This window comes from Camellia sinensis, chromosome 5, assembly GCF_055761805.1.
Source record: "Camellia sinensis isolate YWXY chromosome 5, ASM5576180v1, whole genome shotgun sequence".
NCBI classification, from domain to species: domain Eukaryota; kingdom Viridiplantae; phylum Streptophyta; class Magnoliopsida; order Ericales; family Theaceae; genus Camellia; species Camellia sinensis.
In genome coordinates this window covers 15,230,324-15,302,412 of record NC_138965.1, presented here as the reverse complement: position 1 = coordinate 15,302,412, position 72,089 = coordinate 15,230,324, and the positions used below count along the sequence as shown (strand labels likewise).

The 72,089-nt window shown below is 36.6% G+C and overlaps 2 protein-coding genes across 2 annotated transcripts; both read left to right on the top strand.

Annotated features, from left to right (window-relative positions):
• The first annotated feature begins 21,089 nt into the window (after positions 1–21,089).
• Positions 21,090–21,404, top strand: LOC114264380 (auxin-responsive protein SAUR21). Its single transcript, XM_028204976.2, has one exon. It carries the CDS (start codon positions 21,090–21,092, stop codon positions 21,402–21,404), a length of 315 nt encoding a protein of 104 aa, XP_028060777.2.
• A 39,079-nt stretch (positions 21,405–60,483) lies between these two features.
• LOC114264411 (auxin-responsive protein SAUR21-like) lies at positions 60,484–60,786 on the top strand. Its single transcript, XM_028205024.2, has one exon. The coding sequence runs from the start codon at positions 60,484–60,486 to the stop codon at positions 60,784–60,786; it is 303 nt and encodes a 100-aa protein (XP_028060825.2).
• Positions 60,787–72,089: the final 11,303 nt, after the last annotated feature.

The window sequence follows — 72,089 nt, the reverse complement described above, 5'->3', positions numbered from 1 at the left end:
ATCTTTCTTGGACATTTCTATTTCGAATGTCACCGCCAACAATATACAAAAATATTACAACCTGCTCTTGAACCCCAACTTTTCATCTAGTTTAAAGGCCATAGTTCGATTTTAACAAATCACACAATTGATAAAATACCTCTATTTCCATTCGAAAATTTTCAAATATTATTGTCTGATTCCCTTTTTGTAATTCTACCATCCATTACCATCCTGTTAGAAAAGATATCCTACATGGTTCTTTTATCAAATAATTTGTCACATATGTCATTGCAATTGTTTCCGCCATTGTTAAGAGCATATTATTATTTTGTTGGGTTTGCGATGTGCTACCTTCATCTTCAGCATCTTTATCATCATGATCATTATTCCATTCATCGTTACCACTATTACTCATCTCCAAAATACCTACTCATTTAAAGGCTTCTTATTTACTAGTACAAAAATGAAATGAACACACACAATAATATTTATTAAAAATACAACTAATTATTGAAAAGACAATAAGATTTGTTTACCCAAGTACCTGGGGTCCAAAATTATTGAAAACACAACTATTGTCTTAGCAAAAGACCTTCTTGAAGAGAGATGAAACACCAAAATTGAACTCCACCTAAGGCCAATAGATCTATATATATATATACTTAAAGCCATCTACTACTCAACCATTCAACTAACAATGAAAGCCACCTAATAAAAAATGCAACTTCCAACACAAGCATTCAAATAAATGCCACCTACCATTCAACTAACAATGACAGCTACCTAATAAAAATTGCAACTTCCAGCACAACCATTCAAATAAATGCCACCTACTACTCAACCATTCAACTAACAATGAAAGCCACCTAATAAAAGTCCAACATCCAAAAATAATAATAAAAGTCCAAATAAAGGTCCAACATAAAGTCCAACATTAATAATAATAAGTCCTAATAAAGGTCTTACATAAACCTGAAATAATAATAAAATTTAGCATGAATAATAAGTCTGCTATATATCTAGAAATAATATTAGCCATGATAACTTGTGCTGGTCTTCTCCGTCTCAATCTCCAACTTCAGAAACCTCAGCCAAACATCATCTGTAAGAAGTATCATGAAACACTCACGATGCTTATCTCTTAAGAACAATCTGGCAATCCATACATACATGTCATCATTCAGGGACACACCAGGGGTGCTTTCTAGCTTCGCCAAACATTCTGCAATTGAAGGATATCTTGCTGGGGTTTGTGTTGAAGTTGCTGAAGATGACTCTGTTAGAATATGTGTTCTCTAAGGATTAGGAATAAGAGTCCTTTATCTATTAGACTTCTATATATCTTAGTGATGTATTTATGTAGGATTAGGAATTAGTGGTACTCTATATAAATGATGTATGTATTCTTTGTTCAATCAATTCAATCTAATATACAGTTGTGTTTAGAAAACTTACATGGTATTAGAGCAAGGTTTGAACCGAAACCCTAGAAGCTCTCTGTGAGTTAATCACAAATAGTCTCTTGAAAATCAGCCCTCTGGTATTTTCTCTCTGAGTTGCAGGTCGTGACTTCCTCTGTTTTTTCTGTGTTCGTCTGGTTCGAGCGAAGGTCTCGATTTGTCCTTCGCCTGTCATCTGGTTCGTCTCCCTGGTACTCTGCCTCGCAACCTATTCGTGAAAACCCTAGCCTCTGGTTCGTAATCTGTCACTGGACTCGAGTCGTCGTCATCGTCGTTGGTTCTCTCCTGCTTCGCTTCGCGCGATCAAAGTGCTGTCTATGCCGGCTGCTCCAGAGTCGACTTCAACTCTTGTCTTCTCTCTCTCTATGTCTGTGTGTGGTTCGAAGTTGACCTACGGCTGTCTTTCGTGACCACTAGTTCTCCTTCATTCTTCTTTGGACCAAACAAGTTCCTGATTATTATATTTTGACCTCTCAAAATTTTTTTTTTTATTTTTGCTGGTTATCACACTTTGTCCCCTCTTTTCCTTCTGGTTTATCACAATGTCAGAAGATAAAATTCAGGCTATTAAATGCAAACTTACTGGTGACAACTATCCTTATTGGTCTAGTGTTATGAAAAATTTTCTTCTTGGTCGAAAAAAATGGGGTTATGTTTCTGGTTCTGTTCCTCGACCATCATACCCGAAGGAAGATGGATATCTGACTTCCTGTGATACTTGGGATTGTGATAATGCCGAAGTTTTAACCTGGTTTCATAATTCTGTGGATGACCATATTGGAATGATGTTTTCCAAGTACAGTACTGCCAAGGAAGTGTGGGATTATTTACTCGGTGTTTATCAGCAGTCCAACTTTGCCAAGCAGTATGAGTTGGAAACAACTATTTAGAGTGCTCGTCAGCGGGATCAAACTATTCAGGACTTCTATATTGAGATGACAGGTCTCTGGGATCAGTTGGCTCTTATGGAACCACCTAGTCTCAAGATACTAGACGCTTATATCGAGTTTCGGGAACAAGGTTGTTTAGTCCAATTCTTAACAGCTCTCTCCCCTCAGCATGAGGCTATTCAAGGTGGCATCCTTCACCGATCTCCTCTTCCCTCTGTGGATGCTATTGTTCGTGAACTCCTCTCCGAGGAAACCCGTCTTAAGACGGCCAGTCAGACTTTACCTCCTTCTGTGTTCTTGGCTCCTGCCAAGCTGCCCTTGTTATCGACCCCTCCTCCTCATCAGCTTCAGGCCACTACGAAACCCAAGAGAGGATCATTAGGGCCAGATGAGTGTGCTTTCTATCATCAGAGAGGTCATTGGAAGAACAACTGTCCGAAGAAGGGACGTCAGCCTGCTCTGTCTTCTTAGACACAGTTCCGCGGTCCTATATCGGTTACTTTCCGACCTCCTACTGCTTATACTGTTTCTACTCCGTCTCCCGATCCTAACTTGGCTTCCTTGAGTGCACAGGTTGCACAACTTCAGCATATCCTGTCCACTATTCAGCCATCGCCATCTACTTCCGCTCTTACCTCCCTTCATTCAGGTTTGCTTGGGTCCTCTTCAGGTATCACTTCTTTTGTCTGGCTTTTTTATTCTAGAGCCTCTCATCATATGACTCTTCATATTTTCTTACTTCAAAATTGTATTCCCCCACTTGTTCCTATTACTATTAATGTTGCTAATGGGTCTGGTATGTCTGTTTTGTCTATTGGGTCTATCTTACCATCCGCCATGTCTGCTGTTACTATTCCTTCTATTCTTTACGTCCCTCAGTTATCTGTCAGTTTATTATCTATCAGTCAACTTGATGCGTCTGGTTTTGATGTTATCTTTTCCTCTTCTGTTTGTTGTGTACAGGATCGGGTGTCCAAGAAGTAGATTGGGACCGGCCGTAGAGTTGGAGATCTCTATGTGGTTAAAAGTTTGCATCTCCCCTTATCTACCTCTCTAGTTGCGCTTTCCTCATTTCAATTAGATTCTTAGTCGAGTCAGTTTTACTTATGGCATTCTCGTCTCGGTTAATTGTCTGTTGACCGCTTACGGTCTTTAGCTTAATCAGGATTGTTGGGTAAAGTTTCTCTTAGTCAAATTGATGAATGTCGGGGGTGTAAACTTGCCAAAATGTCAGCTTTACCTTTTAATAAAAGTACATCTATTTCTGTTTCTCCTTTCTCTCTTGTGCATACTGATGTCTGGGGACCTTCTCCTGTTCTTACTAAAGGGGGTTCAGTATACTATGTGTCTTTTGTTGATGATTGCACCCGTTACACGTGGGTTTATCTTGTGACTCATAAGTCTGACTTCTACCAGATAAATCGTACTTTCCAGGCTATGGTCACTACACAGTTTGGATCTACTATTAAATTGTTGCGGTCAAACTTGGGTGGGGAATACTTTAAAACTGAATTCTGTGAATGTTTGGCCAACTTGGGTACCATTCACCAAACTTCTTATACTGAAACACCTGCCCAAAATGGCCGAACTGAGCGTAAACACCGTCATCTTCTTGAAACAGCTAGGTCTCTTCTTCTCTCTGCCTCCGTTCTAGCTCCGTTTTAGGGTGAGGCAGTTCTTACTGCTGCTTTTCTTCTCAACCGTATGCCTACCCCCCTTATTTCTGGTCGGTCTCCTTATGAGGCTCTATTTTCTCAACTTCCCAATTACTCTCTCCTTCGTGTGTTTGGGTCTGCGTGTTTTGTCCTTTTACCCCGTAAAGATATGACTAAACTTAGTGCCCGGTCTGTCGTATGTGTTTTTTTGGGATATAGTCTCACTCAGAAAGGTTATCATTGTTATGATTCTATTTCTCGTCGCCTTTTTGTCTCCCGCCATGTTGCCTTTCTCGAACGTCTATCTTACTTTCAGCTTCCTCCTCTCACCGCCCCAGTTTCCAAAGAGGAATTGGTTCATATTGATCCATTTCCTTCTGAGGTCCCATCTGATGAGTACATCTCCACAGTTCCTCCTAAGCTTATTCCATCTTCTCCTCCTGCTTCACCTCTGACTACTTCTTCTCCTTCTTCTCCTCCATTGTTAGTTTATTCTCGTCGCAAGGCTCCTCCTCTACTAGATGTCTCTACCCTGCTGTTGATCCTCCTGCTTCTGACGACTCTGATCCTACTACACACCGATATCCTCCTCGAGCGCGTCATCCTCCAAAAAGGTTGAGTTGGTCTAATACTTGCTTTTCTGCTTCCTATTGTACTTTTTTGTTTGCTATTCACTCTTTTGCAGAACCTCAGTCTTACAAGGAGGCCTGTCAGGATCCTCATTGGGTTCAAGCTATGGAGGATGAGCTATTTGCTCTATAGAAAACTAGTACTTGGGAGTTAGTTCCTTTACCTGCTGGTAAGGATCTGGTTGGTTGCAAATGGGTCTACAAAGTCAAGACTCATTCTGATAGTTCTCTTGAGCGCTACAAAGCTCATTTGGTGGCTAAAGGTTTCTCCCAGGAATATGGTGTCACAACCCAAACCCACCCCTATGGGTTTAGCACCGTAACCGGCCAGTAATCCAAGATTACCAAAGGCCTGCTTAACAGTAAAACAGGAATACAGAGTACAGGGGCTAGTGGAAGCCAATACAGTAAATAAACAATGTCCAATGAGCTGTGACAGTCTGTATGCCAAAAAAACTTTCATACACATATACATGAATGGTATAGAACAGTATGTACATATATACAATCATTCAGTTCAGGGACCTAATCCCTATTAAACAGTACAGTAACAGTCTATACAGTTATACAAAACAGGTACAGAGACAGAAGGGGAAATTAAAACACCCCTAAGCCATAACTTGACAGGCTCGGAACCTCGCAGTGAGGCACATAGGTTGGCTCTACAAAACTGGAGTTTACCCCGACGCTTCTAGCTACGGTCTGGTGCCTGTACACCTACATATATATATGAGCAGTAAGCTAAAGCCCAGTGAGTAACATAATGTGTAAAGAGGTTAAGAATGAATGTCCTTACAGTAATGAAAACAGTTCGTTAATTCAGTATATCAGTCATTCAGTCATATGTGGTACATCCATTAGCATAACAGTACAGTAAACAGTAAGTTTTAAAAGACCAAACAGTAAATGTTGGCCATCAATCAGTAACAGTAGTGGTTTCAATAAAGGAACCGACAGAGATCTCTGTAACTGTAACAGTAAACAGTAGTTGCTAAGGATGCCACAGTACAGTTCAGAATATAGGACATACATTCATTCAATTAACAGTATCAGTTCAGAAAGCGGTACAGTTAAATTGTTCAGAAGATAATCATTTTGAGCATATCTTTACACATTTGTTACTCACAGAGTTCTGGGCTATAGTAAAGCTAGAGCGCGTCCCCAGTCGCCAACCCTACACAGTTATAGATTGAACACACACTAAGCTACACAGTTGGGAAAATAATAACTTAATCCCTAATTTGCCTCAATGTGTTCTACATCTATATCCTCATTAAGATGCCTTAAACTAGGCCTAATAATGCCTAGGATGAGATGAGGATGCAAAGATGCACTCTAAAAGCATTTTCAGAATTTTTAAAAAATAGGGGTCACACTCGAGCGTATATTACTCCGCTCGAGCGGACATGCAGACAAAGGTTTCTGCTCAAGCGTAGACTTACCCGCTCGAGGGTTCTGCAAAACAGTCAAAAGTGCTGGATGGGTGAAAATCACGCTCGATTGGGCGCTCCACACCTGCTCGAGCGGACTTCAAAACAGTGCAAAGTACTGGGAGCACGAATTTCACGCTCGAGTGCCAGTCACCCCGCTCGAGCGTGAGTTCAAAATTTGGAATTCCCAGATTTGAACCTCAAGCTCAAATTCAACTTTTAAAACATAAATTTCGATCCTCTTGGGCCAATTTTCCAGAAAACATTCCAAAACTCATAGTTTAACATGATTCCAAAGCTCAATTGTAAAATCAAAGCCCAAGGGTGTTTCAAACAACTCAATTTCAAACCAATTTTCAGGAATATAAAAAACATGCAAACATGCATGAATCTAACCAATTCAAAGCTTCAATTTCATGCTCTAATGAGCCGATTCTTTCAAAGACAAGGTGAAAACATGGTTTATGATCAAAACATGGACATGCATGTGGCAAATTCATGAAGAACAAGCTCTAAAATGCAAGAGTATGCCATGCATGCAATAATTAAGCTTCAATTCAACACTATTGAACCAATTCTTGACTTAACTCTTTAAACTACCATGGTCCATGCTAGAAGGAACTTAAATACACAATAAGGAGGATGAAATTCATACCTAGGTTCCTCAATTACAAGTCTAGAGGCTCAATTATGCACTTAAGCTTTCAATTTCCCTAAGCCTCCAAGCAAAATCAAGATGAAAACAAGTTGAACTCACTTCTCTCACTCTCCCTCACTCTCTAGCCGGTTATACACTCAACAAGGTTGATGAAATGTACAAAATAGAATGAAGGCAAGTCTCAAATGTTCCATGTAGTGGGCCACTAAGTGGTATTTTGGCAAATAAGTCCAACTATGCAATTTAACACCATTTAGCCTAATGTAATCATACCAAATCACATTTTAGATAAATACACCATAAAATCATACTAATTCCAATGAACACAAATCATCAATCAATTTCAGATTCAGCCGCCGACAAGGCCTTCAATTCCCAATTTAAACACAAAGGCATGAACAGATAATCAAACAGTCAACAGAAAGACATACAATTAAACAGATATACTTAATCAATTCAGTTCCAGATTTCAGTCAGTCAGTTCAGTACTTCAATCAATTCAGTTACCAATCATAATCAGTCTCAGTTTAGCAATAATCAGTGGTTAATCGGTAAACAGTGACGAGGGTTGTTACATATGGTATTGATTATGAGGAGACATTTGCTCATGTTGCCAAGATGACTACTGCCCGTACTTTGATTTCTGTCGCTGCTGTTCATTCTTGGCCTCTTTATTAGATGGATGTTAAGAATGCTTTTCTTAATAGCCATCTCATTGAGGAGGTTTACATGCGTCCTCCGCCTGGTCTTTACCATTCCTCTGGCCAAGTCTGTCGTCTTCGGCATGCTGTATATGGTCTGAAGTAGTCTCCCCGTGCTTGGTATGATCGCTTTTAGACTGTTGTTACCGAGCTTGGGTTTCATTCTTCTGCTTTCGACTCTGCTTTATTTCTAAGACATACCTTGGCTGGTTTTGTTGCTCTCTTACTATATGTAGATGATATGATCATCATTGGCTCTGACTCTGCTACTATCTCTAAGGTCAAGCAGCATCTCTTCTGCACCTTCGAAATGAAGGATCTGGGACCATTGCGGTATTTTCTTGGCATTGAGGTGGCTTCTTCTCCCAATGGTTACTTTCTGTCCCAGACTAAGTATGCTAACGAGGTTATCCATCGTGCCAGACTTACTGACACTAAGCTGTCTGATACCCTCATTAAGCTTAATGTAAAGCTCAACACTCCTGATGAGGTTCCTCTAGATGATCCTACGTTATATTGCGAGCTTGTGGGTTGCTTAGTCTATCTGACAGTTACTCGCCCTGGTCTTGCCTATGCTGTCCATGTGATTAGTCAGTTTGTTTCTGCCTCTCGCTCTACACATTGGGTTTCTTTGCTTCAGATTCTTCGCTATCTTCGTAGTACTATCTTTCAAGGCTTGCTGTTCTCTTCTACTTCTTCCCTAGACTTGGGGCTTATGCTGATGCTGATTGGGTTGGTGATGTTAATGATTGTAAATCTACTTCTGGTTTCTGTATGTTTCTTGGCGATTCCCAAATTTATTGAAAAAGCAAGAAACAGACTGTTGTTGCTCGTTCTACTGCCGAAGGTGAGTATCGTGCTATGGCTCATGCTACTGCTGAAATTGTCTGGCTTCGTAATCTCTTATCTGAGTTGGGCGTCCCTCAATCTTCCCCAACCTCTCTCTATTGTGACAACCGAAGTGCTATTCAAATTGCTCATAACACTGTCTTCTATGAACGGACAAAGCATATTGAGCTTGATTGTCACTTCGTCCATCAGCATCTACAGTCTTGCCTTATCTCGCTTCCTTTTGTCTCTTCGGCTCTGCAACTTGCTGACTTCTTTACTAAGACTCACACCACTACTCGGTTTCGGTTTTTTCTTGACAAACTCTCAGTATTTTCTGCTAAAACATCTTGAGTTTGAGCAGGGGGTGTGAGAATATGTGTTCTCCTAGGATTAGGAATAAGTGTCCTATATCTGTTAGACTTCTATATATCTCAGTGATGTATTCATGTAGGATTAGGAATTAGTGGTACTCTATATAAATGATGTATGTATTCTTTGTTCAATTAATTCAATCTAATATACAGTCGTGTTTAGAAAACTTACAGACTCAACCACATTGACTATACGATCAAGTGTCTTGTTAAGTAGAATTGAATCAGAAACTTTCTTGTTTTCCTTGCCATTGTTTGATGAACCATCAGTGTTTGATGGACGTTTTTTTGTTTAAATCAGAATGATGAACCACCTCCAAATCAACATCATCATCAAATTTAGCATCATGTGGGGTATGAAATTCCTCCCCAGCCTCATTAGCGTTAGGCATGACCCCTGAGCTAGGGGTGTATGCCCATTCTCCTATAGCAACTGCATTTGAGAATAGTATGTCTAGGTCTTTAGAGAATTGCAACGGCATAAGCCAAAATTTAGTCGCATCAGGATACCTTTGCAACAATTACAAAGGAAAATTTAACAATATGGCATATTTAAAATTTGGTCTGCTTAAAAAAAAAAAAAAAAAAAAAAAAAAAAAAAAAAAAAAAAAAAAAAAAAAAAGAGCAAATGTACATTAATCAATTAACTTACCTCCAATTTCTTGGTCAACCACTCATCAAATGCAGAGATACCTCCAATCAATGTATCACGGCCTATGCTTGTCTCACCCCTTAAAAGATTATTCCATAAAAGCCAATCTTTTTTCAAAACATCCCAATGATTTTTCGTTTGTATTCGTTGGTATGCTTTTCCAGTCATAGTTTTAAACTTGGTTATCACATTTTCCCACCCGACCTTATCTAAGTGTGTCCCAGATCTGTGTACAGCCTTCGCTTGCTCAACATAAAGCTTAATGAAAATTTCATTTGATTTTGCATCCCAGTGAGCCTTAACGGATGGTACTTGAGAGGATTTTCCCTTGTTCTTCCTATTTTCATATTGTGTTTCCTCTTGGATACTCATTCTATGAAAGAAAAAAAATTCTTAAAAACATACTTATTCACTCAATATCATTGCTTGCATTAAAACATAATACATTGGCAACTGGGATAGACATATCAACATTCACGAAGTACATAGCTTAGTACAATGATTTATGGTAAAGTACATAGCACAAAAACACCTGATCTAAAAGCCACCTACAATCATTTGAAGAGTATGCAACTGACATAACAATACAAATTGACAACAAGCTGCTTCATGAATGTTAAGGATTGCTCAAGCATTTGGTTCTTGACTTTTAGTCTTGCTATTTCAATATTTTGATTTTGATGAAGCATTCTCTCGTTCCTTAGCCTCTCTAGCATCATCATAGATTTTGGGGTACACCACCTCCAAGATTGACAATTCTCTTCTCACAAATGAAATATAGTCTCCCTTTAGATGACTTGTCAAACTCAGTAACCCTTATGGTAGCTCTTAGACCACAATCACATTTCAAAGCCTCTAACCTCAAGTTGAAGGTCTCAGCATTTCTAGAATAGTTACTAGAGGATGACATGCCTCTGCATTAATTGAGAAGACTGCAACTCATGAGCAAGAGTACAGACCAACACTCAGTGTCTATATATAGCCAACATTGCAACTCCTAACGCATAAATGTTGCATTATTTTCAATTTGGGGATCAAAAATAATTATTACATCCATTTGGTCTACTCTCAATTGAGCATTCTTTGCATTTGGTTTAATACTGAGATGTGTTGATCCACATTGCAAAAAGATTCTAACCTCACAAACAAAACTCAATTTCCATGACTAATGCATAAACTTGAAACTACAAACTGAAATGAAATATTCTCCTTTGAATGTGACCGTCACTTTCATAAGAATCAAAACAAACAAACAAAAAAATTCAAATAATGCTCCACGCTTCCCAAAGTGCAAAGAGACAAATAAAAACAGAAACAAACACCAAGTACCCGTTTGGTTACTGAGAAAATGAAGGAAAAGAAAACAAAATTCTCAAAATCACAAGCCTCAATTCTTTGAAAATATGATAATTATTTAATTAAAAAAATTATTAAAATGAGGTAAATCAATTTGTCTACCTTGTTTAAGGTGAAATTTTTAGCTTTTCGAAAATATAAAAAGGAAATCCTCAAATAAAACAGAGGCACCACTCAATTGCACTTGCAAACAAAACTTGCTAGCAAAAGAAATGCCTAAACTCAACCTAACTAATGAGCAGAGAGACGAATAAAAATAGAAACAAACACAAATGATCCGTTTGGTTAGTGAGAAAATGAAGGAAAAGAAAGCAAAATTTTCAAAATTTCAAGCCTGAATTATTTGAAAAAATGAAAATGATTTAATATAAAAAATCACTAAAATGAGGCAAAAACCCTAGCTTTTCAGCTAAATTCACACACAAACACTATTTACATACAAAATCTAACTACAGCTCTTCAAAATCTATCTAGAGAGAGAGAGAAAAAAAATGAAATGCATTGTTGAGAGAGAGAGAGAGAGAGAGAGAGAGAAGGGAAATTAATGAATGAAGGCCAGAATTGAAACATCGAAGGAGATAACTCTCAGTCCATGCTGGGTTTTTTTGAACATTCAAATAATGATGTGTGTGTGTGTGTGTGTGTGTGTGTGTGTGTGCTGTGTGTGAGAGAGAGAGAAAGAGCGAAAAGAGAGAGCTTCACAGTAATCGGATGCACACCATTTGACAGAGCAACCAAAAAAAAATACAAATCCTAAATCGATGTGTGTATATATATATATAACAAACATAGGGTTTGAAATCTTACTTTTTTCGTGGAGATCAATGGAAAATAGGGGACCTTCTGAATGATCACCTACGATCTTGTATGTGGAGGCAATTCGTCGTTCGCTAGGGAAGAGAGGAGAAGAGGAGAGCGCTGTGTGAGAGGAAAGGATAGTGTTAGGTCTGAATAGAGAAAAGGGTTTGTATATTGGCATTTTGGTAATTTTTAAAGTTTTGGAGGGGCATTTAAGTCATTACGTCCCCTCCATTTCAGCTGCACATATAAGCTGAAAAATTTAAGCACCTCGTTAGCAGCTTCAGCTTTTACACTGAAAATCAATTAATTTAAGTTATAATCTATCTCTACAAGTTCTACCAAACACACCAAAATAGCTCAATTTAAGGTAAAAGCTGATTTAAGCTGAAAATAAGTGGTACCAAACAAGTACCATGCTAGTTTTTTTTTTTTTTTTTTTTATTTTTTGTAATTATGTAGAATTGTTGTTTCTGAACTTATTAGCTAGGGCATAATATTTAGTTTGAAATAATAGTAATTTTATAAATTCAAACTTAATTACTTAGAAATTATCTAGAATTATCATCTTATAGTTTACATTTATCCTACACATAGATCTCACACTATACAAATTCAATCTCAACAACACATTCTCATTTAGAATAAATTCGGAGTAGATAAGTCTGGATTCACAAACTTATTCTGAAAGTAATATTGGAACACTAATAAATATTCTTAAAGTAAGACAAAAGGCTTACATATGGATTTCATTAGTTGATGTAGGACCCCTAATATTGTGTTTAGTGTTAGCATGTTTGTTGGCATGTGTCCTTAACATTATTGTTCAGCATAGCACAGTCATTATGAAAAAATAAGGATTTTATAGTAGTAATGGTGAACTTAATTAGTAAGGGTTTAGATTCTTTCTAGTTGAGTAATTCAAACTATTCATCTTTTAAGGTCTTGTTGAGATAATTATCCATACAAAAAATTAAGATGACAAGACATCAATATCCACATGATCCAAACACATTTGTAGTAAAGAAATGAACTGTACCGCCCCACTACTTGTTGACCCAAGTAACCTGTGGATCTATCAACATAACTCAAAAGCTGAAATCAAAGTTACTTAGTAGCAAAGTGGTGGAACTTAGAGGATCCATAATCAATTAGAATACCACGACAAGCTCATGGCCAGCTTAGAATAAGTGGCCCAAATGGTTGTGTGCCACGCGAGGGTCCATAAACAATCAGAATACCACAAGAAGTTCATAACCAGCCCAAAATAAGTGGCCCACATGGTTGTGTGCATAGGTCGATTTTAATACTATTTGTAACGCCCCACTACTTGCTAGCCCAAATAACTTGTGGGTCTATGAACATGATCCAAAAACTTAAACCCTTACTTACTAGAAAAGTAGTAGTGCCTTATATGCTCAAGATCACCCATGCAAACTTTCGATGTGGGATGAGGTCTTACATGAACGATCAAAATTATATTTGTCATCCATTTTTTTTAAGACAAACTAGAAAACATTGCTTGATCATTTTAGGTATGACTCCTTTGAGTTTTTTACATTTATTGGAGGTGTCTAACTCAAATCGACTGTAGGGGCCTTTCAAATATACGAATCAAGTTTGAACAGTTTAGAAAGATAGCGTGGGACAAGTCTTTGTTGGAAAATAATGGTTTTTTGATGACTTTAATGCAATATTAAAGTGGGTGCCAATCCTTAATTGAGGTGGAATAAAGTGGGTTTAGATTCATTGTAGTGAGATCTTTACACCGCAAAAAGAATGACAAAAAACCATTAAGATTTGAATGAGAAATTGATTCATTAAGTTGGCCTCATGAAAAAGGTATTGGAAAAGGTGGCTGTAGAATTATACACATTACATATATATATAAAATGGGTGTAACTCCTTTATAATGATGATGGATTGAATTGCCATCAATTGGGAGTTTTGCAAATATAATGATGATGGATTGAATTGCTATCAATTGGGAGTTTTGCAAATATAATGATGATGGATTGAATTGCCATCAATTGCGAGTTTTTCAAAATTAAATCTCTTGCAAGAGCCTTTTCTTCTCTCCCTTCATGTGTATAAAAAGAGATCCTCTCCTCCATTCTTCAAGACCAGAAAATTTGTTGCTCTTCATGTCAAAAGTTTCATTCAGTTATATCGTATTCTTCCTGTGAGAGAGTGCTACAAAGTTCTGTTCGCTGAAGCTATTCAGTCGGCGTATTGCGTAGCTAGTCCAACCGTCGTATCTTGGAAGACAGACATCAAACAACCTCCAGCACCCAACCAGCGAGGCAGCGAATCTGTTTTAAGAACACTGTCAAGTATAGGCTTCGGTTTGCTTTATGTTGCTATTTTATTTATGTATTTATGTTTGTCTACTTGTAATTTCGTGCATGTTGTTATAGTTTATAATTCAAATATAAAATAAGAATTTATTTGTTCTATGTAATCCCACAATTTATACAACAATCTCTAATATGAGTAAATATCTTGTCTTTTAAAAATTTTACGTTAATAATTGAAAAGAAACTGAATGATTTGTTTTCTTATGCAAAATATCTTGATTACAAGCATTTATACAAGTGGTTGTAACAAACTCTTAACAAACTATATCTAACTAACTAAATCTAACCCACTCCTACACTTCTCTCACTACATGAACCTTTTCTCTCTAATGTATTCCTTACGCCATACACTGGCATACACCTGTGTTGAGAGAGCTGCATTTGTTGCTGCAGCTGTGGCCTTGGCAGCTATTCTTCATTTTGAGACTGCATGTTGTCATTTGAACTTATACTCTTATCATTCCTCCGCAAACAGATGGGGCATGGAAGCATCAGAAGTTTGTCTTTGAGATAATAAAAGTGAGATGAAGTTAAAGGCTTAGTAAAGATATCTGCGAGTTGATTAGTAGTGGGAATTTAAGCAAGTTGAATTTGTTTGGAAACAACATGCTCGCGAATAAAATGACAGTCCACTTCGATATGCTTCGAGCGATAATGATAACTGAATTTGAAGCTAAGGCCATTGCAGAGATGTTGTCACACCACAAGATAGGAGGAGAAGGAGAGAGAACACAAAGATCCTTAACCAATTGCTACAACCACACAAGTTTAGCAGTGGTGGAAGCCATGGACCTGTACTCTGCCTCTGTAGAGGAGCGAGAGACTGTAGGCTGCTTTTTAGCAGACCATGAGATGAGATTTGGCCCCAAAAACACACAAAACCCAGAAGTGGATCAAAGATCGAAATAGTCACCTGCCCAATTGGCATCAGTAAAGGCATGAAGATGGAAGGGACCTGGACTAAACCAAAAACCATGAGAGAGTGTGCCTTTCACAGAACGAAGCAGTCTTTTAACCAGAGCAAAATGAGCAACTATGGGTGCTTACATATGCTGGCAAGCATGGTTAACAACCAAAGCAAGATTTGGCCTGGTGATAGTTAAATATTGAAGGCCACTAACTAAACTTCTGTAGAAAGCAGGCTAAGAATAGGGTAAATCATCCGAAGCCGAAAGGGAAGGCTTAATAGCCATCGGTGTAGAGCAAGGTTTACAATCCACCATACCAGCCTTATGAGGTAATTCACTAGCATACTTTTGCTGGGAAAGAAAATAACCCTAAGAGGTGGAGTGCACTGAAATGCCAAGAAAATAGGAAATATGGCCTAATTCTTTCATAGAAAAAGCAAAATGCATGTGAATGATTAAGGACTCAATGGCAGAAGAGTCACTACCAGTAACCAAAATATCATCCACATAGATAAGTAATATGGTAAGATGGGCAGAGGTTTGTCTGATGAACAAAGAGGAGTCAGAATGACTATGATGAAAACCTTGAGTAAGTAAGAAAATAGAAAATGTGGAATACCACGCTCGAGGAGCTTGTTTGAGGCCATACAGGACTTTGTGGAGTTTGCAAACATGAGTAGAAGAAGCAACATTGATAAACCCTGGAGGCTGAACCATGTAGACTTCTTCTTCTAATTGCCCATGGAGAAAGGCATTAGAGATATCCAATTGCTTGAGAACCCAATTCTGTTTCAGCACAAGGCATAACAAGATCCAGATAGTTGGCTGCTTAGCAAATGGACTAAATGTTTCTTGATAGTCCACCCCCTCTTGCTAAAGAAACCCTTTGGTCACCAATCTAGCCTTGTATCGAGCAATAGTACCATTAGAATTCTTCTTAATTCGAAAAACCCACTTGTAGCCAATAACAGTTTTATGAAGAGGTAAGGAGACTAATGTCCAGGTACCCTGCTGTTGAAAGGCCTGAAATTCTGCATTCATGGCTGCAGTCCATAGAGGAGAAGAGAGAGCCTGAGCAGTAGAGGTAGGCTTAGTAGTGGATAGATCAAGAGGAGAGGAAGTAGTAAGATTACAGGCTTTGGACAGAGTGATCATAGGATGTGTGTTAAGGGTAGGCACAAAAAGGAGCTTAGGAAGATGAATAGCAATTGATTGAATAGGAATAGGAGAACTAGGGATAGGAGAGACATGAGGAGGACTGATAGGAGCTGCAGGGACAGAAGGTGGAGATAGACAAATACATGTAGGTAGTGGTGAGGAAACAGGAATAGTAGTAGGTAAGTCAGTAGAAGGCACAAATATAGAGGGAGCTGACATTGATGGAAAGGGAACAAAAGAAAGAAAAGAAGGAATAAGAGAAGAGCTAGGAAGAATATGAGAAATAGGGTCAGCAGAAGCAAAAGGGATTTGAAAGAAAGAGTGAATGGTAGACAAGCTAGAAGAGTGGGACGAATTAGCAGCATAGGGAAAACAAGTTTCATTGAAAGTAACATGTCTAGAGAGGAAAATCTTTCATGAGGTAGGATTCAAACACCTGTAGCCTTTGACAGTAGCCTATGAACACATAAGAGACAGACCTTGGAGCCAATTTGTGAGCTGCATAAGGCCTAAGCCATGGAAAACACTGACAACCAAAGACTTTAATGAAGATATAATCAAGTAAGGTTTTACAAAGCAACTCAAAAGGAGACTTATGACCAAGAGACAAACTAGGCAATCTATTGATGAGAAAGACTGCAGCAGCCATAGCCTCAAACCAAAACTGAAGAGGAACCGAGGATTGATACAACAAAACAATAACAGTCTCAGTGATGTGTTGATGTTTTCTCTCAGCCACTCCATTTTGCTCAGGAGTATATGGACAAGTAAGATGATGAAGAATACCAATAGCAACAAGATAATCATGCATTTGATTGTTAACAAATTCAGTCCCATTATCTGTTCTTAAAACTTGTAATGAAGTAGAAAACTGAGTTTCAGCATAAGATTTGAAGTGTAAGAAAGTAGAAAACACTGCACTCTTAACATGAAGAGGATAAATCCATGTAAATTTGGTAAAATCATCAACAAACAACAAGTAATATTTATAACCAGAAGTAGAAGGATTAAAAGATCCCCACTCACCACTGTGAACAAGGGAAAATGGTTGTTTAACAGTTGTACTTGACAATTTGAAAGGCAATCGGTGGACCTTAGCAACACTACATGGAGTACAAACAAAGTTTTGGTATTCCTTATTCCTAAAAACAGTAGGGAGATGCTTGGCAACATGATGAAATTTTAAAGGAGATGGATGAACAAGTCTTTGATGCCAAACAGGTACTGAAACTTGTGATTGAGTGAGATGAGCCTGAGGTGAAGATTTAGGTGTGGAGACATCAAAGTGATACATACCATTCACATTAGATCCTTTATGCAGTATTTGGCTCGTATGTTTGTCTTGAATAAAAAATGAATCAACATCAAAAGTAACTGAACAATTATTGTCTTTGGCTAATTGATGAACATCAAGCAGATTTGAAGCAATATGTGGAGTATGAAGAAGATGATTAAGTTTAAAGGAGTAATGAGGAGTTGGTAACAAACCCTTACCAATGTGTTGTATAGGAACAATTTGTCCATTACCTACAGTGACCTGATCTTGACCTTGATATGGTTGATAGAGTTGAAGATTGGTGAGATCATTGGTAATGTGATTTGTGGCTGTGGAATCAATGTACCAAGGAGTGAGAGAATCAGATGAAGAAGAGGATTGAGCACTTGTGACTGAATAAGCTCTTGGTTGAGACACAGCATTAGGAGAGGATTGTGAGGAAGGATTTGAACGTAGAAGTTGAAAATTAGGATCCATTCGCCACCAACAATCAAAGGCACTATGATTATCACCTCCACAGATCTGACAACCATTACTGTTTGAATGATAGCTATTTTCTCCATATCTGCCCCTGTTAGGCTTATTATTAAACCTTCTACCTCTGTTTCGACCTTCTCTATAACCACGAGATTGACCATGACCTCTGTAACCGTGAGGAGTTGTGAAATGATATCTTGAAGCTTGAAGATAAGATTATGAATTTTCAGAACCTTTGGTTGTCGCATATGCTACTAGGGAGTCATGAGCAACAATTTTAGCTTTATTCTCAATATGGATTTCTTCAGAACTTAAGAGTAAACACAGATCATCCATTGTAATGGATTCCACTTGAGCACAGATGGTTGTTTTGAGAGCATTATACTCCTCTGGTAAGCCATTCAGAATTAAGAGCACAAGATCTTCATCATTAATCATTGATGAAGCAAGTCGAAGCTGATTTGAGATCTGTTTGATTTGAGTCAGATATTCACTCACGGTGAAACCTTTTTTCGTAACAAACTACAACTTATTTGCCATTGAAACACTTTGGTGCTCGTGAGAGCTCAGGGCTCTGATACCATGAAAAGAAACTGAATGATTTGTTTTCGTATCCAAAATATCTTGATTACAAGTATTTATACAAGTGGTTAAGAGTTTGTTAACTAACTATATCTAACTAACTGAATCTAACCCACTCCTACACTTCTCTCACTACATGAACCTTTTCTCTCAAACGTACACCTTATGCCATACACTAGCATACACCTGTGTTGAGAGAGCTGCATCTGTTGCTGCAGTTGTGGCCTTGGCAGCTGTTCTTCATCTTGAGACTGCATGTTGTCATTTGAACTTATACTGTTATCAATAATGTGCCCTCAATAATAGGATCTTAAAGACAAAATATCATGAAATGAGTGTAAAATTTAATAATACATGTAACCATAATAATAATGCGGAATTAAACTTTACAGGATCTTGAATTCAATACAACTCAAGAATAAAACGAATATACCTTTGTCATCCATTGAATTAGAGAAGTTGAGAAAATACCCCTTAGAGTTGAACCTTTAGATTTTGGTTCACCTTCTTCTCTCTGTCTCTCTTAATTAGGATGACTATAAAACTTAAAGTGATGGAAAAAAAAATACTCATGATATGAAAGGGGAGTCACCCATCCTTATATAGAGGAGAGAAGAGGGCCAGATAAACTCTATCAGAAGAATTCCTAATCCATCAAGGTTTCCTTTTTATCTTAGAAGAGTGATTATATTAAAATTCTATTTACTGAACTTGATCTCAAATATTGGCTTTATCTATTTGTGGAGTCCAAATAAATTAAAATATATAGAAAATATGTAAGCTATTGGGCTACACTAGAAAAATAAATCTAACAATGAGTAAATTGTCACGTGATTTTCCTGACTCATATGATAATTTATGATAATTTCTGTTATAGCAAAAAGATTCAGCATTGTTGTTCATTTTGGCTTACCAACAATGACTACCTGGTTCATGTGGGAGTGTTTTGCAACTTGGGGAAGCTAATGGAAGGGGACATACATGCATATATAGACTGATACAGACTAAAATATGCATTACAATGAATCAGAGTGAACAACAGAGAGCAATGTCCTTTTAATATAAAAATAATAGAAAATGAATATCCTCACTAGTCACTTCTCTAGAAGCTCATCAGCAGAAATAAATTTAAAAAAATAAAATAAAACAAAAGCTTGTGCTGCTATCTGCTCAAAACCATGGGCAGTTAACCAATAGCTTCACATGAATCCTTCAAACAAGTTGGAGAGAGTATGATGGGCTCTCTCCATAATAATGCAACTAACAACCACCCTACATGGGCCCTATGGTATTGACCAGCCACCAAATTATTTTAAGGAAAAATAAAAAATTTCGATCAATCAAGATATTTATATTTAGGGAAATGCTAGAGAGTTCTAAATCTAGAGCTCTAATTTGACCTCTAGTGATGTGTCAAAGCAAAAAAAAAAAAAAAAAAAAAACAAAACAAGACACAAACATCACATCAGGGTGGGTCCCACCTCCCCATTAGAGCTATTAGAGCTCTTATATTAGAGCTCTAAAGCATTTTTGTTATATTTATAGATGTGAACCGATGTGAAGCGTCGGTGATTTTGGTGATCGAGATTTTGGTGGTCATAGTAGTGTCCCTCTGCCAAGTATCACTTGTCTCTAAATTGTTTTGTCCCTTACCTCAATACACTTTCAATTATTTAAATTAGGTAAATTATAAATAAATCCCTTAAAATTTGTTTAAAATACAGATTATCTCTTATAATTTGAAAAATTATAAATACTCCCTTATTAGAATTTTTTATTTAACATAATTAACTTTAAAAAATGAAATTTATAATTGCACTCCTATATAATAATAAAATTACCTAAATTATTAATTGAAACATATTTTTAACATCATTAAAAACAGTTAATTGGCTTGATGTTTTATTAATAAAAGAGGTGATTTGTTATGAAATTAGAAACTTCAAGGGGTGGAATGTAATTTTTAAAACCACATGGAGCAATTCTTATTTTAATCAAATCTCAAGGGATATATTTGTAATTTATCCAAGAGGCAAAGGGGTAGAGGATTCTGTGCCACAGCCATTAGCACAAAATAAACCATAAATTTGAGAGGGCACCAGATTTTTTTGTCCCCAAATTTTTCTATACTTCTGACTCAATAAACTTTCAATTATTAAATTATATGAAAATCTCAAGAAATATGAATCTCGATAAATAATCTAATAGTTGGAGATATATTGGGACGGAGTGCTAGAAGACCTTGTGTCATGTTGCTCAGCTCAAAAGAAGTCACAATTTTGAAGGAATGAGATCCTCCGTCACTAAATTATTTTATCTCTTTGTCTCAAAATACATTCAGTTATTACATTATAACAGGTTTTTAAGATACACAAATATCGAAATATATTCTAATGGTTGCAGGTACATTAGGACTGAGAGATAAGCCATAATTTTGGAGGCACAAGATCTTTTGTCTCTAAATTTTATCTCTCTGTCTAATATATTTTCAGTTGTATATTTGTCTAAAAATTTCTCTGTCACATAATGTAAATAAAATGTATTAGGATAAGGGTACAAAAATTTTGGGAAGAGAGAGAGAGAGTATCTTGGCCATATATGGTCCACCACTCTATATATAAAGGGAAAAGTTAGGGATCATGAAATTTTTTTCATGAAAATGATCATGAAAGATTTATGATCCTTGGATTACCTTGATTAGTGTGTAGTGCTTTATTCTAAGTGTAATTTAAGGGTCACAAAACTTTCATGATTATTTTCATGAAAGGTTTTTCATGATACCTAACATTTCTGATATATAAACACATACTTGGACAGCCATCTTCAACACCACTGAAGCATTGTTCACTTGTATTTATCAAGCACATTACAAACCATTTTCACTACCGTTAAATCTTATACTCGCTCACTAGAAGATCATGGGGATTCGTTTGCTGACATTTGTTCTTCATGCCAAGCAAATTCTCAAGCCAAGGTCTGTTCACAGCCAGTCCTCATCTTCTCCTGTGGCAACATCATCGGATGTCCCGAAAGGTCATTTTGCAGTTTATGTAGGAGAGAAGCAGAAGAATCGATTTGTGGTTCCATTGTCATACTTGAAGCATCCATTGTTTCAAGACTTGTTGAGGAAGGCTGAGGAAGAATATGGGTTTGATCATCCTATGGGTGGTCTCACCATTCCATGCAGTGAGGATGCCTTCTTGAATGTTGCTTCTCACTTGAAGCACTACTAATCAAGGTGGAGGTCGAACAGGGTTTTAAATATAAGTAGATACATATTGTATTAGTTGATGTTGTCGGATATTAACTGGCATGTGATCGTATTGCCTTATTTAAAATCATGAGTCTGAACACTAAATTGTTCATTTCTTGATTATTAGGATGTAGATAATGAGTACTTCATGTAGATTGGGAGAAGTACAATTTTAGCCCCCCTCCACCAATTTTGTATCCTCTTGTAAAGTTCTTACTAATTTTGTATTGGAATTTCAAGGAAAATTATGAGTACATGCTATCTTGTTCTCTTCGGAAACGTTCTGTAATGTTTGGAATTTTAACCAATATATTAATAAATGTATAAATAAAGATACAAGAGATATATGTGGTGCCATCATTTGATATACAACTTACCCAACTTTATCCGTGTCTTATTGATGAAAAGTTAAGCGTTTGGAAAAATTATATAAATTTTTTGAGAAAATGAAATGTGTAACACCAGTCGTTTCTAAACTGAATTTGACCCATTTAGAAGAGTTGTTAAACCCTTTCACCTCATATTTTGTGTACTCTGATGTTTGTCATCTTTACTAATATGAGTACTTTGATGTTTGTCATCTTTTTTTTTTTTTATTTTGATAACTCAGGGTGTCCGGGCCAGCTTGTGCATACCTCGACTAATCCTTGGGGGACCAATCCCACCGTCCATTAGCGGAGGGCCCATTTAAAGCCAGAGCAGAGCTCCGTATGGACTGGCCCAACACAAGAGTTGATAGCACCTAAGATGTTTTGAACCTGAGACCTAGAGAGGAGCAAACTCTTAAGTCCCAAGCCTCATCTTTACTTAAATAAAGAGGTCGAAACCCTACCTTGCTAGATAGTAAACTTTAGCCCTTACTCATAACTCATATTAAATTTAATTTTGGAGTATTTTTACTCAAAGGAAGAGTCAAAGTTTAATAAAATTCTGTAAAACTATTTTGTCACTTTCAAATTTATCATTATGGTATTAATGAAAATTTTACTCAAATTTAAGTTTGTCTATTGAAGTATTTCATATCAAATAAAAATTTTACTCAAAATTTAAGTAAAAGTTAGAGACGGCTTTATGGACAAATCGTATGATTTCAATCACAAAATAATGAAGAAAAACAATCAAACACAATATAAGCGGTTCAATAATATGTCTACATCTATGCAAAGAAAGAGATCAAATTCACTATAGCTAACAAGAATTTTAACCTCTGAATTCAACCAATTTACAATACCACACTCTCACATTGAAAATGACCTCCAAAAATTAAACTAGATCTACAACAAAAAAAATGCAGGGCACCTCACACCCTAAACCGATCATAAAAATACACACATAACATCATTCACCTAGTTGTGGGCATGGAGGCCATCCATGTGAGGGGTCCTTTTATTTTTTTCTTCAAAATTATGTAGAATTATATTGTTTCTCTAGCTAGGCCAGGACATTCAATTTACAGTAATGTCAAAAACACTAATGCTGTGTTTGGTTGGGGTTTTTGGGGTGGGATTTGGAAAAGGAATGAGAAATGTAATCCTATTTATATTTGGTTATAATAAAAAATATATGAGAAAAGAAAGGGGGTGAGAAATAAATAAAGAAATATGAGACCTTTTAGGACATCAATTCTATTTTATAACCAACACAACCAAACATAGTTGGGATTTGGAATTCTATTAATTCTTTCTCCTTTTCCTTTCATTTCCATTTCCCTTTCCATTTCCTTTCCCAAATCCCCAACCAAACACAGCGTAACAAATATACTAAATAAGATACAAGATTTACACACTAGTTTCATAACTTGACATAAGACTCATCTAATATTGTGTTTAGTTAAGCTTCATTTGGTATGAGCTATTTTGGCTAAATTAATTAATAAAGAGAAAACAGACTAATTTAGTCAATAAGACAAATGTTACATTTAAATTATAATAATTTTATTTTTTCTCTCATAACCATCAAATCAACTACAAAAAATAAAAATAAAAATTTAGGGACACTTATCAATCAATCCTATTAACTGGACTTTTATTTATTTACAGATCCTGACTGATAAATTTATCACTATAAATTTACTCATAAAAATGAAAAGGACTAATTAATTTATCACTTGATAAATTTATCAATAGGACTTAATGGGTAATAAGTCCCAAAAGTAGGATCTATTGATAATTTATTCCAAATAAGATTTTTTTAGCAAAATTAAAATAGTAAAAAGGCCAAAAAAAAAAAAAAAAGGCTAAATTAACTCATCCCCAACAAGGGCTTAGTATGTTTTTGTTGGTACATGTCCGTGACATTGTTGTTCAATTTAACACAATTATCATGCAAATAAGGGTTTTAGTGGTCATGATGAACTAAGTTAGCCTACGGATTTGGATTCTTTCCAATTAAGCAGTACTATTAGGGGTAGTCAACCATTTGAGGACCTATCTTAATAATTCGAACAATTTATGTTTTAAAATTGTAGCATTATTACCAATGCAAATAACCAAAATGGTCAGTTGAGCTCATCAACACTTCACTCCATTAAACCCAACACTTCTGTAGTTGAGCATCCAATCAAAAGAAGTGTTTTTTTTACCATAGCACAAAACTAATGATTGATTTAGTGTTGTCCATATACACCAATTTGCACCAAAAAGTAGCTGGAGGGAGTTGGCGAAATTAAATAGGATAATGACTTGGGATAGGCACATGTGCTGACTCCTAACTTTGTATGCACCCATCATCTTGGCAAGTGCAACGATCATGTGCTTGTTGATGCGCGCGCGAGAGAGCGAGAGAGTGCACATATCTAAATGGTTCGTCAGGTATGGGCAATCCTACTACAAACAACAAAACTTCAGTCGCATTTTATTTTATTTATTTATTTTAGTTTTCATTAAATAATTTATTAGTTATATGGTTAAAAAATTAATTATTTTATTAAAAGAAAATAGTTGGTTTGAGTGATGAACTATGCGAGAAAATTTATAAAGAACTTACGTGTAAGTTCTAATAGTAAATTTATTGTCTAATAAGTCCTAGTGAAGAATTAATGATATTTTTCATCAACCACTATTAAAAAAATGTCACTAATCATTAATTTTTAGTGACAATTTAAAAATTTGTCACAAAAATATCACTAATTATTAGTTTTAATGACAGTTTAAAAAAATTGCCACAAAAATATCACTAAGTTTCAACTTTCAGTGACAATTTGAAAAATTTGTCACAAAAAAAGTTATTAATTGTAAATTTTAGCAACAATTTATAAAAATCGTGATAAAAAAATCACTAATTGTCAATTTTTAGCTATACATACAAAAAAATATTTTTAGCGATGATTTTACTAGGACTTGTTTTTAATAGGACTTGTTTTTAATAGGACTTGATGGGAATTAAATTCAACTACTAAGACCTACCGATAGTTTATCCAAAAAAAATTTATCTTCTTTCTTTAATTTTCTACATTTTTTAAAATATATATTTTATTTTTATATTTTCACACTATCTAAAATTAATGCATTTATAAAAGACTAAAGTCGGTATATTAATTTATCCAAAACTTTTTTCTTTTTCAAAAGTTATATGTATATATATATATATTTTATCTTAGATTAACTCTATCAATCCAGTTGTTCCGATAAACTCTTTCCATATCCACTAGTTGTGCATCAAATGAATCTTGATGATTTTTTAGAATATAGAGAAAGTGACTCATTGAGCGTGAGTGGGGTCATTTGACATGAAGAACATGCTGAGAATACCTGAGATTTGTGAAGAACGGTGGGCGATTGGCAAATTGGCCTTGAGATTTTCCACATTACATAACTAATAATAAATAAATGCACGGATAAGGTACATGCCTTGCTTGCAGAGGGTAAATCTTTCATTAGATACATGAAATATTTAACATTCTATTTTTTCGTAGATTTAAGAGCATTTTTTTTCTATTAAAACGATATCTAATTCTTTATGTATTTTACTGCGTTAAGTGATATCAAATAAGGATTTGTCTAACTCAATGGCACAATACAAAGGAGATCATAGAAACCCTACTGGCCATGATAGTAGGGTATATGTCCTGTGGGCAGCATTTGAGAAACACTATTATTTAAATGAGTGTATTTTTTGATTTTTTACAAAAAAATTTACAGAAAAATACGGAGATGGTATAACTCAAAAAAAAAAAAAAAAAAGATAAAAAATGTACTATTTTAATACACCCCAAACAAGCTCAAACAAAATTCATATATGCTTATTAGTCTGAATCTCAACGCCAACTACATGCCAGCAGTGGTTGATAGGATTTTTACTAAAATGATATCTAATCTTCAGTGTATTCCAATGCGTCAATAAATTTTTTTAAAAAAAATTATATATTTTTTATTACACTTTTTAATATAAATTTTAAAAAATTATGTCTAATTAAGTGATTGAAGTTGATGCATTTATATATTTTTCTCTACCCATGTGGGTGGGTTTAAGAACATTAAAAGTAGAGCTCTAATGAGAGCTCTACTTATGTGGCAGTAGCTCCTACTCATGAATGATTTGATATATGTGTTTTGCTCTTATAGTTTTTTTTATTTTTTATTTTTTATTTAATGATTTGATATATGTGTTTTGCTGTTATTGTTTTTTTTTTTATTTTTTTTTATTTTACTCCATGCCACATCATTAAAATCATTATTAGAGTTTCAAATTTAGAGTTATAAATCTATGCTCGTGGGTTTAATGGAGCTGTTGCTTACGGCCGCTGGTTTTTGAAGTATATAAGCATTGAGTGCAAGTCTAGAGTAGAGTGTTTCTTTGGACCATCATGATGACTTCATATAAACCAAGTGCCTCTTTCTTTAAACTATAAACTACTTCATATATATATATATATATATAGAGAGAGAGAGAGAGAGAGAGAGAGAGAGAGAGAGAGAGAGCAGTTGAGCTAAATGAGCAAAACCCGAGTGAGCCTTTAATGGAGTTGACCCCTCTCTGACTCACATAGCCGCATACAACTACTAACTTGGATAGAATCATGTGCGGATTACTCACCCCACATTTAGAAAAACTTAAATAATTTTTTTTTTAGTTTATGAGGTGAGCCGTTAAAAATTTAATAAAAAAGAATAAAATATTTTTATATATAAACAATCTAAGTATATAAATTATAGATATTTTCGTCATTTGTTTAGGAGGTAAAATATACTTTAACTTTTTGTTTATTATTTAATGTGTGATTTACCAATTTAAAATTTGAAAATGAGCATATAATTCTTTTATATTTGACACATGTTTCACACTTACTGTTAACTTAGACGAAATGTTTTACGGTGCACTTCAATTTACAAATAATAAGAGAATTATGTAGTTATTTTCAAATGACAGAGAGATAATTTGCACATTGGTGAAAGTATAAAGGATAAAGTAAAATTTATCCAAAATAATAATAATTGAGTGAAAAATGAATTTTTTTTTCTTCTGTTTATGAATTTCTACTTGAATCTTAGATTTGAGCAATGATTGAGACCCCCACAAAACTCCACCCCCATAATCCCCACATCATCGTATGTGAGAGAGAAAGAGGGGGAAAAAAAAAACAAAAATACACAAGGACCAATCACACACATTTGGGGGTCATGGGGGTCTCCAAATTGGGGTCCCAAGATTTTTCTTCTAAATAAATTTAATTTCGTACTTATTAAAATTTGAAATGCCTTTTATGTTAACATGGTTTCTCCACTCTCTCAAATCTGGTTTGCTTGCTAGTTATGTTTGAATTGCATTATTAAATATGTATATAAGTTAGATGTTGTTGACACTGCATTTTAATTCTTCTGTCAATTATATCCTATTAATTGTGGTCAAATTTAATTTTATTGTGGCCTGTCAATTTAAATCATAAATTATCTTTTTAAGTGATTATCTTTATCATCTATTATTATTAGGGGAATTGACCCATAAATCTCATAGGGATGAATTGCGAACCATTCAGTCCCAATTGTGATTCGATGATCTCAGAAGTCTCATTTGTAGTTGTATTACGTTTTTGCCCATAGTTAATGAGTTAAATATTGAGTTGATTATATTGCGTAAGTGGCGGGGCTGCCACCATAGGGGAAAACTTACAATAGGCTTTTTTACTTTGGTACGTTGGATGGGTCCACCCACATCAACATAATGAAGCCCAATGTGGGGACCAATTTTTCTGTGGGTGGTAACTTCATCGGGACAACCCACTAAGTAATTGAAGCTGGTGATGCGGTGTACTTACTTCACATCATTTAGGGTGACTTGGTTATATGGTAGAAGTTTTGAGAACCCATCAGTCGACGAAGTTGATCGGAAACTATCCACATTCCATCCTGCCGCAGTCATTGACCCCCCACTGTAGTCGTGATTGGTGTTCTCATTCCACACCATTTGTGAGAACAAGGTAATTTAGGAAATTTGTTTGGAGATTTCATTAGTTTCGGGGTGGGTCTGGTTGGCGGGGGACCACATCGTGGTGAGGCTGATCAACGAGACAATCTTGTTGGTGGATTTGTAGGTACTGTTGGTCTAGTGTGTATCGCAACGTGAACGGGATCCAATATCCCGTTGGTAAAGGAACCCCTATCCAAATCCCACCAAATCAGTGACCGTTTTGGAAAAAAGCCAACAATGTAATGGGTATGTGCTGTATCAGTTAGGGTGTGACTCGATTTGTGCCAGCTGATTTGGTGAAGTGATCAATCGGAAGGCTGGTCGTGTTATTGCTGCGCAAGTGCGAGAGCCACCAATTTGCCGATGACAATGCTGCGCAACAGTGAGTAACCACCTTATTTATCGTCAAGTATTAGATATGTTGTCATACTTGGGTTTGTTGTTCTTTGCTGTTAGTATGTGCATATGTTGGTGTAGTGTGTATTTTGGTGGGGGTGTGATGCTATGGGTGCGTGTATGGGGGGTGGGGTTGGTGGTACGTCTTGTGTGTGGGTTACTGTGGCTTTTGTTTGTGGGGTTATTGTATTTTAGGGCAAATGTGTGAATGTAGTGTTTATTTATTTTTTGTTATTTTTCCTGGGTAGGTGTTTTTAGGAGAGATGTGGATATATGTTTGTGGGGTTTTTATTTTTTGTTTTTGTCTGGTAGGTGTTGTTAAGATGGTAGCGGGTTATGTGGCATGTGGGTGATGTAGGGGGTATGTGGCTTTATGCAGGTGACGGTAGGGCAAATGTGAGAAATTTGGTGGGTTTTTTTGTTGTTGTTGTTGTTGCTGTGAAGGTTGTTAGGACTGATGTGGGTATCTATTTGTGGGGTTTTTGTTTTTGTTTTGGTCTGGTAGGTGTTGTTAAGATGGTAGTGGGTTATGTTGCGAATGAGTGATGGGGGGGGGGGGAGGGGGAATTGTCTAGTGTGGTCAGTGTGTTACGAACTTTTTGTAAGTGGTTTTCTATGGTACTCATGTGTGAGAGGTGTGGTGGGTAGTAAGTGTGGTTGATGTGTGTTAGTGTTTGTTGTTTGTGGTGGGTTGTTAGGCTGTTGTTTGTTAAATTTTATTGATGGGGTATCATGGTTGTGGTACGTTTGATTGGTGTATTGCTGGGTGGGTATTGCTGTTGGTGAGTTATTGGGATGTGGTGTGCCGTGTGGTTGTGTTACTGTTTGGGTGGCAGTGTGGGTAGGTTGCCCGTTTGGCATTAGTGTTTTGTTTAAAAGTGCGAAATGTGTGGTAATATGATAATGTAAAGTCTTTGTGTGTTATTTTTGTTGAATATTCAGTTTTTAACGTATGGTTTTTGTAATTGATTGTGTGTGATTGAAATGCAGATTTTGTTAGGACGTCGAGTTCGATGACCCGATCTAAGGGGAAGACAAGAGGTGGTGGGTTTGTTGGTTCGCCATCTGGAAAAATTGGCACAATGATAGAAGGGTGTATCTTGTTCAAGCAAGTGAAACCATTGTGAAGTGTTCCTGCACCCATCAAGGATATGAATATGAGGTTGAATTACAGGTCAAACATTGCAGGAATTGTGAAGATTATATCCACATCTGATTTAACATCAGCACACCGCGCCCACTTAATGAAAACACCGTTCTGGTTGCTGTTTGAAGCAATTCTTGTCAATGACCTAAATGAACATGAATTCAGGAAGTGCGATGCGTTGGTATATAAGATTATCTAGATGTACGACCCGAATAATGATGTGTTCAACATCGGGGGTGGGGCTTTGAAGTTGAGGGATAGTGATGTGAGACTTGTGTTTTAGTTGCAATGTGGTGGGCAGCCATTGGTCTTATCGTCAGGGCCTCAACCGCCATCTGACTTTGTGCAACGGAGGTATGGAAATGTGGTCTGTATTTGTCATGACCCAAACTCGCCCCTATAGATTTAGCGTTGTAACCGACCAGTAATCCTTAGATTACCAAAGGCCTCTTAACAGAATAACATATAACTAGGGGCTGCGGAAGCAAAAATATATAAAATATACATAGTCCATTGAGCTGTGAAGACATACATGGGACAGATCATCTTAAACTTTTATAAACTTACTAGTGATGTTAAAAGATACAGTGTTTACACGAAACTTCATATACATATTAACAGAAATCTTGTCCGAAAATCAAAAGAAACAAACCCTAATGCATTCACAAAATCAGCCACTAAACTTTACTTAATCCGGAACCTCCTCGGGAGACGTAAAGGCTGGCTGACAAAAGAACTAAAATGCCAGGTCCTCAACTCTGAACCTGGTCACGTGCCTGATCAACTACATACATAATATAATAGTGAGCAGGAGCCCAGTGAATAATAATAGAGTAAATGATTAAATCAATGTTGTCCATAATGGTTGTAGAAAACAGAATTCAGTAACTATCAGAAATGAATTCATAATCATGTTCAGAAATCAGAGTTCATAACAGAAACAGATTCAGAATCATACCCATAATCAGAATTTACAATTAATCATACATGGTACATTCATTAGCAATAGCAGAAACAATTGACCCATAATTGGGATGGCCATAAAGGCATACAGTTGACCCATGAGACATACAATTGGCCCATAAATGAGATGTATACATAAGGATCCATAACAGTTGGCTCATGAGACGTATAGTTGACCCATAATTGGGACGTAATAGAACAGATAACAGATGTCATCTGAGCTAAGAATATCACGAATACATTTCAAAAACATTGGACAACCATTTATTCATACAGAAACTAATATTTCAGAAATAGATCATCTTATATCATTCAGAAAATACTTATGATTGAACATAGCTTTACAAAGTTATTACTAACTGGGCTCCCGCTCACTATTTATATTATGTATATAGGTGATCAGGTACGTGACTAGGTTCAGAGTTAAGGACCTAGCATTTCAGTTCTTTTGTCAGCCAGCCTTTGTGCCTCCCGAGGACGTTCCGGATTAAGTCAAGTTTAGTGGCTGATTTTATGAATGCATTAGGCTTTGTTTCTTTTGATTTTTGGACAAGATTTTCGTTAATATGTACATGGAGTGTCGTGTAAATACTGTATCTTTTGTCGTCACTCGTAAGTTTATAAAAGTTTAAGATTATATGTCCCATGTATGTCTTCATAGCTCAATGGACTATGTATATTTTATATATTTTTGCTTCCTTAGCCCCTAACTATATGTTATTCTATTAAGAGGCTTTTGGTAATCCAAGAATCACTGGCCGGTTACGATGCTAAACCTATAGGAACGGGTTTAGGTCGTGACAGAATGGTATCAGAGCATGTGTTATATTGCACACATGAGTCCATACGAGCTACAAGATGTCCAAGGAAAGACATAGGGACATTTCATCTGCATACTAATGTCTATAAATGTGGAAACTGAATCTAATCATGACTACATGAAGTAGAAACGAATGGGACGTGATTGACTAATCTAAATATAGTGAAAAGAATTATTGTCCTATGTTTATTATTGCTTTGTTTACCCATAGCAACATGGAGGATGCAAAGGGAAATGATATAAGTGAGTCTTCTAAGGCTCGAATGAGCTGAATGGAACAAATGCTCGTAGCCTTGACTGAAACATTGACACAACAATAGAGACAATAACCTTTGCCCCCTCCACCCCCACCAACACAACACGAGCCAGATAACAATGATATGATCAACCTGACACAAAAGTTCATGAAGATGAATCCGCCAACCTTTCTTGGAGGTATTGAACCACTAAAGGCTGAAACATGGTTATTAGAAATGGAGAAATTATTCGAAGTGTTTCCCTGTTTTGAGATTCAGAAAGCTGTATTGGCCACCTACACGCTGAAGGACGAAGCCTGGAGATGGAGGTTGTTGATCCGGAATGGCAATGAGAACATGACATGGGCTTAATTTAATGCGATCTTCTATGACAAGTACTTTCCCCAGTGCTTTCAGGATCGAAAGGTTTCAGAATTTCAAGAACTTAAGCAAGAAAAGATGTTCGTAGCTGAGTACGAGGCTAAGTTTACCTAGTTGGCCAGATTTGCACCTCTTATGGTGGGCACGGACTGAAAGAAAGCTTAGAAATTTGAGGAGGGATTGGATTTAGATATCTTTGATCGAGTAAGTGTCCTTAAACTACCTACGTATGTGAATGGGCTTGATAGAGCATTGATGGCAGAAGTCATTCTGGCAGCGAAGAAACAAGCTCCAGCCCCAACACTTGAATGGAAGGGGAAAAGATCTGGATTCAATTTCAAGGGGGGCCGTTTATCTGTTGTGAATAAGAAACAAAATACAGGGATTTCTAGTATCTCAAGTCAAAGCGATGGGTCTGCGCTTGTTTGTGCCCAATGTGGGAGGAGACATAGAGGAGTTTGCCATCGAGTATCTGGTGCTTGCTTCGGGTGTGGCAAGATGGGCCACATGATAAGAGATTGTCCAATCGGATCAGAGAATGCCAACCGTCCTGTAGCAAGTTCAGCGAGATCTGCTTCCGGATCAAGAAAAAATACTAGAACTAATACGGGAAAAGAACCCTTGAGATAGAGTAGAGTTTTTGAACTTGTGTCTGGCGACGTATAGAATACCGAATCTGTGGTGTCATGTATAATTTCTATTTGTGCTCAGAATGCCTATGTGCTGATAGATTCTGGTTCCACGCATTCCTTTGGGTCGCATGTTTTTTCTCGAAAATTAACTATACCATTAGAACCTATGAACTGTTTATTATCTGTGTTTACACCATCTGGAGGTTCCATGATATGTGCTTATGTATATCCGGCATGTGATGTGATGATTGGTGATATGATATTGTATGTTGATTTGCTACCTTTGGGTATTGATTATTTTGATTGTATTTTGGGAATGGATTGGTTGACGAAATATTGTGCCGCCATTGATTGTGTGAGTAAATCTGTTGTGTTTAGACCACCTGGTATGCCTGAGTTTGTTTTTACTGGGAATGGGATAATTCCTCCATCATACTTGATTTCATGTATGAAAGTTAGGAAATTGTTGAACAAAGGTTGTCGGGGCTACTTGTGTTGTGTTTTGACTATATCTTCGGATGGTACCTATGTGGAAACCATTCCTGTAGTTTGTGAATTTCCTAATGTGTTCCTAATGACCTTCCCGGGGAGCTAATTGATAGGGAAGTTGAATTCACTATTGATGTAATACCCAGGACACAACCAATTTCTAAAACCCCTTCTAGAATGTCAACTTCTGAACTGAAGGAGTTAAAAATCCAACTCCAAGAGCTCATAAATAAGAAATTCATCCATCCGAGCACCTCACCTTGGGGAGCTCCAATATTGTTTGTCAAAAAGAAAGGCGGGTCTTTGAGGTTGTGTATTGACTGCTGCGAGTTAAACAAAGTAACCGTGAAGAACAAATACCCTTTACCCCGATTAGATGACCTATTTAACCAACTACAGGGAGCACAAGTGTTCTCCAAAATAGATCTTAGGTCCGAGTATAACCAATTAAAGGTCAAGGCAGAAGATGTAGAGAAAACAACATTCAGAACTAGATATGGGCATTATGAATTCTTAGTCATGCCACTTGGAGTAACTAATGCACCTGCAGCGTCCATGGACTTAATGAATAGAGTGTTCAAACAATTCTTTGATGAGTTTATTGTTGTGTTCATCGATGATATATTGATTTATTCTAAAAGCAGGGAAGAACATGAAAATCATCTGAGAATTGATTTACAAACCCTAAGGGAAAGGAAGTTATATGCAAAGTTTTCCATATGTGAATTTTGGCTTGACAATGTGGCATTTTTGGGGCATGTAATCAACAAGGATGGTATCTCCGTTGGCCCACAGAAAATTAAAGCTATTGTGGACTGGCCTAGACTGACAAATGTATCAAAAGTTTGAAGTTTTCTGGGACTTGCAGGCTATTATCACAGATTTGTGCAAGATTTTTCCAAACTTGCTTTGCCACTCACTCAATTGACGCAGAAAGCTATACCATTTGATTGGACTGATCAAAGAGAAACTGTTTTCCAAGAGTTAAAGGCCAGGTTAGTAACTGCACCAATTTTGACCTTACCCAATGGTACTGATGGGTTTCAGATTTGCAGTGATGCCTCCTACAAAAGTTTGGGATGTGTGTTTATGCAAAATGGAAGGTAATTGCTTATGCCTCTCGGCAAGTCCGTCCTCATGAAAAGAACTACCCGACTCATGATCATGAATTGCCAGCCGTGGTGTTTGCTTTGAAAATTTGGCGCCATTATCTATATGAAGTAACTTGTGAAGTGTATATTGATTATAAAAGCTTAAAATATTTCTTTACTCAGAAAGAGCTGAACATGAGACAGAGGAGATGGCTGGAATTGATTAAAGGCTATGACTTACAAATTCTGTATCATCCAGGGAAGGCGAATACTATTGCAGATGCTTTGATTAGAAAATCTATCGGGAATTTATCGTGCATGTTCACTGGTCAGAGAGAATTGGTGTGTGAAATGAAACAAAATAAAATTGAAGTCGTTTTGCGTGAACATGGTGGAATTCTAGCTGTTGTATCTGCCCAACCCATAATTATTGAAGAGATAAGAGACAAGCAACTACAAGATTCATTTCTGAAAAAGATTGTGGATGAAATTGACTAAAAACCAAGGCCTGGGTTTGTACTTGAGAACAATGTGTTGAAATTTCAGGGTTGCCTTTGTGTGCCAGATTGTTTTAACTTGAGGAAACACCTTATGACCGAAGCCCACAACTCCAAATTTACCATGCATTCGGGAAATACAAAGATGTATTATGACTTGAAACAGAATTTCTGGTGGCCTGGAATGAAGAAGTGTATTGCAGCCTTTGTGGCACGATACTTACAATGCCAACAAGTTAAAGCTGAACATCAACGACCCGCTGAATTACTTCAACCGCTTCCAATACCGGAATGGAAGTAGGAACACATCACGATGGTCATTGTGGGATTACCTCGCTCTCCTTGAGGTATGGATTCTATCTGGGTAATTGTTGATCGTTTAACTAAATCAGCACATTTCTTATCAATTAAATTGTTGTGTAATATGGATAAGTTGGCTAACTTGTATGTTAATGACATTGTCAGATTACATGGTGTGCTAATATCTATTATATCTGACAGAGATCCTAAGTTCACTTCAAGATTCTGGCAGAGTCTATAGCAAGCTCTGGGAACTGAATTGAGGCTAAGCAGTGCTTATCACCCACAGACAGATGGCCAATCTGAACGGACCATTCAAATATTGGAAGACTTGTTACAGATCTATGCTCTAGACTTTCAAGGCAATTGGGAAACCTACTTACCGTTGGCCAAGTTTGTATATAATAACAGCTACCATTCAAGTATCAGTATGGCTCCTAACGAAGCATTTATGGTAGAAAATACCGATCTCCAATCTGTTGGGTTGAGGTAGGTGATAAACCGTTGTTGGGACCAGAACTTGTGCAAAGAACAACTGAGGAAGTGAAATTGATTCAACAACGCCTAAGAACTGCACAGAGCCGTCAAAAGAGTTATGCGGATGTCCGGAGAACAGATAAGAAATATGACATTGGTGATCATGTGTTCATAATAGGGATGAGCATAGTTCGGATTGGACCGAATTTGAGTAAAACTAGGACTAATCCGTTATCTACGGATCCTGAAAAATTGGAACCAATCCAATTCGTTTAAATCGTGGAACCAATCCGAACTAATCTATTTAAACACGGATTGGATCGGTTTAGGACCACGGATTTACATAATTAAATAACAAAAAAATATATATAACACTTTAATTTCGTAAAAATATAAATAGAGCACCATATTAGTTTCACAATAGCAACATATCTTTTCATAATAACGACAAACTGTTCTAGAATTTAAACAATCATAAGAAAACTAATTCCACCATAAGTATTTAGACCATTACAAATTAACACTAAAAACTAGCAAACAAAAGTAATAAAAGAAGATACTAAGCAAGTTTAGGTTTGGGTTTAAGTTTTATATGAAATAAGAGAAGATATTATGCAGGAGGTGTATAATTAAAATATAGACTATTTGTATATGGTCCGGATTGGTTCCAATCCGGAACCGCGGAGTTCAATCCGGAACCAAACCACAGATTCAAAAAACCAATCCAAACCTACTAGATTAGACTGGACTGGATCGAATTACGGATTACGGATTTTACGGATTCTTTGCTCAGCCCTAGTTCATAAAAGTAACTCCAATGAAAGGACAAACATGGTTTGGGGTGAAAAGGAAGCTAGCACCAAGATATATTGGGCCGTATGAAATTTTGGAGAAAATCAACTCGATAACGTATTGGGTAGCCTTACCACCAATCATGGAACATATGCACAATGTTTTTCATGTCTCTATGCTTCAGGATTATTTGAGGGACCCATTACATGTGATTGAGCAGACTCAGGTACTTTTGAAAGATGATTATATGTATGAGGAAAGACCAATTCAGATCGTGAATCGCCGGATCAAAAGGTTGAAGAACAAAGAAATTCCGTTAGTGAAAGTGGATTGGCAAAACCTTGGAGGGACCTATGCAACTTGGGAGACAAAAGAAGATATGATGAAGAGATACCCCGACTTGTTCCCTCTGGATCCGATATTCTTGCGAACCGAAAGTAATTCGAGCTTGGAGGACCAAACTCTTTATGGGGGGAAGGCTGTAACAACCCCGACCATTGATTTACGTTAATTTGTGATTAAATAAGCTTAATTAGTAATTAAGAGAAATTTTGAATTTAATTACATGTGCGTGTTGCCTTATTTGTGTTTATATCTGCTTAATGTAGAAAAATCTGTTCATGTTTTCATTTCGGTTTGTGAATCAAAAGCCTTATTAACGTTCGACTCAAAAATTAACTTGATATACGTGTTATTTAGAATTTTTAAAATTTTATGGTAGGTCCAATTGAAATTCGATTCGGAGCGATTAAATTAGAATAATTAATGCTCAACTAAGCCTAATTAACAGATTTCTTAATCCAAGCCTATATAAGGCCCATACACACCACTTGAGCCACCTTTTTTCATCATCTTTGAGACTCCAAGAGGAAAAATGTGAGAGAGGGTGAGAGGCTAAGAACTTGAGATCAAACTTGAGTAGAGAAGGACATTGCTTGGAGATTTAATGAATTGCTCAAGATTATCTCTAAATCTTAAGAAATTGAGAAGCTAGGGTGAGAATTCAAGCCTTTAGTCTTGCTTTTGAGTTGGTAAATTCATGAATTCAAGAGGATTGAGTGGATTAACATGAGTATTGAGCTAGAATGAAGAAATATTAATCATACCATGCTTACATGTTCTTGCGTGTTCATTTTCGTCATAATTTGAGTTGAAATTTCAAAGAATTGGTCATTGCATGTGTTCATTCTACCTTTGTTTTGAGAATTCATCTTGTTTAATATTATGTTATACCAACTGATCATATTTTGGATTTCTTGAAGCCAATCATAGCATGCATATTATGTTTTCCAAGATTTGAGTTTCATTTTGGTCAATTGGCAAGCTTTTGGGCCTTGATTTGGTCAAATGATTTTGAATTCATTATGTTTAAACCATTTCCAAGTGTTTTCTTTAGTTTTCTCAAGTTTTTGGCCCAAAAGGATGAGTTTATAGCTTTGAAGTTGAGTTTGGAAGCTTGGAGGTGAATCTAGAAATTCCAGAATTCGGCCTCCCCGCTCGAGCGACAGATCCTGTGCTCGAGTGGCCACCTTTGTTTCTGCATCTCCGCTCGAGCAACCTTGGTCTGCTCGAGCATGAAATGCAAGCACCCAGAAGTTTCATGTTTTTGCAGACCACTCGAGCGACAAAAGTTGCGCTCGAGCGAGGACATGACTCTCACACTCGAGTGAGCGTCGAGCGAACATCAAGCGGAGAAATCAAGCAACCAGTACTTTTTCAAAGTTTACAGACCGCTCGAACGGAGGAAGTTGCGCTCGAGCGGGGACCCCTGTTTCTAGCATTTTGACCAAGGGTTTTCAAATGCATTTTTGCATCCTCATTACATCCCAGGCCATGTTTAAGACATAATAATGTGGTTAAGAAGTAGAAACACACTCCAAGCTAAGAAGAAATTTAGTTAATAATTTGCGAGTGTGTAATTCAATATATGTTCGTTCTAAAATTGTGTAGGTCACACACCACAAGACATCTGATTTGCCCATTCTGTCCGTTGCCTTTGAGCCATCAGTTAATTGTGAATAATAACTTTGTAAAGCTATGTTCAATCATAAGTATTTTCTGAATGATATAAGATGATCTATTTCTGAAATATTAGTTTTTGTATGAATGAATGGTTGCCCAATGTTTTTGAAATGTATTCGTGGCATTCTTAGCTCAAATGACATCTGTTATCTATTCTGTTGCGTCCCAATTATGGGTCAACTGTACGTCTCATGAGCCAACTGTTATGGATCCTTATGTATACGTCCCATTTATGGGCCAATTGTATGTCTCATGAGTCAACTGTAACGTTTCTGTGCACGTGAGTCAACTGTATGCCTTTATGGCCGTCCCAATTATGAATCAACTGTTTCTGCTAGCGCTAATGAATGTACCACGTATGATTAACTACAAATTCAGATTATGAGTATGATTTTGAATCTATTTCTGTTATGAACTCTGATTTCTGAACATGATTATGAATTCATTTCTGATAGTTACTGAATTCTGTTTTCTGCAACCGTTATGGACAACATTCATTTAACCCTTTACTTTGTTATTATTCACTGGGCTTTCGCTCATTATTTATATTATATATGTAGGTGATCAGGCACGTGACTAGGTTCAGAGTTGAGGACCTGGCGTTTCAGTTCTTTTGTCAGCTAGCCTTTGTGTCTCCAAGAGGTTCCGGATTAAGTCAAGTTTAGTGGCTGATTTTGTGAGTGCATTAGGCTTTGTTTCTTTTGATATTCGAACAAGATTTCTGTTAATATGTACATGGAGTATTGTGTAAATACTGTATCTTTTGACGTCACTCGTAAGTTTATAAAAGTTTAAGATTATTTGTCCCTTGTATGTCTTCACAACTCAGTGGACTATGTATATTTTATATATTTTTGCTTCCGCAGCCCCTAACTATATGTTATTCTATTAAGAGGCCTTTCGTAATCTAAGGATTACTGCCCGGTTACAACACTAAACTTATAAGGGCGGGTTTGGGTCATGACAATATTAGTTCAACGTTGGTCAGTCTCTATTTTTGGATGCGGTACGCGGTACCAGTGAGCAAGACGTTGAGGATGCTGCGAAGCTGTTAACTTTGTACGTCTGTGTGAAGTTGTTTTTCTCAACATTAGGAGTATCTGTGAGTTGGAATTTCATTCGAGTAATAGACAAATTGGATACCATGAAGTTGTACAATTGGACGTCCGCGATACAGAATGCTTTGGTAGGATCAATTAAAGAGTTTTATCGTACCCCTGACAAGGTGATTGGTTTTGTGGTGGTGATTTCGGTAAGTGCCTTGTTAACATTGTTTGTTTACATTTGGGGCAGTTTTCTTACTATAAGGGTGTTTTGTTTTTTAGTTGACCAGGCGTGGTTCTAATTTGTGTAGTTTTGGTTGTGTGAACATACCACAATTGTGGAACCAGAATGCAACGGTGTTTTCCTCAGATTTCTGAAGTGGAATGTGAATAGCATGTTAGCTAGAATACAAACCATTGAATTGGTAGACATGGATAAGTTTGAGGTAAGCCGTAATCAATTGGTTTTGTAGTATGTGGTAGTTGATTATTTAAATGAGGGTGAGTGACGTAATATGGTCTTATATGTTGGTGGCACTGGTTATATGTTAGTGGTTTGTTTGATTGTGTTGTGCATGTGTGCGCAGGTACGTGACGACAAGTTTTGGGTGTTGTCATTCGAAAGGGCATAGCTGCGTTGGGATTAGAATGTGCTTGATTTGGAGTTGGCTCTTGATGACGAGGACTTAGATGCATGCCATACAAGGAAGGGTGTGCTTTGAACGATGGCGTTATGGGTGCGGGGAATGGTTCCCACAGTAAGCGTGACCAGGAAAGGAAGAGCGAAAATGGTGCCAGCGAACAAGTGGCAGTTAATACTGCAAAAGCCACTTGGAGCGGGTTCGAACCTGTGGCGGAGGCGAACGAAGCAGAAATGGTACATACTAAGGGTCCAGTAGGCCCTTAAAGCATTGACAATGCGTACAAATTAATTGTCGGGCTGGAAGCCGAGAACAAAGCAAAGACTTTGTGATCGCCAAGTTGGAGGACCAAGTTGGGAAGTTGACGAAGGCACTTGAGGTGCAAGCCTCCAACTTGTTTGTTGGATTCAATGGGTGCATTAAAGTAAAAGAGGACAAGATTGCACGGTTAAAACAGGTTATTGCTGAGTTGAATTGTACCATATCCGGTCTTGAGGATCATCTTGTTAAGCATCTTGATCATGCTGTAATGGAGGGACATAATGCAGTCGATGTCAACGCTGGGTCGGACTCGTTTGCTTTTGGTGATGCGAAAAATGCTGAAGAGATTATTCATGATGTCACGCAACGAGGAACAAACAATGTTGGATGCTGCAATGAATCTGTGGGTGCTGTGGTGGCGAGGCACAAGCAAAATATACGAGACAAAAGAAGTGATGACATCACTATTGCTGAAATGGATATTCAAATAGATAGGGTAATGTGCGTGAGTAACAAAATGGAGACGCAGCTACAGAATTCGTTTGTTAGGAAGATTAAGAATAAGGTTCGGCGTGAACGTAAGTTGCCGGAGTATGAGTACCCCATGGCTCATGGACGTTTAAGGAAGGTGCGTGTCTGTTTGAGGAAGCCCCTTGTTGAAAAGCGTGGCATCAGTTTCTGTTTGATTGAGTGCGATGGCGAGGTAAGTGATGATAAGGATGGTGGTAGTGTGAAAATTCACACGGGGTTTGGGTTAAATAACCAACTGGCAGTGTGGAAATTAATACCCAAAGAAATGCAACATAAATTGGGCCTCACGTATGATGAGCATGGGGATGGGTTAGTGTTTCCAATTTATATATATATTTTTTTAAATGTGTGCATGATATATGAATTTGCTTACAGAAATCTGCTTAAGCTTGGTGCAGGGCCATTATATGGACTGGTTCGGGGGAAGATCTTTTTGTGTACTTTTCAGACATTCGTAATTTAGTTCGACAGGGTGCTGTGAGAGGAAATGTATGTTGCATAAATTGTGTTGCGATGCGCGTAATGATATGTCATTTGTGTAATAGACATATATTTGAGGTTGTGTGTGACGATGTGCGCGCAATGTGTTTGGTAGGTTATCGATGCATGTGCAGAGCTTTTATTGAGTGAATAAGATGTATTGGCTGTTGGTTTAGAATCCCCTAAAAAATCATACTTTTTCAGCAGCATTGGTTTGGTAAGGGTGTGTGTGAGTTAGTGGTCGGACATATTGGTTGTTCATGTGTTGGTCTATAGTATTTGTTTTAATTTTTTTTTTTTTGCAAGACATGATGAAGCACACAAAAGATACGTCGAGAGATAAGTATAGGTCCATTTCCCAATGTGGTATAGGTCACACTGGACGCTCCTTGTATATGATACCGAAAGTGGGGTTTGGAAACATCTCAATTCAATGAGGCCCCGAAACAAAAATGAAGATGCACATTTCAAGGAGACGATGTTTTTAGTATGTTTTTTTTTTTTTTAATAAATGAAGAAAGCAATATGGTATGTGTATGTGTACATTTTTTGGTCAATGGATTGTGGCCGACGTTTATGTTTGGTGATGTTTGTGGGTAACTATGGTGTTGTGTATGGGGTTGTTGTGTAGGTCAATTATGGAGATGTGTTGTTGTTGTATTTTTTGTCTTGTGTGTGGGTAGGTGTTATTAATTTGAATGTGGGTATTTAGCTGTTTGGGATTTTTTTTTTTTTTTTTTTTTGGTGCTTGTCTGGCAGATGGTGTTAAGATGGTGGGGGGTTTTGTGATGTGTGGGTGATGAGGGGGAGGGGGAATTCCGTAATTTGAAAAGTGCCTTGCAATCATGTTGTATGTTTTTTTGGGTGTTGGCACGTGTTTAGGGGGGGTTTGGTGAATGTGGCAGATATGGTGTTGGTGGATATTGTATATGGTGGTTCGTTTGATTATTTTTTGTTATTTTTTGTGGTAGGGTATAATGGCTGTGATACGTTTGGTTTGTGTACTGTTGGGTGGGTGGGTGTGTGGGGGTTGGTTTTGTTGTGTGGTTTGGTTAGGGGGGGTGTGTGATACGTTTTTATGTTCTATTGCTATAGTCGATTAATGTCACTGTCGCTTTGAATACGGGTTTAGTTACTTGTTTTATGTTTTGTGTATGTGGCAGAAAGAGCAGGTGTTGAGCTATGTGATGCACACCATTGAGGCAGCTGCGGAGGACGACGTGGTTAGCATGCAAGACGTAGTTAGTATTATACAGTCAATCGTGGATTGCCCACAACAACGACTACAAAGGTATTGTTTTTTTTTTCCCCTCTCTTTAATAAACACATTATGGGTTATTTACTAATTGTTATCCTCATATTTGTAAATTAATAATTGCCATGCTTTGCTGCTTTGTTACTCAAGTGTCCCCTCGTGCTTGTTGCTTGCAGTCCAGACTGCGCAATCATTGTGTGCTATGTAATGCGACAATATGTCCACCACGTTGATATCGAACGGACAATGAAAGACACAAACTGCATCGGTGCACATACTGCAATGGTTAGAGCATTCGTGGATGACCTCGTGCGAGGCCTAAAATGTGATGCAGTGGACATTAGTGGTTGATGTTGGATTAGTTAGATTCGTACTTGGACGTGTTATTTTGGTTTTTTGGTTTTGTTTTTTGGTATAGACTTTGGTAGTTCTTAATTTGGATGGAATGTGAGACGTTAATTATTTTTCCATAAACTGTGAATTTGTTACCCTTAATCTAACTGTGTTAGTAGTTCTATGATGGTGTGGTTGTTTGCAATAGATGTTTGCATCTTAATTTGTTGGCAGGTCTTGACGATATTGTGTGTATAAATGAAACCATATTTGCACTGGTAGTGTTGTATTTCTTTAAACATTTATATGGTTGCTGCTGCAGTTAGAGACGTGGTTAGCGCATTATGTGAAACAATAGTGTACATATATTGTTACATACATATTTGTATGGTCGATCAATGCACGTGCATTTATAATCTATGGTTGGTTATACATGCGTAATGTGTAGTTGTGATGTGCGTTTGATCGGTTATTGTTGTAAGAATTTTTTTTTTTTTTGGGTGATTGTAATACGTCGGGTCGTCATAAAATGTAGATTAAAATGGTAGATGTGCATGTGTGTTTGTATTGTTGGTATGATGGGAAGAGCTTTATAGATATAGAGTTTGGTGTGGTTGGTTGGTTGTTTATCATTTTCAATAAACAAGACGAATCGAACATGTGTGTATGGGTGCCAGACTATTTTTTTTGCGTTACAAATATTCCTTTCACCAGTTATGGCGCGTGGTGGGTGCCACAGGCCGATGGGTACATGATCTACGTAAAAAAACTTGTGCGCATTTTGACAAGCTGAGGACACTCAATGTTTTAGTGTGCTGTTTTTGTCCATTTAATGTGTGTATCAAAGTTTCCTTGCGTGTGGTTTTGGTAAGGACTGAATGAGGTGTCACATGATGCACATCATGTTACAAAAGAAATGGCGTGTACAACCTTCAAAGTTACTATGCAAATTATTTGAGCAATGTGGATGATGGGTACATATTTTTTAATAGGCCATTTGTTGGATCTGGGGTTACGACTTGGTGACGATCAACTATTGTTATTGTCGAAATGATGGAATAAAATATTATGACGGGATACATCAAACATTGAAACTATTCGTAAGGAAAAACATATTATAAACTGTGAACTGAAATTGGAATCCATTCGGGATGGAATCCGGCACAAGGCACCTTTATTAAAAAAATAAATCGAGCGGAGCAATATTATGCCTAGGGAAAATGAAAAAAAAAATACAGATGTTTGTAGGTTGTAATGTGGGCAATGTCAACTTCGTCGGGAGTACGAGATAACGACAACAAAGAAGAGTTTGGCACTGAAGTGGTTTTGTGCAATTCTTCTTGTTATGATTTCCCGAACAGACACATTCGCCACATTGTTATTAAAAAAATTAAACTAGTTAAGCAACATGATAGGCAACAAAAATGACCATAAATCTGAGAGTACGAGATAACAAAAAAAAAAAAAAAAAAAGAGTGTGGAACTAAATTGGTTCTGTACAAGTCTTCTTGTTATGATTTCCCAAACGGCCATACCCACCACATCGTATTTGCATTTTCTTCTTTGGCCTACCAGGTGAACGCCGGACAGATAGAGGGAGTATGATATGATTATCGGGTTTGATTTTCGATTTTTCAACTATTGGGATTGTGTATATTGTGGAGGAGTATGCTAACCGGTATTTGGTCACGTGGAAAAAAGGATCAACCAACTCGTACAAGTCCGTTCTGTTGTTGCGAATGGAGACCATTGCGTGTTCACAAGAGAGCCTATCTATCTGCCATTGGAAACATGAACACGTACGCCTTCCAATGTCAACTAACATGGATGGATGTGAGTGGACCTTGTACACATCATGGTTTGCCTGGCTGCCAGTCCATGGTCTCCCCTTCTTATATGCCTTGTCTGATTTATATTCCATTTTTGGGCAAATTATACTAGACCATGTGCTGGACGACCCCTGCGGTCGGATATCTGATTCATAATCTATACCCTGATTGCGTCAACCAACCTAGCGATCAGTAGATGGCGAGCTTCCTTTATCCAATTGTTGAATGACTCTGCGACGTTGGAAGACATTTCGCCATATCGTTTGCCCATGGAGAAGTGTGGCAAGATATTATTTATATACATAAGTTTTACATATAAACCAAGGTAGCCAATTTAATTAAGGAAGGACCAATTATTACCTAAAATGTGCATTTGCCCAATGGCGTAGGTCTAAATCCTTCAGGAAATTTACCACAAAATGACGGCCATATTGTATAAATTGTGCTAACTTGTGGTTAAAGTCGGCAACCGTTGGTGCATAAGCACATTCACGGAATTTGGTAACGAGGCCAATACGATATAGATGATTGACGTACTTCATCCTGTCTTTCAAATTCCTTTGCAAATGTTGCATGCAAAATGCATGGTGTGATGTGGGGAAAATAGACGGTATGGACTCTAAAAGACCTGCATGACGATCCAAAATAAATGTAATCAATTGGCCCCCATCAACTATGTTAGCAAGATTTTGTAAGAACCATTCCTAGTTTGTTGCATTCTCAGCCTCGACAATTGCAAAAGCCACCAGAAATAAACCTGCAAAACAAAAAACACCACATCACACAACCCAATGTGTTCAAACCCCCCCTCCCCAACTCAATGGCCGGCACGTTTTCACCACAAGCACCTCAAACCCACACACCCACATGTAACAAAAAATACATGGGATAACAAAATGAAAACACTAAAAAATATAATTCAAATGGTGAACTAACAAAACCTTTCTTCCCATCTTTTGCCGTGGCCGCATGCAAATTACCCTTGTATCTCCTTTTCAAGAAAGTACCATCCAAAAATAATAATTGGCGACAATGGTTGAACCTGTCAATGCAAGCTTCGAATGATATGAACAACCTATTGAAACAACGTGTGTTATTTTCATCGAACTCAAGATTAACGTAACTTCCAGGATTGTATTCCATAACGACGTTACTATACCATCGTAACTAGTCGAACGATGAGGAATGATCCCCGAATAGTTCCCCTCTAGCCTTCTCAACTCCTAACCAAGCTACATGGTAACTAACTTGCAGCCCATAATCTTTTTGAAAGTGATATTTGACATCCGTAGGGTGAGTCAATGGCTTGTCACGTACGCGTTTCACCATGACATCAGCAACCAATTCAAATTCCATCCTTAGGTTTTTTGCAGTCCGCACAGCAACCCCACATGTGTGTTCGCTATTCCATTTCTTCAAATAAAAGAACCCATTGACATTCATCATCCTGGCATGGATAGACCAAAGACACCCCTTTGACTCGTTAGACATACATACCGCCGTAATTCTAACCGAGTCATTCCTTTTGAACTTGAATTGGAACCCGCATTCAATAGCGTACTTGTTGAGAACCTTACGAAATTCACCTGTCTCGCCTTCGAAACATTGTCCCACATTACTAATGCAAGAGGCCCATGATTCCGATAGCAACATATTCTGGGCATGCGGGCAAAAATTGGGTAACAAATCTTCGTCTTCACCAAAATCATTCATTAAACCACTTCCTTCCCCATGGATGCGTTTGCCATGTGAATCCTCAACAACACCCTTTTGACTTGCATCCAACGACGACCCTTCCTGTAACTTCACCACAATATCAATATGGTCCACCCGGAAAGACCTGGCAAGATATAATATATTTTGGAAGTCCATCTCATTTTCCATGTTGAACTTATTGTACCCGGTTATCTTGAAGAACATTGAAATGGAATCTGGAGACAAATCCCCAAATCAGTCGCACACATGACTAACCAAACGACTGAACGTGAACGTCACATCAAACATCACGGCAATGTTATTACCCCCATACGCACACAACAAAATCAGGTTGTCCCCCATCGCTACAATGGAAAATAACAAACCATTAAACCCCCGTGAATATTACCGACTGTGTGAAATGCAATTAATGAGATAACAATATACTCCAAAATAACCGATCAATACAACCACTAGTAACGTGTTCCCCCCATCACAAAACACGAGCCCACATGCCACAACCCCACTCTACAAAAATAACAGACCCACATACCAAAAAAACGATGAACACGTTACCTGTATGCAAAAAAAAAAAAAAAGAAGCCTATCTCCATAGCACCACGGACTAAAATCACACCCCAATATGCATTCAAATACTTGCTAAAGATCATTGTCCCACAATCAACCCCCCAACTCCAGCCACGAAATCAAAGGGATTCACCCACATCTTTACCAAACACGTTACATACAATAAAGGGATAAAAAAGTAACAAAATCCCCACCCCCAACAATGTACGGGATTTGGTTGTAAATATTACCATAAAAATAAGACTACTCAGAGTATTTTAAAAAAAAAAGGATCTCTCAGTCCAAAACTCTCCCAAATGGGATTTCCTGATAATTTTCCCTTATTATTATTACTATTATTGTTATTGTTATCATTTTGTTTGTACATGCAGTAGCATGTTGTTTACAAATTGAGGGATGGTAACTGAGGCTAAAGAAAAGTAATTAACTCCTTTATGATGGTGGCAAAGTTTGGCTAAAAATAAGGAACTGACTTCTATATGATGATGGCAATGTGTGCTACTTACTAGAGATGTGGGATGATCTTTTATGAAGTGGTCAAATTGATGAAAACTGCCTTCATCAATTATTTTCAAAAGGGACCTTTGGTTTCAAGCCTATGAATAGGCAAGAAAGATGCAAACAAATAATCAAAAAAATCACTCACATATTGTGGTACTTGTTTCTAGTTAGAAGCAATTAACTTCGTAATTTTAAGAGTAGATTATTGATAGTTTTTTTCTAAACCCCATTATGTCAATTGCTGTATTTTTCAATTCTTTGTATCTGTTTAAGTTCATGCAACTTGTAACAAGTGACAATTTATTTAAATAATACATATTCTGTTCTGTTTTATTTTTTCTTTGTTTAATTACCTCCAAAAAAGCCTTTAATCTATTTAAGGTATAGAACTCAACTTCAAGTTTTATCTTTTGTGTTTGTGTGAAAATTTGTTGAGGCCTATCGATTAGGTTTAAATTAGATTTTTGCTAACAGACGTATTTTTGATTTTGAGATTTGTTTGAAAGCTAAAAGAAATTGAAAAAGACAGGGTCTGGTGTGTGAATCGCCCGTCCGAACAGACCGTCAAATCAAAAGGCTTGAATCGGTCGATTTCGAACATGGTGTCAATCAATTGCGGGTGATTAATGTTCCAAACTGACATGTTCAGTTCAGTTGACAGATGATGGGTAAACCCGATCTAGATAGACCTGTGAACACCCTTACACTTTTGCTCTCTTTGATTCTCTTAAAAAAAAAAATTGTAAATTTTGAAATTTTGAGAATTAGTGTTAGAGTGCTTGGTGGAGTTTCTGTATATAGTTTATGAGTTAGAAATAATTAATTTACAATAATGTTAGGTATCATAAAAGAAATATTATGAAAAGTCTTGACAAAGATTCTTTACCCTTTAATTAGTTTGTAGTATTTTATTGTGTATTGTAATCACCCTTAAATTAGTTTCATGAAATTTTTCATGATGTTTATTTTATAATATGTAACATTACTTATTTAGATAAGTTGAAAAAATTGTTTGTAAATTAGGAGTGTTGGAGAAAAATGGTTGAATAAGAAATTGCCTCATAAATGTGTATATAACTTACACATTTAAGGCTCATCAGTTTTACAAAATTGATTGGGTAGTTTTGCTAGCATTAGTTGCCAGCCTTGATGGCTAGAGGCTCCTCCCCTCTCCCCCATGGTGTATAAAGGAGGCCCTATTCCTTGAAAATATATATAGAATTTTTCCTTGACATCCATACACTGTCAGTCTACTTCTCCTATAATTTTCTTCCTAAGAGAGAGTGTTGTCGTTGTCTGTTTGCTAAGCTAATCAGAAGGTGCTTCTGTTGTAGCTGGTAGAAACCGTCGTATCCTGGGAAGTAGACGTCGGCGTACCTCCAGCACCCAACGGTGAGGCGGCGAATCGATTTTAAGGAGACTATGGTATCACACAGGCTTCGGTTTGCTTCCTTTAACCATTTTATATTTTATTTGTATTTTATTCATCATGTTATTTTTCCTGGGATTGAAGGTTTGTTTTGTTCATCTCATAATTTTGCGATATGCAATATGAAATTATGTAATGTGAGCAGTTTTTCCCAACAAGCTTAAAATAGATTCGACGTTTATCATAGAATTAGATTAATAGATTCATAGATGTGTGTAATAATTTTGCATGTAATTGGCTACTGGCAGTACTAGCGAGTTAATTGGTTTATTAGATGCATGTACACAGGGTTAAGCTTTTGATTTTGCCATTTTGTGTATGCTACTGTTTGGTCTTCCCATGGCATGGAATAGGCCATTGTTATCAATAGGGAAGAAGAGTTCCATTGGTGCAACGTTAATTCACTATATTTTCTAATTAATTTATTAATTTATGGTGTACCGGTTCATGCCTTGTATTTCTAGATTTACATGCTTCTAGTTTACATGCTCCTAGTTTACAATATAAATTACATGTTCATTCGGGTTTAATTTTTAATGTAATTTACATTTCTAGCATGTTTATTAGGTAGTAAATTTTCATGTAACTTGTACCTATTAATCTTTAATTTAGGTGTGGAGTTGTAAAGTTTATAACTTGCCTATATTTAATTCATGTTAATTTCTCTAGAATTATTTGCATGTTAATCATGTCATTTGCAATTCTTGCCTAGTAATGTGATTTAAGTATTTAGGAGTTATAAAATGTTTGTAACTTGCCTCAATTAATTACATGTTTAGTGTACCATAAGTTTATATATAACCTTTACCAATTTAAAATATAGTTTAGTTATATTTAATTTAGGTCTGTACTTATATAGTTAATTACATGTTTATTATGTAATTAATTTTTTTTACAGTTTTTTTTTAGTTTAAATTCTAGATGTGTAACTTAAGGGTTGGTTTTAATCTTTACTTACAGTTATTTATTAGTTTGTTTGCTAGTACCCTCCCCTTCAATCATTACTTTGCCAAAAGCAAAGAAAAGCTGAGGGAGGTTTTGTTGTATTTTGCTGCTAACTCTTTATTGCAGGAATACCTATGGAAATGGGAAAAAGGATTAATTTGAACTAAATATTTGAAGCAATTGTTTGCTTGAGTGTTCATTTGTGGTTATTCACCAATATGTAAATCATGTTTTATTTTCTTGTAATTATTGTAGCAATTTTGTTGTAATTGCTTGTACAGTTTGGAACTTGGTGTGTTTAACCTAGTTCATCCCTTGGAAAATTTAATTCTTAAAGTTGTTTCCCATGGACTAGGAGTCAACATACTCTTGAAAGTTTTGTCTAAGGTTAGCTGGGTTTTAAGTGGGACCGGTGTGACCCCTCCAGTCTTCCTGGAAACTTTCCTGACCATGTTCAATTCTAGGTTGCGTGGTGAGACTAGTTTTGAATTAAATTTCCAATTGTGGGATTTTCTAGTGTTAAGTTTGATTTCTGGAAATACAGAATAGTGAAAATTCTGCTGTAATTTTCCAAAAATGGCAACTGTCTCTGATGCTGCTACTGCTGCTGCTAATGTTGGTGGGGATCCGAACCCCAGGGTGACTGGCTTGCCAACCCCTGCTGTGACCTCTGTGGTCAATCCTCTTGTTGTTACTCCGGCTGTTCCGGGAGGACCGCTCAATCATCACGAGCGCCCGGAGAAGTTCACGGGAGTGAATTTCAAGAGATGGCAGCAGAAGATGCTGTTTTATTTGACTACTCTAAGCCTTGCGAGGTTTCTGAGTGAAGATGTACCAGCGGTGGAGGAGAATGAGCAAGATAAACAAAAGCTCATGGCTCTGGACGCTTGGAAACAAGCAAACTTCTTATGTCGGAATTACATTCTGAACGGCTTGGCGGAGCCGCTTTTCAACGTGTTCTATGCCAAGAAATCGGCTAAGGAGTTGTGGGATGCCTTAGACAAAAAGTACAAGGCCGAGGATGTTGGGGTAAAAAAATTTATCGTCGGCCGGTTCCTGGACTTCAAGATGGTGGACTCTAAAACTGTCCTGAGTCAAGTCCAAGAGTTCCAAGTGATTCTGCACGAGATACATGCAGAAGGGATGGTCCTAAGTGAGTCATTCCAGGCAGCTTCTTTTATTGAGAAGCTGCCTAACGGCTGGAAAGACTTCAAGAACTACTTGAAGCACAAACAAAAGGAGATGACAGTCGAAGAGCTCATTGTCAGGCTCCGGATTGAAGAGGACAACAGGAAGAAAGAAGGGGGCGAGGAAAAAGCCACTGTCAAAGCCAACATGGTTGAGCATGGCGAGTCCTCGGGGGCGAGGAAAAAACCACCAACAGGCAAAAGCTCAAAGTTGGGGGCTAGATGAGGAATCTCCAAAAGGCCAGCCTACAAGCCAAAGGAGCCTACTTTTAGGTTCGATAGCAAATGCTTCAACTGTGGAAGTGATGGGCATCGGGCAGTTGATTGTCTGAAGAAAAAGCCCTACAGGAAAAACCCTCCCCATCACAAAAATCGGGCACATATGGCTGAAATGGAGGAATTGTCACACGATGTGGACGACATGCATCTGTCAGCCGTCGTGTCAGAAGTGAACATGGTGGGGTCAAACCCAAGGGAGTGGTAGGTGGACACTGGGGCCACTCGCCATATTTGTGCAGAGAAGAGAATGTTCACAACTTTCGAACCGGTTTCAAACGGGGAGAAGTTGTTTATGGGAAACTCTGCAACCTCAACTATTGAGGGTAAAGGCAAGGTGATCCTGAAGATGACTTCAGGAAAAGAACTGACTTTGAACGATGTCCTCTTTGTGCCAGACATTCGTAAGAACCTTGTCTCGGGGTCTCTTCTAAGCAAGCATGGCTTCCGCATGGTGTTTGAATCATACAAGGTCGTGTTGACCAAGGGCGGGGTCTATGTGGGGAAGGGATATATGTCAGGTGGTATGTTTAAATTGAATATAATGACACTTATCCCTAAGATTAATGAGAAAGCTTCTTCTTCTGCTTATATGCTTGAGTCCCTTAATTTATGGCATGGTAGATTGGGTCATGTAAATTTTGACTTTTTACATAGATTAATCAAGTTAGATCACATATCATCTTTCAAGATTAATCCACAACACAAGTGTGAAACTTGTGTAGAAGCAAAATTGACAAGGTCTTCTTTTCATTCTATTGAAAGAAGTACCCAGCCTTTGGGTTTAGTGCATAGTGATGTGTGTGACATGAAAGTTGTACAATCACGTAGTGGCAACAAGTACTTCATCACTTTTGTTGATGATTACACTAAATACTGTTATGTGTATTTGCTTAAAAGCAAAGACGAGGCTATTGATAAATTTATTCTTTTTAAGAATGAAGTTGAGAATCAATTAAGCCGGAAAATCAAGGCATTGAGAAGTGATCGTGGTGGTGAGCATGAATCCCCGTTTGCCGAGACTTGTGCTCAATTTGGGATTATTCACTAAACCACAACGCCTTATTCGCCTCAGTCAAATGGTGTTGCTGAGCGGAAGAACAGGACGCTGAAAGAGATGATGAATGCAATGTTGATAAGTTCTGGGTTGCCACAGAACTTATGGGGGGAACCAATTCTCTCCGCGAATTATATTCTTAATAGAATACCATGGAAGGAAGTGGACAAGACTCCATATGAGTTGTGGAAAGGTCACAAGCCTTCATATAAATACCTACGAATGTGGGGGTGTCTTGCAAAAGTGGCGGAACCTAAACCAAGCGGGTTAGGATAGGTCCGAAAACCGTGGACTGTATTTTCATTGGTTATGCACAAAATAGTAGTGCATATAGATTTCTTGTGCACAAGTCTGATATTTCAGATATACACAGGAATACTATCATCGAATCTAGAAGTGCATCTTTCTTTGAAGATGTATTTCCGTGTCGTCCCCAAGACAGGGTTCCGAGTTCCATGAAAGAAATATATGATCACGAAGACGATCACATAGATGATCACATGGATGATCAAACAGCTGATCAAATAACTGATCAAGTAGATGATCAAGCTGATGAAGTAGATGAGCCAAGAAGGAGTAAAAGGGCTAGAATCACAAAGTCTTTTGGTCCAGACTTCTTGACTTATATGTTAGAGGGAGAACCTCGAACGTTCCATGAAGCTGTGACTTCACCTGAAAGTCCTTTATGGAAAGAAGCAATTAAGATTGAGATCGACTCCATCTTAGAGAACCATACTTGGGAGTTGGTTGATCTACCCCAGGCAGTAAGGCCTTGGGGAGTAAGTGGATCTTTCGAAAAAAGATGAAAGTGGATGGGTCAATTGACAAATATAAAGTTCGGCTAGTTATCAAAGGATACAGACAACGAGAAGACCCGGATTACTTTGATACGTATTCACCTGTGACAAGGATTACATCCATTCGCATGGTGATTGCAATAGCAGCTTTACGTGGTTTAGAAATACATCAGATGGATGTAAAGACAGCTTTCTTAAATGGAGATTTAGATGAAGAAATCTACATGGAGCAACCCGAGGGGTTTTTAGCTCCAAGAAAAAGTAAAAAAGTCTGTAAGCTTGTCAAGTCATTGTATGGTTTGAAGCAAGCTCCCAAACAATGGCATGAGAAGTTTGACAATGCTATGCTGTCAAATGGGTTTCGAATCAATGAGTGTGATAAGTGCGTATATGTTAAAGACACTGACAAAGGTTATGTCATTTTGTGTCTATACGTTGATGACATACTCATTGTTGGTAGCAATGATGAAATGATTAAAGCTACCAAAAGATTGTTAAACTCTAAGTTTGACATGAAGGATATGGGCCTTGCAGATGTCATTCTGGGTGTTAAGATCATCAGAACATCTGGTGGTATTGTACTTTCTCAAGCTCATTATGTTAACAAGATACTTGAGAAATTTGGAAAGTTAGATAGAAGTATGTTTAGGACACCGGTAGACTTAAGTCTATATTTGACCAAGAATAATGGTGAGAGTGTCTCTCAACTAGAATATTCTCGGGTCATTGGGAGTTTGATGTATCTGATGAGTTATACAAGGCTGGATATCGCCTACGCTGTTAGTAGGCTGAGTAGATACACGAGTAATCCTAATGCTACTCATTGGAAGGGCATTATGCGGGTGTTGGGGTATATCCGTTACACCCTGGATTATGGACTGCATTATATCAGATACCCAGCGGTACTAGAAGGGTATAGTGACACAAATTGGATATCTGATATAAAAGATTCCAAATCCACTAGTGGTTATGTGTTTACCCTCGGAGGGGCAGCCGTGTCTTGGAAATCTGCCAAGCAAACGTGTATCTCGAGATCAACGATGGAATCTGAGTTTATTGCTTTAGATAAAGCAACTGAAGAAGCTGAATGGCTTCGCCAGTTTGTTGAGGATATTCTACGTTGGCCGAAACCTGTGCTAGCTATCAGTATTCATTGCGATAGCCAATCAGCGATTGATCGGGCACAAAGTAATATGTATAATGGAAAGTCTAGACATATCCGTCGTAGACATAATTCCATACGACAACTACTCTCAAATGGAGTTGTCTTTCTAGACTATGTCAAGTCTAAGGACAACATTGTGGATCCCCTAACCAAAGGGTTAACTCGAGAGTTAGTAGAAAAGTTGTCAAGAGGAATGGGGTTAAGGCTTTTAGTAAAGGTTACCGGAACGGAAAACCCAACCTAGTTGACTGGAGATCCCAAGATCTAGGTTCAAAGGGACAACCTAACTTCGTGTAACGGGTGAGTCATTGAAGAGGTAAATCCTCTTGCCCATTCCTTTATACAGTGATGCCCTGTGGGGGTGGAAGGTTAAGCTAATGCTTTTAATGACCTTAGTGATGTGGTATAATGAAATACCACATCTAGGTCACCTATGTGAGTGCGAAGTGGGGCCGCTTCTTTAAGAATTGCCAAGGCCGAATTCTTTAAAAACACTCACAGAACCAGGCTAGTGTTCCAGGGCCATACCGGACACACCAGTGAGAACAAGAACAATGGTTGGACTAACTCCTGTGTGAGGTCTATTGTCTCGGTTTACATAAACGGCATAACAGTTCAAGACATCACGTTCACTGGTCAGCCAGTAAATCCGATAGGCTTTCACTACGAAAGGTTCAAGGCCAACAGCTACCTTTTCTGATGTAGGGTTAGTCTATATGCTCTCTCTCTTTCCGAGTCTTTGTTGATAAACGTTGAGCGTTTGTTGTATTCGGTCAATTTTTATTCATGTGGGGGATTGTTGGAGAAAAATGGTTGAATAAGAAATTGCCCCATAAATGTGTATGTAACTCACACATTTAAGGCTCATCAGTTTTACAAAATTGATTGGGCAGTTTTGCTAGCATTAGTTGCCATCCTTGATGGCTAGAGGCTCCTCCCCTCTCCCCCATGGTGTATAAAAGGAGGCCCTATTCCTTGAAAATATATATAGAATTTTTCCTTGATATCCATACACTGTCAGTCTACTTCTCCTATAATTTTCTTCCTGAGAGAGAGTGTTGCCGTTGTCCGTTCGCTAAGCTAATCAGAAGGTGTTTCTGTTGTACCTGGTAAAAACCGTCGTATCCTGAGAAGTAGACGCCGGCGTACCTCCAGCACCCAACGGTGAGGCGGCGAATCGATTTTAAGGAGACTGTGGTATCACACAGGCTTCGGTTTGCTTCCTTTAACCATTTTATATTTTATCTGTATTTTATTTAGCATGTTATTTTTCCTGAGATTGAAGGTTTGTTTTGTTCATCTCATAATTTTGCAATATGCAATGTGAAATTATGTAATGTGAGTAGTTTTTCCCAACAGGGAGTACTTTTAATTTTTATTTATTAATTATCTACTTCTGACTTAAGAAAAAAATTGCACCAAACAAATCTACATCAACCCATACTAGGCCTGTGTTTGGCAAGTTGGGTTCAGGCTAAATTAGTCACTAAATCACAAAAGTGGCTAATTTAGCCACATCCGGACAAAAGCATGACAGGAGCATGGCTGCAACAATTTTATAGGTAAATTTACCATATTACCCCCACATGAAAGAGGGGCGACGTCAGCCCACACAAAGTAAAAAAAAAAAAAAAAATTCAAATCAGGCTTTTTACCAGGAAAAATAAAGAAAGTTGAAAAAAAAATTAAAAACATTTTTTTTGTTTTTTGTTAAAATATTTTATGAAAATAAATTTAAACTATATTTTATAAAAAAAAAAATTTAATTTATTTTTTTTTTGTTATGTATTTGGTTATGATTTAAGTGTAGAGTTGTGAAAGTAGTATGGAATTTCGAGTTATGTGTTTGGTTATGAGTTAACTCAATAATTTATTAATTGAGTTTTATTTTATGTGTTTGGTTACGACTTGAGTGTAGAGTTATTTTTAAATTTAAAATATTAACATTTTAAATTATTTAAATTTTTTGAATATTTAAATTATTTAAATTTTGTTGTTAAAATAATTTTTTGAATATTTAAATTGATTAAATTTTTACAATTGAAATATTTTTTGAATATTTAATTTAAATTTTTTAGATTATTTACATTATTTACAAATAAATAAAACAAATGAAAATCCATTTTTGAAATATAAAAATAAATTAATATGGGTTAATAAAAAAATGCCAAAATCGTAAATTAAAAAAACATAACGATAAAAATATGCTTCATTGAATTTTTTTTTAAAAACGAAACATGAAAACATAAATTACCATTCGCCACGTAATTAAATAAGGCAATAAAAATAAAAATAAATAAGGCAAAAAATAAATAATTAATGTATAAAACAATAAATAAAAGTAAATATGGCAAAAAAATAAATAAATAAGGAAAAAAATAAATAATTAATTTATAAAACAATATATAAAAATAAATATGGCAAAAATAAAAATAAATAAGGCAAAAAATAAATAATTAATGTATAAAACAATAAATAAAAATAAATATGGCAAAAATATAAATAAATAAGGAAAAAAATAAATAATTAATGTATAAAACAATAAATAAAAATAAATATGGAAAAAATATAAATAAATAAGGAAAAAAATAAATAATTAATGTATAAAACAATATATAAAAATAAATATGGCAAAAATACAAATAAATAAGGAAAAAAATAAATAATTAATGTATAAAACAATAAATAAAAATAAATATGGCAAAAAAAAAATAAATAAGGAAAAAAATAAATAATTAATGTATAAAACAATATATAAAAATAAATATGGCAAAAATATAAATAAATAAGGCAAAAAATAAATAATTAATGTATAAAACAATAAATAAAAATAAATATGGCAAAAATAAAAATAAATAAGGAAAAAAATAAATAAATAATTTATAAAACAATAAATAAAAATAAATATGGCAAAAAAATAAATAAATAACGAAAAAAATAAATAATTAATGTATAAAACAATATATAAAAATAAATATGGCAAAAATATAAATAAATAAGGCAAAAAATAAATAATTAATGTATAAAACAATAAATAAAAATAAATATGGCAAAAATATAAACCAACAATTTCGGACCTTTTCGGAAGCTGACGTGGACTTTGCAAAATTACAGATATATGTGGCTCAAGGGCAATCAAGGGCACTTTGGTAAATTAATAGGAAGACACCTCACCAAAAAGTCAAAAAACTAAAAAAGTCAAAAAGTCTTTTCCAAATCAGGCTTTTTAACCTCAGGCTAAAATACTCAAAAAGTTAAAAAGTCAAAAAGCCAATCCACTTTCCAAACGGAGGCTTTGAAAATAAATCAAGTTAAAAGCAGCTTCATTAACTGCAGCAAACACAACCCCAATGTACTTGTTTGGTGCAACTAATAGGAGCCCGTTGTAGCTTCTTTTAATTTATTTTTGGAGTGTAGAGTATTTTGCACAATATGTTTTTTAGCTTATAAGATAAAAATAATTTAAATAATTTGAAAAAAAAAAATTAATTATTGAAAAGCTGCACAATGAATATTTTTAGTTTTTGATTTTTTATTAGCTTTAAGTTTGTAATAATCTGCATCAAACATACCTAGCCTCCGTTTGGGAAGTGGGTTGGCTTTTTGACTCTTTGGCTATTTTAGCCTGGGGCTAAAAAGCTTGATTTGGAAAAGACTTTTTGGCTTTTTTGACATTTTGACTTTTTGGTGAGGTGTCTTCCTATTAATTTACCAAAGTGCCCTTGATTGCCCTTGAGCCACATATATCTGTAATTTTGCAAAGTCCACGTCAGCTTCCGAAAAGGTCCGAAATTGTTGGTTTATATTTTTGCCATATTTATTTTTATTTATTGTTTTATACATTAATTATTTATTTTTTGCCTTATTTATTTATATTTTTGCCATATTTATTTTTATATATTGTTTTATACATTAATTATTTATTTTTTCGTTATTTATTTATTTATTTTTTTGCCATATTTATTTTTATTTATTGTTTTATACATTAATTATTTATTTTTTGCCTTATTTATTTTTATTTTTGCCATATTTATTTTTATTTATTGTTTATTACATTAATTATTTATTTTTTGCCTTATTTATTTATATTTTTGCCATATTTATTTTTATATATTGTTTTATACATTAATTATTTATTTTTTGCCTTATTTATTTTTATTTTTTCCATATTTATTTTTATTTATTGTTTTATACATTAATTATTTATTTTTTGCCTTATTTATTTATATTTTTGCCATATTTATTTTTATATATTGTTTTATACATTAATTATTTATTTTTTCCTTATTTATTTATATTTTTCCCATATTTATTTTTATTTATTGTTTTATACATTAATTATTTATTTTTTGCCTTATTTATTTATATTTTTTCCATATTTATTTTTATTTATTGTTTTATACATTAATTATTTATTTTTTGCCTTATTTATTTATATTTTTGCCATATTTATTTTTATATATTGTTTTATACATTAATTATTTATTTTTTCCTTATTTATTTATTTTTTTGCCATATTTATTTTTATTTATTGTTTTATACATTAATTATTTATTTTTTGCCTTATTTATTTTTATTTTTATTGCCTTATTTAATTACGTGGCGAATAGTAATTTATGTTTTCATGTTTTGTTTTTAAAAAAAATTTCAATGAAGCATATTTTTGTCGTTATTTTTTTTTAATTTATGATTTTGGCATTTTTTTATTAACCCATATTAATTTATTTTTATATTTCAAAAATGGATTTTCATTTGTTTTATTTATTTGTAAATAATGTAAATAATCTAAAAAATTTAAATTAAATATTCAAAAAATATTTCAATTGTAAAAATTTAATCAATTTAAATATTCAAAAAATTATTTTAACAACAAAATTTAAATAATTTAAATATTCAAAAATTTTAAATAATTTAAAATGTTAATATTTTAAATTTAAAAACAACTCTACACTCAAGTCGTAACCAAACACATAAAATAAAACTCAATTAATAAATTATTGAGTTAACTCATAACCAAACACATAAATCGAAATTCCATACTACTTTCACAACTCTACACTTAAATCATAACCAAATACATAACAAAAAAAAAAATTAATTTTTTTTAATAAAATATAGTTTAAATTTATTTTCATAAAATATTTTAACAAAAAACAAAAAAAATGTTTTAATTTTTTTTTCAACTTTCTTTATTTTTCCTGGTAAAAAGCCTGATTTGAATTTTTTTTTTTTTTTTTTTTTTACTTTGTGTGGGCTGACGTCGCCCCTCTTTCATGTGGGGGTAATATGGTAAATTTACCTGTAAAATTGTTGGAGCCATGCTCCTGTCATGCTTTTGTCCGGATGTGGCTAAATTAGCCACTTTTGTCATTTAGTGGCTAATTTAGCTTGAACCCAACTTGCCAAACACAGGCAAAATATGTGTCAAAATATTTAGTAGGATTTCTACTTATAATTTATGAGACAAATAATTTAAAAGAAGTTGGATTGCCACCAATCCATAATTTAAACTGGAGGGTGTTCTCGAGTTTATAGTACTTACTACGAGTCTTGTTTCAATAATTTAAATTATTCATTTTATAAGGTTTAGGGTAATTCGATAATTATAACCTATTCAATTTATTATATTTGTATGCAAAAAAATGAAAGAGAGGTGTATTTTTAAAAATAGATCATTCATTTTTTTTTTTTTTTTGTGACAAACGCTATAAATTGATAAGTTATAATTATCGAGTTGGTCTAATTTTTTGTGGATGATATACACGAATGACAACACAACTTGAATGATTTAGATTATCGAAACAGAACTCATGATGGATCTCATGAGCTCGGATAATACCCACCAATTCATACTATAAATAACCTAATTATTGAAAAACAAGACAACATGTGTTTTTTAATTTTCAAAAATTACACTAAACAAATAAATTTATTAAATGGGAAGAATTTCGAAATGAGATCACGAAGTGGAGGTGATTATTAGGTTTTTTGAGAATACGGTTACGTAATGCTCCATGATGTTATGATTAGTGAAAAAAAAAAGTATTATAATTTTGTATTGAATGATTAAGAAATATGAGATCATATGATAAATAATGATTGATGAAAGAATATAAATATGATACTCCGGCGAGAGTACCTAATAATTTTCCGGGGGAGTGCATTGAATACCTAGAAACAAGCAAACATAAACTTTGGATAAAATAATTAAGAAAATAAAATGCGGTGCAAGCGCTATAAATACAAAGCAACACGGCTCCTATTCTTCAACCGCTACAACTTTCACTCCTCTGCTTTTATATTCATCAATCACTTTCCAGATCCTCTGTTTTCAAAACCCCACTTAGATTCACACCAGATAATTCAATATTTCAACCTCAGATCAAGAAAACAATCAAATGGGTATTCATTTACAGTCCATGATCGTTCAAGCCAAGCAACTTTTGAAGCTTCAATCTCATCTCCTCACTAGAAATCTGTCATCAGATGTTCCAAAAGGCCATTTAGCAGTGTATGTAGGAGAGTCTCAGAGGAAGAGATTTGTGGTTCCAGTGTCTGTCCTGAACCATCCTTCATTCCAAGATTTGCTTCTTCAAGCTGAGGAAGAGTTTGGATTTCATCATCCAATGGGAGGCCTCACTATCCCCTGCAATGAACAAGCCTTCCTTGAGCTCACTTCTCAATTAGTCAATGTTTCTTGAAATTAGTTGAACAAGAAACCACCCTCTACAGTTTTGATAGACTCTCTCTCTCTCTCTCTCTCTCTCTCTCTCTCTCTCTCTCTCTCTCTCTCTCTCGTAAAAACCCTTCCAATTTTTTGAAAGGGGATATTTTTGGTATTTCCACAATCTCTTGTTCTAATTCTATGAATATATAGTTGTGAGACACTAATTTCTATGTCTTCTGTAACTTTTACGTTGTGTTTGGTTGGAGGATTTGGAAAGAGATTTGAAAAGAAAAAGGAAAAATGTGTGTGAAAGTAGGTGAAATATAGGTATGTTTTATTCATATTTCACCTATCATTTTCTATTTCTCTTTCCAAATCTCTTTCCAAAACTCATAACCAAACACAGCGTTAGTAGAATCGCCCGTAATCACAATCCTAGTTTTGGAATGAATTATGTTTGTGATTTACAATTATTGTAAAGTTGTTCTTTACAATTTTTTGTCTATTATTGATCCGGTTACTAATATTTTTAACTATTCTACTTCACTCGGCTACCTTATCCCAATGCATTCCTAATTATACAGTTATGTGACAATTTTGAGAAATAATCATTCAGACAATGAGATTTGGTGACAGAATTCCATACATGTAAAACTCATCCAAATTTATTTTTCTAACTACAATGCACTGGAACATATCTAGAAGGAGATTGGATGACAGAGTACTCTGTTTCTATAAGTTTATCTGTAATAATATTTAGGAAAATGTTTGGGTGCCCGAAATGCCTGGCTCAAATGTGGCTCGAATTTTTTTTTTCCTGCCATTTTCGACGCAGAGGAAGGTCGAAGGGGAGGAAGAGAGAGAGGGAGAGGGAGAGGGGTCGCCGCCGTCTCCGATCCGTCGCCGATCGCCGCGCCTCCGCCTCCACCTCCGTCGCCTCCGCCATGCCTCTGCTCATCGCCTCTGCCATCGCCGATCGCCGTGCCCCCCGCCTCCGCCTCCAGCCCATTTTTTAGGCCCCCTCCAGTCCCCCTCCTCCTCCTCCTCCTCCTCCTCCTCCTCCCCCTCCCCCTCCTCCTCCTCCGTCTTCGTCTTCCTTCTTCTGCTGAAAAAAAAATAAAAAAAAAAATTAAAACCACGAAACGACGTCGTTTCGTGGTTTAGGGGCATTCGGGACGGAGGAATTCGGGCTCTGTAGCAGAGCTGTAATATTTAATTTTGAAATGTATGGTTTAACTACTGTAGGAGATTGGATGTCTCACGTGACCTCAGTGTTGCAAGTGATTTGTTAGCTATTTTGGCGGCAATTCTAAATGGAATTCTTGTCACCAATGTTATAGTGGACCTCTGGAAAAATAACTCAAAGGGTGTAAATGGATCGAATGGATGAATGTATATCCTCCTCGAGGGTATCAATCTCGTGGCAGAAGATTTGAGCATTCAGAGTAATGAATTAACAAATATTCATTTGAGCTCTCTAACTTTTATGTTTTTTTCAAAAAGCGGCCGTAACCGTTACGTAATGCTGTTACGTAACAGTTGTAGTAGTTACCGCCACTCTTTACGGTTACTTTTGCAGTGTGATTGAAATTTACAGGTGTATCAGCCGTAGCGACTGCTATAGCGGTCGTAACGGTATTGTAACGGCCGTAACGGCCTGTTACGCAATGTTATGTAACAATTCTGAATTGCTTCTTTCGAAAAAACACAAAAAAAAAAGGGTGAAAATGGGAGAAGAGAGATAGAGAGAGAAGAGGGAAGATGAAGAGGAAAGATAGAGGAACAAGAGATAGAGAGAGAGAAGAGGGAAGATGAAGAACATGTTATTGATTTGTTGAAGCTGTAAGACCTATACTATTCTATTCAGTTGCTATCACTCAACCATTTTGTTTGTGTGTGTTTATCTATATATTGTTTAATAATAATAATAATAATAATAATAATAATAATAATAATAATAAGTGTGGTCATTATCTATTTGGCTTGATTAATATATATATATATATATATATATATATTTAGGCTTTTATTTATTATATATAATAGTTAGTGATTGATTTTTTGTATAATATAAAGTCATTAATTATTAAAATAAAATGTAAAAAACTCAGTTTATAGTGATTTAAAAATATGAAATATATTGGATTAAACTTAAAAATTCATAAAAATTGATCAATATTTATTTTAAAACCCAATAAATATGATCATGAAAAAAAAATGTGCGTATCGTAAGTTTTTTTCAAATTGTGCGAAAAATAAAAAAATTCACGGTTTCGATTACCGCAACCGTTACGCTACGGCCTTTACACCCCACAACCGCAACCGCGTCACCGCCACCATTACGGCGACCGCAACCGCTTTTCAAAACCTTGAATACAACCTTATCAAAGAGGTCGGGGTTGGGTCAAACAATTTTCAGTTACACACCTCCAATTTGTTGACAACACACTTGTCGTCAAAGTAGTGTTAGAGTTGTAGATTAATTTTCAGAAGTCTTCAATCTGTGTTGTAAATGGCCACAAAGTTAAGGTGCAAATCTGGCAAATTACACATCGACTGAGTTGGGAGATTACCTTTGGGATCCACTCATAGGAAACAAAAAACAAGGAGAGCCAATCAAGAGATTGTCCGATTGGAAAAGGAACCTTCTCTCACACTGAAACTATGATTGAAAAGGTCTCTTATAAGTGAAATGTTAAGTTGTGCAGTCCACAATTTATGTGATTTTACACAAAACTACGTAAATTGAATATAATTTTGTATAATAATGTAAATTTTCATAAATTTGTATGTATTTATATTCAATTTATATATCTTTATCAGATCAATTATATAAATTCATAAAAACTTATATAATTTTGTATAATTACATACAGTGCGCATTACTTACCGAAATTTTTTCTCTCGTATGGTTCAATTTATTGTATATTGACAAGACACTTCACAATATAAGCCAACCATAAAAATATGACATTCACCTAGGGGTGTCCATGTGAGTTTTTATTGTAATTAAATTTATTTTTTTGAGTTTGACTTTTTTTAAGTTGTCATCTTAATTTGAAAGAGTATTTGGGTTTAGTAAACTCATTTTAAGATTGATTTCAGTGATCTGAATAGTTTATTTTTTTAAATTTATTGAATAGAATATTTATGTAAAAAATAAGATAATTAGATATCAGTAGCTATATGCTTATATCATATTTGTTTTTAAAAAATAGACGACAAATACAATTTTAATAATAGTCATCCATTTTTTATAATACAAATTTGATTCATATATATAGTTACGAATGTCTTGATCATCTTGATTTTTTTACATAAATATTCTATTTAATAAGTTTTAAAAACTGAATAGTTTGAATCACCAAAATAGGTCCCAAAATAAACCTGTCAAGTCCAAACTCTCTCTCAAACTGGAAAAAGCCAAACAAATTGTGTATTTTTTATTTTATTTTATTTTTTTCTATCTCAAAAGTTAGGGCATAACACTTACAAACTTGATATACTATTCACATAATACTATGTTTAGTTAATATAGTTATTCGTCCCCAATATTGTTGTTCAATTTGACACGATTATTATGCAATTTAGTGTTTTGGTGGTCATTGTGAACTAAATTAAAACTAGGGTTTGGATTCTCTCCAATTAGGGCACTCTGTTGGGCTAATTTCAGGACTTATTTAGTTGATCTAAACCATTTATTTTTTAAATTCATTGAGAGTATTACTTTTGTAAAATTTCAAAATAATCATACATCGATATTTGCATATTTTTGTTAGGTTTTATTGATAGGTGGCCCAGTTAATGGAGGACACGTGGTCAAGTCTAGAGTGAATATGCAGCATCAGAGGACCATGACTAACTGATGAAAGTGGGTCTTCGCATATGGGTTGACTATAAATAATGGAGCAGTTACTGGCAGTGATCATGGAGTTAGTGGGCAACCCTTCGAAAGGAAATATGAGACAAAGTAGGAGTTTTTCTCTGTCGAGAGAAGGTTAAAAGAGTTCGTGGACATGAAATAACCTGAAGAAGAGGCAGATCGACAAACAGAAGGAGACGGTTAATGTAATTAAAAAGCCTAGAAGTCAGGGAGCAGTTGAAGCAGTTACACAGCAGCAGTTGAAGGTTGGGGAGATCACGGGGGCATGTGAAAGAAGAAGTATAAAAGCCAGAGATTGGCATAAACGAGGGGACATCAACAACAACATAACAACTTAGTTTTTAGACTTGGGAGTAGTTGAGATTGTAATTTAGGAGTAGTATTTATCATTGTAATCTGTACTTGTTGAGTAAGCATGGGTGATTTCAGTATGAAATTGCTTCTGTTTATTTAATCTATCTCATTACCATCTGTTAATACAACAATTTGAAGTTGTTTCCTTTTATTCAATCTACCTTGTTGCCATCTGTTGATCAAGAAAGTTTGTCTTCATTCTTATTTACTTTGTTGTCACTGTTTGACCCAGAGAAATCCTTAGTCTTTTGAGGCATTTGAACCAGAACCACAATTGCTTGATTGTTTCTATCTAAAGTTATGTAGTTTGATTTATTGCTTGGTTGCTGTCGATCCAGTACTAGCATAATTTTTACTAACAATTATTGGCATGCTGTAGACGCGCCCCGAGGGCCTTGCTACTACAGTTCGGACTCATATGTCACGGTTATGAATCTAATCCCGCAAAGTGCAATGCGAGACCGATAAATCACCAAAGAGTCCAAATCCGGCAAATCATTTTGGAAAACTGATTTTTAAGAAAGAAGTGTCAAAGATGGACTGCTTTGCCAAATACAGAGTTACCACCTAAATATTTTGTTTTGGGAGAATTTAGGAAACCCTGACTTGTTGCCTAAGGCCACGTGTCCGTCATCACCAAAGTTGCCTCGGTTTGAGAACTTGGGTACGATTGGGGAAGGTCATCTATGAGCACCCCCACTCTCCCGATCAAAGATTGGCCTGTACTAAGCATGATATCTTATTTTTGAAAACACATGCGTTCTTATTCCGGTTAATTAGCTAGAATTTACTATATGATGCGCACAACACACAAGTATAGATTAGATTGCCTAATTTGGAACAAAGCATCGCATATCTGTTTGTGAAAATGGTTTGAAGGTGCTACTCGCAAGTAGGTTAAGACGTGAATTTGCCACCCTCGAGTGGGCTTAGAAAAATATGATTTTGCCACTCTCAAGTGGGCTTAAAACACACATTTTGATGAATTGTCCCAATTCAAGTAATCTAACCTTCACCCACAGGCATTCAGGTAGTTATATCACGTAAGCAGTTAGCCTCATGGCAAGCATGCTTTCACGTTAACACTCACATACATGCAAGATGCTAAAGCATAAACACTCACAGTGTACTCCGAGCCAAAATAAAGAACTAGTTTGTAATCAATGCATGATCCTAATTCATGTCAAAATGGCTAATGCAACACATACGAAATGCAACTAGAAATAGGCTCGGCTATTCTAAGATGGCATATGAGATGCGACGATTTGATACATGTATTCAACTTGTAATTGAAATACGATGCAGTTAGTATGATGCGCCGAGCCCGGTGCATGCGATACAGATGAATGATGTAAACATGCATAGCATAAGGATGCTAATTAAAAATGACCTAGAACTAACCATCGTAAGGGGTTAAGTAAAAAGGAGAAAGAAATGGAGGTTTGGGAGACATGCATCGCACACACGCACGCTTATTACAATAATTGCGCCCTCTCGACGGGGGGACCGAAAGAATAATACAAACCAACTAATTAACTAACTATCCTAGCTAATTAATTATTACACAACACTTAACTAATTAAACAAATTAATTAAGCTATGAAAGTAGTAATGCAGCCTCGGGAAGAGAGACGAATGCATGCATGCTCGGCTTCGCTCAGAAATCTATCGCCATGCTCATGCTGCCTCTATTTACACTGCTCTGCACCTCTGAAAACTGTGCAAGTCTCAAGGATACTTCTGAATCACCTTCTGAGCACTGTGGGATGTCACCGGCCGAAAGTCAAGGCCACTGGCCAAGAGGAACTGGTCATCGACGATTTGTGGGTATCTCGGCCAACAATGCATAGCCGGCCGGCACTTAAGATGGCCGACCGACCATCTCTTCCTGCAGAATCCTGTTTTTGCTGCAACAGAGGACAGACAGAGCATGGAAATGCATTTTCAAGGCAATGTTTGCACGACTACCCTCCCTATCATGTCATGAACTCAAGGGAGTATAGTCCTCGACCCTCGGACCACCAATTATGCATTTCAATACATGATGGCCAAAGGAGCCAAGTGTGCATTTTAATGTCAAATGAAATGCACACAAAAACCCATAAATAACCCCAACCTCTATCATGGTTTATCAAGAGGCAAGGGATGTAAACATGCAAGAAAAACTAGTGTAGCATGAGCATGTTAATGATCGTGCCATTAAAGGTAACAAGCATGCCAAATACAATGCAACCTAAGTAAGCATGCAAATATGCAAGGCATGTGACAACATTTAAAGATAGACAAGCATGTAACAACATACGAGGCAAGCATGCAACAACATGCAATAGGCCAAGTATGTAACAACATGCAAGGCAAGCATGCAACAACATGCAAAGGATGGACTTAAACCAATATGGACAGCTCTCAAGTAGGCCCAAATCAGTGGCCAATATGCTAAGGGATAAGGGACAAAATCACATACAAACATGCATGGTAATTGGCTTAACACTTAAGCATCAAAGGGAAACTTTTGAGAATACTTAAAAGGAATGAAAAGCGTGCAAATATAACAACATTGCATGTTCTGAAATGAGGCTAGGAGTGATGCCAAATCACATAAACAAATCATAATCATAGCAAGCACAAGGCTTAAAGCCTAAGACTAGTGAAGGGTCTTGAGCCAAAGCTACACAAAACAAAGAGCATATGGCAAGCATAACCCAAAACAGTCCTGAAGCATGGCCAAGTAAGCCTAAAACATGCAATGACCAAAGCCAAAACAAGCTAAAACAAAGGGGCCAAAACATGAGACATGCAAGACTATCGAAGAGGTGTTACATTACACCTAAGACAACCAAACATGAGCATACTATATGGATTGAAATAGCATAACAAGTGATGCCAAACCACTGAAATGGTCGAAATAGAGCATACTAATGACTTGAGCACCTGAAGCTAACAAGCTAGATTACATGGTAGCTATACAAAACAATGCAAGCATGACCAGGAAGACCAAAATCAGAGCTTAAGCATGTCACAACATGGCTAAAAGCTTCATGGAGGTGGGCCAAAACATGCAAGCATAGTAGTCTAAACGCTAGGTACATGTTAGGGCAAATCGTGGGATTACAAGACAAGTATACAAAGCATGCATGGTATGTCTAAACCAACTTTGGACAGAGGTAAATCACGGTAAAATAACACCAAATACTTGCTGAAATGAAGCTAAAACAAGCTAAGCACACTTGCTACAACACAAGCCATTTATGTTAACATTCAAGACAATAAGGAGAGGGAATACCCTCTCCTATTTAGGACCTCAAAACCACCTCCCCACCACTGAAAATCCTCTGGATTTCAGTGGTAGAGGGGTCATACAAAGACAAGAACAATGGCCAAAAGGGATGGCCTAAAACAAGGCCTAACAAGGCCTAAAAGAGAGGGGGGGGGGGGGACAACCCCAAACTTCAAAATGACCTTAAACAAAGTTCTAAAGCAAGAAAAATCAGAACTTTTATCAGCTATAAGTTAAGCTTAAAACAATAAGCAAGAAGGGCTAAAAGCTTAAGCAAGAAAGGGATATTTAAAGCAAGGAACTCACCCTTGTAGAACCTCTTCAAGAAGGAAGCTCCAGCAGGTTTTCTGAGTTCAAACTAACCCAAGAACACTGAAATCAACCTCTTAGCACCTCAACAACTAGGGATGGTGTTCTAGTGTGTGTTTGTGTACAATAATAAGACAATACTACACTTTTGGGCACAAAACAAGGCTAAACAAAGAAGAATAGACACAATACTATATTTATACTCTCAAGAACCATTTTTTTCTGAACCTCTGAGGAGGGAGGAGGAACTCCCTCTTTATAGAAGTTCAATCCAAAGCTTCTAATAGAAGCTAAGCAAAGGGTGTAAATCCCTCCATACACGTGCATGGAGGGGGTTAATTATGGATGCCAGCTGTACCAGTTGGCACAAAATATCTGCATAAAATAGATGAACAGGGTTCGGCCAGCAAAAATGGCCGATCGACCAACACAATGGCCGGCCGACCAAAAACAGTGCCGATCGGCCAACACACTTGGTCGATGGAAAGAAAACAGGGGCCGGTGGCCTCAAGCCTTGGCCGGTGGGTTGAGGGCATGGCAAGCGAGCCGTCCTCTTCCCTTAGAAGCAAAAACACAAGTGTTTGGTTCACAACGAAGCACAAAATAGACAAGTTGAGAGATCTTAAGGTAAGGCGCGTAGCCGAGACCTCCGAGAACTCAAAACGAACACGAGAACGGATGATCATCGAGTGTTCAAACGATGACGTCTAAGTCTTGAGGACGGTCAAAAATGGGGTGCCTACAATTGCCCCTCTTTGACAGAACTCGAAAGTCACAAAGTGACGGGAGTGAATGTCAAGGCCCAGAGAAGACCCATTTTTGACAAGGCTGAAGACTCAGACAAGCATTCAAGATAACAAAGATATGCACCCGTAGGCAGGGACAAGATGTAAATGACATGCAAGATGTCGAGCATAACTTATAATCATGCAAAGAGAGCTGTAATGAAGCATTTATGCAAAATAAATATAACAATTTAAGCAAGCAAATAAGAGATAACGGTCCTACACATTCCAACAGAAAGGATGTAAGAAAATTATGCAATTCTCGCTGCGTTTCACGCGGAGAAGACTAAAAGTGACTACCGAGGACACCCGGAGTCCCAAACACAATGTCTCTCAGCGTAGCACACGCAAGAGGGGAAAGGACTGTGTAAGAAAGTGCGATGCACATAACAGTGCGGGTGCGTCCAAACGCGGCACGCGAGTGGAGAAAGGGGTAAGTCCAAACGCAGCACGCGAGTGAAGAAAGGGTTACGTCCAAACGCGGCACGCGAGTGGAGAAAGGATACGTCCAAACGCGGCACGCGAGTGGAGAAAAGGTTCATCCAAACGCGGCACGCATGTGGAGAAGGGATACGTCCAAACGCGACACGCGAGTGGAGGATGGGATACGTCCAAACGCGGCATACGAGTGAAGAAAGGGTTACGTCCAAACACGACACGGGAGTGGAGAAAGGGGATACGTCCAAACGCGGCACACGAGTGGAGAAAGGATACGTTCAAATGCAGCACGCGAGTGGAGAAAGGGTTACGTCCAAATGCGGCACGCGAGTAGAGAAAGGTTTATGTCCAAACGCGGCACATGAGTGGAGAAAGGGGTTACGTCCAAATGCGGCACGCGAGTGGAGAAAGGGTTACGTCCAAACGCGGCACGTGAGTGGAGAAAGGGTTACGTAACGATGTAGGGGTACATAGTAATGTAAGTAACAAACGTAACAACGTAAGTTAAAGGTATGCGAAACAACGCAAGTTAGAGAAGGTGCGAAACAACGCAAGTTAGAAGGGTTGCAAAACAATGCGAGTTAGTGGGTTTGCAAAACAATGCGGGTTAGTGGGTTTGCAAAACAATGTAAGTTAGAGTTGCAAAACAATGCAAGTTAGACAGTTGCAAAACAATGCAAGTTAGAGAGTTACAAAACAATGCAAATTAGTAGGTTGCAAAACAATGCAAGTTAGAGAGTTACGAAATAATGCAAATCAGTAGGTTGCAAAACAATGCAAGTTAAATAGGGTGTACAAGACAATGCACAAGTTAGTAGGGAAGTGCAAGACAATGCACAAGTTAGAGGGGTGCAAGACAATGCACAAGTTAGAGGGAGTGCAAGACAATGCAAATAACGAGCAAGACAATGCACATAACGAGCAAGACAATGCCTGTTATAAGAAAATGCAAGACAATGCAAAAGAAGAAATGCATAACAATGCAGAATAAGGAGATGCATGACAATGCGAATTATTGAAATGTATGACAATGCATGAACTGAAGCATTGTCATGCTTCATGTGCTGAGATGCATGACAATGCATGTAATAAAATGCGTGAAAAATGTGTGAACTGAAATGCATGACAATGCATGTACTGAAATGCATGACAATGCAAATGAAATATGCATGACAATGCTAATTATTGAAGTGCATAACAATGCAAATGAGACGTGCATAACAATGCATAAACGGAAATGCATGACAATGTAGATGAAGTATGCATGATAATGCGAATGAGACGAAATACATGACAATGCATGTATTGAAATGCATGACAATGCATGAACTGAAATGCATGACAATGCATGTAATATGATAAGGTGTATGATGGTGCGAATGAGGCACGCGAAACAACGCGTATAGAGGGAGGCGCAAGACAATGTGACCTAAGGGATTGTGCATGACAATGCGAGCATAGTGTGCGCGACAATGCATATAGTATGTGCATAACAATGCAAACAGGCGCGCATTACAGTGCTTGTAGAGACATACATAACAATGCAAGGGGTGCGCGCTACAACGCTTAAGAGACGTGCATAACAATGCAAACGTGGTGTGCGCTACAACGCAAGACAAAACATTGTAATGCAACGCATTTAAAGAGATTTCCGAATCTCGCAAGATAAAAAAAGGATACGAAAAAGGATACACCGTACGCGTACCGAGCATCGCACACGGAAAGTACGATTTAAGGTTGACACGGAGGCCGGTTTGAGCTTCGACAGTGTATTTTCTTGCACTTTCTTGAGGAATAAAGGTCCCAAACATCATAATTGACCCAACCAAGGGTGTGAGAGGTTCACCGACCAGAAGGGGAGGCCACCGGCCAACCATCAGCCACAAAATAAGATCATCAGCCAAATATTTAGCCGATCGGCTAACAATTTGGCCAACTGGCCAAAAATGGCAGTTTTGGGGCAGTTTTGTCCTTTGGCCATGGGTTTTTAAATATAAGGTTCCAAACCTTATATTTCCACTTTACCCTAGCTCGAAAATCACTCCTCTCTCCCCCTAGGTTATTTTTCTTTCTTCGATCCGTGTTTTTCTCTTGTTTTCGACACTTTTCCATCGTTCGATTCACGAAACCCTTCCCGTTTCGCACACTTTAAATCGAACAAATCTTGGTTTCGGTGCCCTTTTCTTGGTTTCCACTACTTGGGGTTTGTTTCCCTCGAGTCATACCTCGATCTTCGTGCCTTTTCCACACCCCGACCTTTTCTCTCATTTTTCACCCTTTCGGGGTTGACT

What these genes read in the sequence shown, in the direction of transcription:
- LOC114264380 (XM_028204976.2), top strand. Translation starts at nt 21,090, where the DNA reads ATGGGGATTCGTTTGCTGACATTTGTTCTTCATGCCAAGCAAATTCTC.
- LOC114264411 (XM_028205024.2), top strand. Translation starts at nt 60,484, where the DNA reads ATGGGTATTCATTTACAGTCCATGATCGTTCAAGCCAAGCAACTTTTG.